This window comes from Scyliorhinus torazame, chromosome 20, assembly GCF_047496885.1.
Source record: "Scyliorhinus torazame isolate Kashiwa2021f chromosome 20, sScyTor2.1, whole genome shotgun sequence".
Taxonomy (NCBI): Eukaryota; Metazoa; Chordata; class Chondrichthyes; order Carcharhiniformes; family Scyliorhinidae; genus Scyliorhinus; species Scyliorhinus torazame.
The window spans coordinates 13,820,940-13,893,028 of record NC_092726.1 but is presented as its reverse complement, the minus strand read 5'-3'; the positions used below and the strand labels follow the sequence as shown (position 1 = coordinate 13,893,028).

The 72,089-nt window shown below is 49.0% G+C and overlaps 1 long non-coding RNA gene across 2 annotated transcripts; it reads left to right on the top strand.

Moving 5' to 3' along the window:
* Positions 1 to 27,496: 27,496 nt before the first annotated feature.
* On the top strand, positions 27,497 to 68,129 carry LOC140396738 (uncharacterized). Of its 2 annotated transcripts, XR_011936610.1 has the most exons (4): positions 27,497 to 27,513; positions 29,740 to 29,818; positions 63,262 to 63,330; positions 67,162 to 68,129. It is a non-coding gene; the product is annotated as an uncharacterized lncRNA (long non-coding RNA). The 2 variants fall into 2 exon arrangements; XR_011936609.1 differs by lacking the exons at positions 27,497 to 27,513; positions 29,740 to 29,818 and adding an exon at positions 62,245 to 63,091.
* Positions 68,130 to 72,089: the final 3,960 nt, after the last annotated feature.

Sequence of the window (72,089 nt, the reverse complement as noted above, 5' to 3'; positions counted from 1 at the left end):
GTTTGCAAGTCTGGGAGCGCTAGAAGAAAAATATAAGTTGCCGCCAGGGAACGCCTTCTGATATGTGCAAGTGAGGGCATTTACGAGGCAACAGGTGAGGGAATTTCCGCAGCTCCCGACGCAGGGGATCCAAAGATAGAGTGATTTCGGGGACATGGGTTGGAGAGGGCAAAGTGTCCGAAATATACCGGGAGATGAGGGATGAGGGGGAGGCGATGATAGAGGAGCTGAAGGGAAAATGGGAAGAAGAGCTGGGGGAAGAGATTGAGGAGGGGCTATGGGCAGATGCCCTAAGTGGGGTAAATTCCTCGTCCTCGTGTGCCAGGCTTAGCCTGATTCAATTTAAGGTTCTACATAGAGCACATATGACGGGAGCTAGACTGAGCAGGTTTTTCGGGGTCGAGGACAGGTGTGGGAGGTGCTCAGGAAGCTCTGCGAACCACACACACATGTTCTGGTCGTGTCTGGCACTGCAGGAGTTCTGGGGGTGTGTGGCAAGGGTAATTTCAAAGGTGGTGAAGGTCCGGGTCAAGCCAGGCTGGGGGTTAGCTATATTTGGGGTTGCAGAAGAACCGGGAGTGCAGGAGGTGAAAGAGGCTGATATTTTGGCCTTTGCGTCCCTAGTAGCCCGGCGTAGGATTCTACTCATGTGGAAGGAAGCGAAACCCCCGGGCGTGGAGGCCTGGGTAAACGACATGGCAGGATTCATAAGATTGGAACGAATAAAAATTGCGTTGAGAGGATCGGCTCAGGGGTTCTCCAGGCGGTGGCAACCGTTCCTTGACTGTCTCGGGGAACGATAATGAAAAGATAGAAATGACAGCAGCAGCAATCCGGGGGGGGGGGGGGGGGGGGGGGGGGGTGAGGGAGCACTATTCTGTGTTTTTGCTATTTGTCTTTCTTTTTTAGTTTTTGTTGTAAGTTCACTATATTATTTAAATAATGTTATTTACCAGTTAATGTATAATCCCTTGTTGAGTTGTAAAACGGAAAAATTTTTGGTTGAAAAATTTTAATAAAATATATTTTAAAAAAAGAAAGTCAAAATGCTATCCATAAGATACAGCATGTTTTTATGAAGAGCAAATCATGTTTGACTAATTTGCTAGAGTTCTTCGAAGATGTACCAAGCAAAGTGGATAACGAGGACCCTGTTGATGGAATATATCTGGATTTCCTGCAGGCATTTGATAAGTTGCCACACAGATGGTTAATTCACAAGGTTATATTACATGGGATTAGGGGTAATTTATTAGCTTGGATAGAAGACTGGCTGACGGACAGAAGACAGAGTCAGGATAAATGTGTCTTTTTCTGGATGGCAAAATGTAACTACTGCGGTGCCACATGGTTCAGTCCTTGGGCCCCAGTTATTTACAATCTAAATAAACGACTTGGATACAGGGATAGAAGGTTCTGTAGCTAAATTTACAGACACAAAATTAGGTTGGATAGTAGGTTGCAATGAGGAAACAAGAACCTTTGAAATGGATATAGATAGGTTAGAGTGGGCCAAAATGTGGCAGATGGAGTTTAACATGGGTAAGTGTGAAGTCGTGCATTTTGGTCTGAAAAATGAGAAGGCAACCTATTATCTAAATGGGGTGCTCCGATGCAGAGGGATCTGGGGGACCTCGTTCATGAGTCACAGAAAACTAGCATGCAGGTACAGCATACAACAAAGAAAGCAAATGGAATGTTGGCATTTATAGCTAAAGGAATAGAGTATAAAGGTAAGAGGAAGTGTTTTTGCAACTATGCAACTATATTGGTGAGACCACACCTGGAGTATTGTGCAGTTCTGGTCCCCTTAATTGAGGAAAGATGTAGTGGCATTGGAGGCAGTTCAGAGGAGGCTCATTGGATTGACTCCAGAGATGAGGGGTTTGTATAAAGAGAGATTGAACAGTTTAGGCATGTACTCTCTCGATTTAGAAGAATGAGAGGAAATCAACTTGACGTATGCAAGATTGTAAAAGATATGGATAAAGTAGACGTGGAGTGGATGGTTCCTCTTGAGGGGCATTACAGAACTAGATATCATAGTCTTGGGATAAGAGGTAGCAAATTTAAAATGGAGTTGAGGGGAAACTACTTCTCCCCAAGGGTTGCAGATATGGAATTCGCTACCGTGGCACCTTGTTTCTACTTCTGAGTTGGAGGGCCCTCTATTGTAACATAAGCCTTGCCTCTAGCCACGAATTGGCCAATCCTCAGAAAGTCACACATGAATGACTATTTTTAAAAAAATATATATATTTTATTCAAGTTTTTTGGCCAAACATAACAATACGTAGTGTTTCTTTTACACAACAATAAAGCAATATAAATAACCGTGGCCAGTTTCAAACAAATAAATAAGTAATATATAAACAAAAACAAAAAACAAAACTAAATGGCAACAGCATTGTCCAAAATAAATACTCTCCAAAAATACAATCCAACAATCCAATATACAATTATATATACCAAATACCTATACATATACAATAACATCCCTGAGAGTCCGTCCGATTCCTCCCCCCCCGCCCTCCCCCCTGGGTTGCTGCTGTTGTCTACTTCTTTTCCATTCCCTCTATCTTTCTGTGAGGTAGTCGACGAACGGTTGCCACCGCCTGAACCATGTGGCACCGCAGTAGTTACATTTTGCCATCCAGAAAAAGACACATTTATCCTGACTCTGTCTTCTGTCCGTCAGCCAGTCTTCTATCCAAGCTAATAAATTACCCCTAATCCCATGTAATATAACCTTGTGAATTAACCATCTGTGTGGCAACTTATCAAATGCCTGCAGGACATTAACAATATCCTGCGCCGGGCTACAAGGAACGCAAAGGCCAACACGTCAGCCTCTCTCACCTCCTGCACTCCCGGCTCTTCTGCAACCCCAAATATAGCCAAACCCCAGCTTGGTTCGACCCGGACCCCCACCACCTTCGAAAGCACCTTTGCCACCCCCACCCAGAACCCCTGTAGTGCCGGGCATGACCAGAACATGTGGGTGTGATTCGCTGGGCCTCTCGAGCATCTCGCACACCTATCCTCTACCCCAAAACATTTACTAAGCTGTGCTCCAGTCATATGCGCCCTGTGTAGCACCTTAAATTGTATCAGGCTTAGCCTGGCACACGAGGACGATGAGTTTACCCTACGTAGGGCATCAGCCCACAGCCCCTCCTCAATCTCCTCCCCCAGCTCTTCTTCCCATTTCCCTTTCAGCTCATCTACCATGATCTCCCCCTCGTCCCTCATTTCCCTATATATGTCCGCCACCTTACCGTCCCCCACCCATGTCTCTGAGATCACTCTATCCTGCACTTCCTGCGTCGGGAGCTGCGGGAATTCCCTCACCTGTTGCCTCGCAAAAGCCCTCAATTGCATATACCGAAATGCATTCCCTTGGGGCAACCCATATTTCTCCGTCAGCGCTCCCAGACTCGCAAACGTCCCATCTACAAATAGATCTCTTAGTGTACTACCCCAGCTCTTTGCCATGCTCCAAATCCCCCATCCATTCTCCCCGGAACGAACCTATGATTGTTTCTTATCGGGGACCGCACAAAGCTCCCGTCCCTCCCCTATGCCGTCTCCACTGCCCCCAAATTTTCAATGTAGCCACCACCACCGGGCTTGTGGTGTATTTCTTTGGTGAAAACGGCAACGGCGCCGTCACCATTGCTTTCAGGCTAGTCCCCCTGCAGGACGTCCTCTCCAATCTCTTCCACGCCGCTCCCTTCCCTTCCCCATCCACTTACACACCATTGAAACATTGGCGGCCCAGTAGTACTCACTTAGGCTCAGTAGTGCCAGCCCCCCCCTGTCCCGACTACGCTGCAAGAATCCCCTCCTCACTCTCGGGGTCTTCCCAGCCCACACAAAACTCATAATGCTCTTCTCAATTCTTTTGAAAAAAGCCTTCGTGATCACCACCGGGAGGCACTGGAACACAAAAAGGAATCTCGGGAGGACCACCATTTTAACCGCCTGCACCCTACCTGCCGATGACAAGGACACCATGTCCCATCTCTTGAAATCCTCCTCCATCTGTTCCACCAACCGTGTTAAATTAAGCCTATGTAATGTACCCAATTCTTGGCTATCTGGATCCCCAGGTACCGGAAGTCCCTTGTTTCCTTCCTCAACGGTAAATCCTCTATCTCTCTGCTCTGCTCCCCCGGATGCACCACAAATAACTCACTTTTCCCCATGTTCAGTTTATACCCTGAAAAATCCCCAAACTCCCCAAGTATCCGCATTATCTCTGGCATCCCCTCCGCCGGGTCCGCCACATATAGCAACAAATCATCCGCATACAGAGATACCCGGTGTTCTTCTCCCCCCCTAAGTACTCCCCTCCACTTCCTGGAACCCCTCAGTGCTATGGCCAGGGGTTCAATCGCCAATGCAAACAATAACGGGGACAGAGGACATCCCTGCCTCGTCCCTCTATGGAGCCGAAAATAGTCAGACCCCCGTCCATTCGTGACCACGCTCGCCATCGGGGCCCTATACAGCAACTGTACCCACCTGATATACCCGTTCCCAAAGCCAAATCTCCTCAACACCTCCCACAAATAATCCCACTCCACTCTATCAAATGCTTTCTCGGCATCCATCGCCACCACTATCTCCGCTTCCCCCTCTGGTGGGGGCATCATCATTACCCCTAGCAGCCTCCGTATATTTGTATTTAGCTGTCTCCCCTTCACAAACCCAGTTTGGTCCTCATGGTCCACCCCCGGGACACAATCCTCTATCCTCATTGCCATTACCTTGGCCAGAATCTTAGCATCCACATTCAGGAGGGAAATGGGCCTGTATGACCCATATTGCAGCGGGTCTTTTTCCTTCTTAAGGAGCAGCGATATCGTTGCCTCTGACATAGTCGGGGGCAGCTGCCCCCTTTCCCTCGCCTCATTAAAGGTTCTCATCAGTAGCGGGGCCAGCAAGTCCAAATATTTCTTATAGAATTCAACTGGGAATCCGTCTGGTCCCGGGGCCTTCCCCGCCTGCATGCTCCCAATCCCTTTCACTACTTCCTCCGTCTCAATCTGTGCTCCCAGCCCCACTCTCTCCTGCTCCTCCACCTAAGGAAATTCCAGCTGATCCAGAAAGCACATCATTCTCTCCTTCCCATCTGGGGGCTGCGCTTCATATAATCTTTCATAAAATGCCTTGAACACTCCATTCACTCTCTCCGCTCCCCGCTCCATCACTCCCTCCTCATCTCTCACCCCCCTATCCCTCGCTGCTCCCCTTTTCCTCAGTTGGTGGGCCAACAACCTACTCGCCTTCTCCCCATATTCGTACTGTACACCCTGTGCCTTCCTCCATTGTGCCTCTGCATTACCCGTAGTCAGCAAGTCAAATTCTACATGTAGCCTTTGCCTTTCCCTGTATAGTCCCTCCTCCGGTGCCTCCGCGTATTGTCTGTCCACCCTCAGAAGTTCTTTCAACAACCGCTCCCTTTCCCTACCCTCCTGCTTTCCTTTATGTGCCCTAATAGATATCAGCTCCCCTCTAACCACTGCCTTCAGTGCCTCCCACCTATACCTCCCCATTATCATTAAGTTCCAAGTACCTTTCAATACACCCCCTCACCCTTAAACACACACCCTCATCTGCCAATAATCCCATGTCCATTCTCCAGGGTGGAAGCTGTTGTTTTTCTTCCCCTATCTCCAGGTCCACCCAGTGTGGAGCATGATCCGAGATGGCTATAGCCGTGTATCCGCCCCCGTCACCTTTGGGATCAGTGCCCTTCCCAAAACAAAAAAATCTATTCGTGAAAATACTTTGTGTACATAGGAGAAAAACGAAAACTCCTTACTCCTAGGTCTACTAAATCTCCAGAGATCTACTCCTCCCATCTGCTCCATAGAATCCTTAAGCACCCTAGCTGCAGCCGGCCTCCTTCCGGTCCTGGACCTCGATCTGTCCAGCCCTGGGTCCAGCACCGTATTAAAGTCTCCACCCATTACCAACTTCCCCACTTCTATGTCCGGGATTCATCCTAATATACGCCTCATAAAATTGGCATCATCCCAGTTCGGGGCATTCACGTTCACTAATACCACCGCCTCCCCTTGCAGTTTGCCACTCGCCATCACGTATCTGCCCCCATTATCCGCCACTATAGTCTTTGCCTCAAACATTACCCGCTTCCCCACTAGTATGGCCACCCCCCTGTTTTTTGCATCTAGCCCCGAATGAAACACCTGGCCCACCCATCCTTTGCGAAGTCTAACCTGGTCTATCAGCTTCAGATGCGTCTCCTGAAGCATAACCACATCTGCCTTAAGTTTCTTTAGGTGTGCGAGTACCCGTGCCCTCTTAATCGGCCCGTTCAGCCCTCTCACATTCCATGTGATCAGCCGGGTTGGGAGGCTCTTTACTCCCACCCCCCCCCCGACGACTAGCCATTTCCTTTTTCAATCCAGCTCCTCACCCGGTTCCCACGTAGCTGTATCCCCCCCCAGGCGGCGCCCCCCGCCCCGCCCCCCCCTCCCATACCAGCTCCCCCTTCTCCCCAGCAGCAGCAACCCAGTTAACCCCCCCCCCCCCCGCTAGATCCCAAGCTAGCGTAATTATACCCCCCATGTTGCTCCCAGAAGTCAGCAAGCTCTGGCCGACCTCGGCTTCCCCCCGTGACCTCGGCTCACACTGTGCGAGGCCCCTTCCTTCCTGCTTCCCTGTTCCCGCCATGATTACCATAGTGCGGGAACAAAGCCCGCGCTTCCCTTTTGGCCCCGCCCCCAATGACCGGCGCCCTCAGCTCCTCATCCTCCCTCACCCCCTCCCCCACGACATGGGGAAGAGAGAGAAGTTACAGGGTCGCAGGTTTAACAACTTGGGAAGTCCTCTCTTCCCCCTTTTCCCCCCTTCATCCCACAAATTCACCCCCCCACTTTTGTCCCAAACGTTCTTTTTCTGGCCCGCTCACTCCAGCTTCTCCTCGATAATAAATGTCCACGCCTCGTCTGCCGTTTCGAAGTAGTGGTGTTTCCCTGGATGTGTGACCCACAGTCTTGCCGGTTGCAGCATTCTGAATTTGACCTTCCTTTTATGCAACACCGCCTTGGCCCGATTAAAGCTTGCCCTCCTTCTCGCCACCTCCGCACTCCATTCTTGATATACGCGGATCACCGCATTCTCCCACCTACTGCTCCGAGTTTTCTTTGCCCATCTGAGGACCATCTCTCTGTCCATAATTCGGAGAAATCTCACCACTATTGCTCGAGGAATTTCTCCAGCCCTCGGTCTTCGCGCCATAACCCGATAGGCTCCCTCCACCTCCAGCGGACCCGTCGGTGCCTCCGATCCCATTAACGAGTGCAGCATCGTGCTCACATATGCCCCGACGTCCGCCCCTTCTGCACCTTCGGGAAGACCAAGAATCCTTAGGTTCTTCCTCCTCGCATTATTCTCCAGCACCTCCAGCCTTTCCACACATCTTTTGTGTTATGCCTCGTGGATCTCCGTTTTCACCACCAGGCCCTGTATGTCGTCCTCATTCTCAGCAGCCTTTGCCTTCACGACCCGAAGCTCCTGTTCCTGGGTCTTTTGCTCCTCCTTTAGCCCCTCAATCGCTTGTAATATCGGGGCCAACAGCTCCTTCTTCATCTCCTTTTTGAGTTCATCTACGCAACGCCGCAGGAACTCTTGTTGGTCAGGGCCCCATATTAAACTGCCTCCTTCCGACGCCATCTTGCTTTGTGCCTGCCTTCCTGGCCGCTGCTCTAGAGGATCCACCGCAATCCGGCTACTTTCCTCTCGTTTTTCCATCCATGTCCAGGGGGGATTCCCTTCTGGATTACCGCACAGTGTTATTTGCCGTTAAAATTGCCGATGGGGCTCCTATTAAGAGCCCAAAAGTCCGTTCCACCGGGAGCTGCCGAAACGTGCGACTCAGCTGGTCATCGCCGCACCCGGAAGTCTGAATGACTATTTTTCACACACGGCTTCCATATGAGCCTGCAACCCACAGGAATTCATGCCGATTCTTCGATTAGCTGAAATTAAGAAAAATGCTGAAAGATCAATTTGTGCAGAACCAACCATTTCTTTCAATCTCCAAGATTTCCTCGTGAGCCACCAAGGAAGAGCAGGAAAAGAACACAGCACAAAAGTGCAACCTGGCTCAAAATTGATTCCAAACTTCACCTTCAAATGGGTAGTTTTCGAAATGAGAGACAGGAATCCGACGCACATTTGCAAAATGAAGGATTGAAGTTGGTTTCCTCCCAGTACTCCGGTTTCAACAACAGTCCAAAGATGTGCAGGTTTGCTTTTTTTGCCATGCTAAATTGCCCCTTAGTGCCCAAGGATATGTAGGTTAGATGGGGTTATGAGGATAGGGCGGGAGAGTGGGCCTGGGTAGGGTTCTCTTTCTGTGGGTTGGCTCAGACTCAATGGGCAGAATGGCCTCCTTATGTGTTGTAGTAATTCTATGGTTCTATGCCTCTTAGTACAGTTCAAAAAGGTCCCTCAGTACTTCAACAATTGCTTATATTGGGAATGCACGACTATTGGTATGTCAGTGAATCCAGCAGCCATTTTATGCATTGTGCAGACTCTCAATCAACAATGAGATGACCAACTATTCTGTTTTATGGTGGATTTGGACAAGGCAAGAGGAATACTGGCTTGGACACTGATTGAACACTCTGCTCTTTTCATGGTACTGTTGAATTGTTCATATTTACTTGAGCCAGCAAGGAGGACCTAATTTAAAGTGTCATCTGAAGGCCCATGCCTTTAATGATACTGCACCCTCAGTGAGTACTAAAGACTTCCATAACACGTGATGACATCTCAAAATGCGACCCACGCACTGAATTGCTTGGAATGCATTGACTGTTAAATTGGGAAAAGAAAATGTGATGAATTACTGGTCTAGAATATTTACTGTTCCCAGAATGGGGTTGGCCCAATTTATTCCAAAATGAATATGCTGCACAAATTTATTATTTTTTTCTAATCTGGGAGATTTTTTGGCACGCTAGCAGGATAGAGTTGGATTCAGAAGTGGAATGGATGTTAATTTTAAGACTGGACAGAATTTTGATGTTGCCTCCGATTGCTTGACAGAAATAATTCAGACTTGTTATCAGACTTAGTCATTGAAATTTCTGTGGCTGTTCACAGTGATGGCACTGTCGGCAAGTTATGAGTGAACATGCTGAAGTATGTGCCCACTCACTTTGTAATAGATCCCAAGCAACAGCTTTTAGGTATCAACAATTCTTATCCTCTTACCCTTCACAATCTTCAATCCCATTCTTCCTTCCAGTCTGGTCCTTTGTCACTTTTTCATTACTTTTCTCTAACTCTGAATGATCAGTTCTCACTGAAAGCCTCACCACTGCCTCCTTACTTCAATGAATTTCAGCTTGATATGCTGAGTACTTCTTTCTTCACCTTCACTTCATGCCCACATTTTTGGCCAGGAGTCTTTTCCCATCCTTTCTCCTTGCTCAGAAACCCCATACAACTCTTGATCTCATGGAAATTAATGGTGTGATATCAGTCTCAATTTCCCTGCTCCCATCACTCAATTCAATCTATCTACTTCTGAATTTGCATCACACTACTTTCTCAGGCCCAACGCTGATTGTCATCACACCTGACAACCATTTTCTAAAATAAATTTGGAGTAACTAATTAATTTTTTCCAATTAAGGGGCAATTTAGCGTGGCCAATCCACCTAATCTGCACATCTTTTGATTTGTGGGGGTGAAACCAACGCAAACACGGGGAGAATGTGCAAACTCCACACGGACAGTAACCCAGGGTCAGGATCTAACCTGGGACCTCAGCGCCGTGAGACAGCAGTGCTAACCACTGCGCCACTGTGCTGCCCTGACAACCTTTTTTGATGTATTGATGACTGCTATTTACTGCTTTTGCCTAACTGAAAGGTCTCATCAACTTTGAATCAAATTTTCATGCAACCCTACCTTCAGCATGGTCCATCTATGACCTTGACCTTTCTCAACTTGTCCGTCTTCATTTCTGGGTCTAGATTGTCCACCATATGAAAAGCACATCGACTATATTGATTCCAGTCCGCTTCCTGTAAGGGCTCCAAGTTACTCTGCCACTGTCTCTTGTAAATGCATGAAGGATATTCCCGATGGTGGTGGCACCAAGAACCACGGGTCACAGTCTGAAGATACAGGATAGACCATTTAGGACAGAGATGAGGAGAAATGTCTTCACCCAGAGAGTGGTGAGCCTTTGGAATTTGTAGCCACAGGAAGTAATTGAGGCCAAAACATTATATGTTTTCAAGAAGGAGTTAGATATAGCACTTGGGGTGAAGGGGGATAGCGGGATTAGGCTATTGAGTTGAATCGGAATCAGGGTGGCACAGTGGTTACCACTGCTGCCTCACAGCACCAGGGACCCGGGTTCAATTGCAGCCTTGGGTGAGTGTGGAGTTTGCATGTTCTCCCTGTGTCTGCGTGGGTTTCCTCCGGGTGTTCCGGTTTTCTCCCACAGCCCAAAGATGAACAGGTTAGGTGGGTTACGGGGATAGGGAGTAGGCCTAGGTAGGTTACCCTGGTCGATGCAGACTTGGTGGGCCCAACAGCCTCCTTCTGCACTGTCAGGATTCTATGAATGGCAGAGCAGGGCCGAATAGCCTCCTCCTGTTGCTACTTTCTACGTCAGATCTGTATTGTTTGAAATTTGGCAAAATCTCATAGATGTAATTCAAATTATTTTTTTGCTTTTATTCCTCCCCTGTAGACAATACCCTGGTTGGTTTTCATACATGGTGATCACTGACCACTATCTCAGCCAACTACATGATTAGCGTTTTTTTGAAACGTGTAACCTTTAGCTGTGTACGATTTGACTATAGAAGCAGCACTGCCAAACGCTGTCCTATGCAAATCTGATTTCCGCACAAGCACTCACTCAGAAAAACAAATATCGCTACTTTTTGTTCTTCTCCCCACTGAGATTGTGAAGATCCCCACTACTATTAAACACAGCTAACTTGGCAACTTAAATATGGAACAGAACCTGGAGACTTCATTTATGACTTACATTTCATCTGGATGCATGCTGATGGAATCTTGAAATACTCTGATCTTTTTAACCATGCTGCAATTGGACTTCCGGTTGCGGATATGCGGAGCTAAGTCGCACGTTCGGCAGCTCCCGCTTGGAATGGACTTTTGGGCTCCTTTCAGGGCCCCCAACGGCATTTTTTCGACATTTCCCGGTGTGGGAAGAAGACTGCAACATTCCCCCGACAGTGTATGGCTTGGACCAGGAGCGGGGCGACTAAAAAAGTGGTGGTGAAGCCAAAGAAAGTGCGAGGGAAGAAGAGCAAGATGGTGGCGGGTGGGGACCAGGCAGCGTGGATGCAGTGGACGCAGGAGGTTATCCAGCGCTGCTTCAGGGAGCTCAAAACGGACCTGCTGGAGCTGATGGAGGCTTCTATTGATAAGCTGCTGGAGACCCAGACGGCCCAGGGGGTGGCGATCCGCGAGGTCCGACAAACGATCTCAGATAACGAGGGCAAGATCTTGGGCCTAGCGGTAAAGGTGGAGGCGCACGAGGCGCTCCACAAAAAATGGCAGGAATGGTTCGAGGAGATGGAGAATCGGTCGAGGCGGAAGAATCTGCGGATTCTGGGCCTCCCGGAGGGGCTGGAGGGGTCGGACGTGGGGGCATATGTGGTCACAATGTTAAACTCGCTGATGGGAGCGGGGTCCTTCCAGGGGCCCCTGGAGCTGGAAGGGGCCCATAGAGTATTGGCGAGGAGGCCCAAGGCTAACGAGCCGCCGCGGGCGGTGTTAGTGCGCTTTCATCGGTTCGCTGATCGGGAGTGCATACTCAGGTGGGCCAAGGAAGCGAGGTGCAGCAGGTGGGAGAATGCGGAGGTTCGAGTATATCAAGACTGAAGTGTGGAGGTGGCGAAGAAGAGGGCCGGGTACAACCGGGCGAAGGCGGTGCTGCACAGGAAGGGGGTGAAGTTTGGCATGCTGCAGCCGGCGCGTCTGTGGGTCACTTACAAGGATTGGCACCATTATTTTGAGTCCCCAGAGGAGGCGTGGGCCTTTGTTCAGGCCGAGAAGCTCGACACAAACTGAGAGGCGGGATGGAGGGTCGGGGCGTGGGGATGGTCGGGGATTGCTGTTGTTGTGTTACATTTTGAGGGGGGGGGGGTTCTTTGTTCTTGTTTAGTTTTGGTTCGGTGTGGGGGGTTAGGGTGGGTTGGGCACTGTTTTGGTTGGGTCTGTCGGGTGGCTCTTGGAGGGGGGCAAGTAAACGGAGTAGGGGGTGAATGGCCGGTAGGGGGGATGGGGCCCAGTGGGGGAGGGTGAGGCACGAGTCGGGGGTGAGGGGACTGGGCCTGTTAAAAGGAGCTGCGACAGAGGTGACGGGGTCGTGCAGGTGGAAAGCGCGGGCTTTTTCCCGTGCTGAAGGCTGGAGGGGCCGGGGCGGGGAAGCGCGGGTTTTTTTCATGCGCTTGGGATGGAAGGGGGAGGTGGAGAGCCTGCTGGTGGGTAATGGAGGGGGAGGGGAAGTCCCACAATGGGAGGAGTCGAAGGAGAGGCGGGAGCGGCCGGGGTCAGCAGGAGTCAGCTGACTTGCGGGAGTGCAATGGGGGGAGCAATGCAGCTAGGAGGGGTCCTAGCTGGGGGGTGGGGGGTGGGGGGGACCGGGATGTAGCTGGTATGGTCAAGGGGAAGCTGGAGCGAGTAGAGGGTGTTGGGATGGGGGTCGGCCGCCGAGGGGAACGGGTGGGGCGCGGCACGTGGCTTGCCGAGGAGGGGTTATGGCTAGTCGGTGGGGGAGGGGGGGGCGGGTAGCCTCCTGATACGGCTGATAACCTGGAACGTAAGGGGGATGAACGGGCCGGTTAAGCGGGCCTGGGTGTTCGCACACGAAGGGGCCAAAGGCGGATGTGGTCATGCTCCAGGAGACACACCTGAAGGTGGCAGACCAGGTAAGATTGAGGAAGGGGTGGGTAGGCCAGGTGTTTCATTCGGGTCTGGATGCCAAAAATCGGGGGGGGGGTGTGGGGGGGCGATTCTTGGTGGGTGTCGTTCGAGGCGTCGAGCATTGTGACAGACTTTGGCGGCAGGTACGTAATGGTAAGTGGTAAGCTGCAAGGGGAAAGGGTGGTGCTGGTCAACGTGTACGCCCTGAACTAGGACGATGCAGGTTTTATGCGGCGCATGTTGGGTCGGATCCCGGACTTGGAAATGGGGGGCCTGATAATGGGGGGGGGGGGAGGACTTTAACACGGTGTTGGATCCGGCACTGGATCGCTCCAGGTCTAGGACGGGTAGGAGGCCGGCAGCGGCTAAAGTGCTGAGGGGGTTTATGGACCAGATGGGAGGGGTGGACCCTTGGAGATTTGCAAGGCCGGCGGGTAGGGAATTTTCATTCTTCTCGCACGTTCATAAGGCCTATTCCCGGATCGACTTTTTCGTTATGAGCAGGGCGCTGATTGCGAAAGTAGAGGATACAGAGTACTCGGCGATAGCCATTTCGGATCACGCCCCGCATTGGGTAGACCTAGAGCTGGGGGAGGAGAGGGACCAGCGCCCGTTGTGGCGCTTGGAGGTGGGGCTGTTGGCGAATGAGGAGCGGGTCCGAAGAAGCACAGAGGGATACCTGGAGGCCAACGATAATGGGGAGGTCCGAGTGGGGATGGTTTGGGAGGCGCTGAAGGCGGTGGTTAGGGGAGAGCTGATCTCCATTCGGGCCCACAAGGAGAGGAGAGAGCAGAGGGAGAGGGAGAGGCTGGTGGGGGGGATGGTGAGGGTAGACAGGAGGTATGCGGAGGTGCCAGAGGAGGGATTGTTGAGGGAAAGGCGGAGCCTCCAGGCCGAATTCGACCTGTTGATCACCAGGAAATCGCAGTGGAGAAAGGCCCAGGGGGCGATTTATGAATATGGGGAAAAGGCAAGTCGGATGCTGGCGCATCAGCTTCGGAAGCGGGATGCAGCTAGGGAGATTGGGGGAATTAAGGATAGGGGGGGGGGGGGAGTGTGGTGCAGAGTGGGGTTGGCATCAATGGGGTCTTCAGGGACTTTTATGAGGAACTGTATCGGTCCGAGCCCCGACTGGAAGAGGGAGGAATGGGCCGCTTTCTGGACCAACTGAAGTTCCCGAAGGTGGAGGAGGGACTGGTGGTGGGATTAGGGGCCCCGATTGGGTTGGAGGAGCTGGCCAAAGGGATAGGGAGCATGCAGGCGGGGAAGGGACCGGGGCCGGATGGTTTCCCGGTCGAATTTAACAAAAAAGATGTGGACCTGTTGGGCCCATTGCTGGTTAGGACCTTCAATGAGGCAAGGGAGGGGGGTGGTTGCCCCTGACAATGTCCCGGGCACTGATCTTGATCCTGAAGCGGGACAAGGATACCCTACAGTGTGGGTCTTACAGGCCGATTTGATTGTTAAATGTAGATGCCAAGGTGCTGGCGAAGGTCTTAGCCACGAGAATTGAGGATTGTGTGCCGCAGGTCATCCACGAAGACCAGGCGGGGTTTGTGAAGGGGAGGCAGATGAACGCGAATGTGCGGAGGCTCCTGAACGTTATTATGATGCCGGCGAGGGAGGGGGAGGCGGAAATAGTGGCGGCGATGGACGCTGAGAAGGCCTTCGATAGGGTAGAGTGGGAGTACTTGTGGGAGGTGCTGAAGGGTTTTGCGGAGGGGTTGTACGAGGTCCCGATGGCGAGTGTGGCCACGAACAAGAGGAGGTCTGAGTACTTTCGGTTGCATCGAGGGACGAGGCAGGGGTGTCCCTTGTGCCCCCTGCTCTTCGCGCTGGCAATTGAATCCCTGGCTATAGCACTGAGGGAGTTGAGGAACTGGAGGGGGCTGGTGCGGGGTGGGTAGGAGCATAGGGTGTCGCTCTATGCGGACGACTTGCTGCTGTATGTGGCGGACTCGGTGGGGGGAATGCTGGAGGTAATGAGGATCCTCAGGGCGTTCGGGGATTTCTCAGGGTACAAGCTCAACATGGGGAAGAGCGAGTTGTTTGTGGTTCACCCAGGGGACCAGGAGAGGGGGATTGGCGAGCTCCCACTCAAAAGGGTGGAGAGGAGCTTCAGGTATTTGGGGGTCCAGGTGGCCAAGAGCTGGAGGGCCTTGCATAGACTAAATTTCACTAGGCTGGTGGAGCAAATGGAGGAGGAGTTTAAGAGGTGGGACGCGTTGACGCTGTCCCTGGCGGGTAGGGTGCAGTCAGTCAAGATGACGTTGCTCCCAAGGTTTTTGTTCCTGTTCCAGTGCCTGCCCATTCTTATCCCGAAGGCCTTCTTTAGGCGGGTCAACAGGGCATAACGGGGTTTGTGTGGGCGTTAGGGACTCCGGGGGTGAGAAGGGTGTTCCTGGAGCGGAGCAGGGATGAGGGGGGGGGGGGGGGGGCTGGCGCTGCCCAACATCTGTGGGTACGACTGGGCCGCCAATGCGGCGATGGTGCGCAAGTGGGTGATAGAGGGGGAGGGGGCGGCATGGAAGAGGCTGGAGATGGCGTCTTGTGAGGGTACGAGTCTGGAGGCGCTGGCAACGGCGCCGCTGCTGCTCCCTCCAATGAGGTATACCACGGGCCCGGTGATGGCCGCTGCCCTCAAATTTTGGGGGCAATGGAGGCGGCACAGGGGGGAAGTGGGGGCCTCAGTGTGGAACCCGATACGGGGAACCACCGGTTTGTCCCAGGGAGAATAGATGGAGGGTTTTCGGGGTGGCACAGGGCAGGGATAAGAAGGTTGGGGGACCTGTTTGTGGATGGGAAGTTCGCGAGCCTGGGTGAGCTGGAGGAGAAGTACGGGTTCCCCCCGGGAAACGCCTTTAGGTACTTACAGGTAAGGGCGTTTGCCAGGCGGCAAGTGGAGGAATTCCTGCTGCTGCTGTCACGCACGGTACAGGACAGGGTGCTCTCGGGGGCGTGGGTTGGAGAGGGGAAGATCTCGGCAACATACCATGTGATGCAGGAGGAGGAGGAGGCCTCGATGGAGGTGCTGAAGGTAAGTGGGAGGAGGAGTTGAGGGAGGAGATCGAGGAGGGGACGTGGGCAGATGCCCTTGGGAGGGTGAACTCTTCCTCTCCGTGCGCGAGGCTCAGCCTCATACAGTTTAAGGTGCTGCACAGGGCACACATGGGTAGGGTGCTCTTTCCAAGAACCGGTGCAGACTCGATGGGCTGAATGGCCTCCTTCTGCTCTGTAAATTCTATGACATGACCGGGACAAGGATGAGCCGGATTTTTGGGGGTGAGGACAGGTGTGTTAGGTGCTCAGGGAGCCCAGAAAACCACACCCATATGTTCTGGGCATGCCCAGCGCTGGAGGAATTTTGGAAGGGCGTAGCGAGGACGATGTCGAGGGTGGTAGGATCCAGGGTCAAACTGGGCTGGGGGCTCACAATATTTGGGGTTGCAGAGGAGCCGTGAGTGCAGGAGGTGGAAGAGGCCGGTATTCTTGCCTTTGCGTCCCTTGTAGCCCGGCGAAGGATTCCTCTTCAGTGGAAGGATGCGAGGCCCCCAAGCGTGGAATCCTGGATCAACGATATGGCGGGGTTTATTAAATTGGAGAGGGTGAAATTTGCCTTGAGGGGATCGGTGCAAGGGTTCTTCAGGCGGTGGCAACCGTTCTTGGACTTCCTGGCAGAACAGTAGACAATGGTCAGCAGCAGCAGCAACCTGGGGGGGGGGGTTCTATTTTATTTTTGTTTGTCTATACTGAGGGATCTGAGGGGGTGTATATATTTGCTATGTGTTTCGGCGGGTGTTAATATATTATTTATGTATAGGGGGAGGGGGCACTGGGTTGTTTTGTTTTTAATTCTATTGGTTCCTTTTACATTTTGTTGTTGATATTTTGTGAAAACTTTAATAAAAATTATTTTTTTTAAAAACCATGCTGCAATTGCTAGCTTGTATATTCTCCATGGACACTCATCCAACCCCCGCACTTCAGTGACTGATCTGGGAATACCATCAATGTTTCCAACCATGAAATTATTGTGAATTCATTTTTAAAGTTCCTTCATCCTGCAATCATCTCTTCCATCTCCTTTCTCATTCTTAAGGGGCCCTGTTGATACTTAATACTTGCTCTGAAACAAGCCTCTATCTCGGGATTTTCCTTTCTTATTCCTCCTCAATCCCAATTGACATTTACTTCTTCAACTTTCTAATTTCATCGTGGATTATTTACATTCTTTCCCTTTTTTCAAAAAAGCAAGAAAAGCATTTTTGTTCCACTTTGCTTTTAATCTTTTTAGGTTTGATTTGGTTCGGACTTATTTCTTATGTTGATGTGTATTATATTAACACATCTCAGTATATCCTGTCCAATTTTACACTTTCTAGTTCATAATGTTTGCATTTCAGTCTTCCTAGCTTTCACAGGAACACAAATGACAAATATTTACGAAGCACCTCGAACGTCGCAAAACATTCAAAGTAATTTCATATCAGTATTATCAAAAATCTGACCAAACCACAAAAGAAAATAGTAGGTTAGAAAGCTAAAAACTGGATTGTGGTGCATTTTAAAGCATTGCTGAAAGGAGAGAGAGGTAGTCAAGGAGTTCAGGCAGGAGATTCCAGAGTGTAGGGCTCAGGCAGTTGAATTTACCATGTAATTCTTGTTTTTGTGTAATAGAAAGCATTCTATTGCCAAATGAAGGTAGAATATCTAGACAAAGCATTTAATGGAAAGTGACCATTCCTACTTGTCAGATGTCGGAATCGAAGCAAAGCATACAAGTTTGTTGGAAAGCTACCTAGTCATGTGGTAATGAGACTGGGTGCTGTGAAACTCGGTCATACAGACCAGGAGGTTTATGATTTGGTTCATGGTTTGCAATGAATCGATGCTGTCAGCTGCATCAGTACTGGAGCATTATGAGGGCCGGATTAGATCACTTGGCTCGACAGCTGGTTCATGATGCAGTGCAAGGCCAGCAACGGGAGTTCAATTCCTTGACCGGCTGAAGTTATTTATGAAGGTCCACCCTCTCAATCTTGCCCCTCGCCTGAGGTTTGGTGAGCCTCAGGTTAAATCACCACCAGTCAACTCTCCCCCTCAAAGAGGAAAGTAGTCTATGGTCATCTGGAACCATGGGAACGTTACCTTTACTGCTCCATTGCTCCAATTTTGTAGAAAAGGATTGGCAAAGATTTCTGAAACTCATTGGGCGAAATTCTCCCCCAACGGCGCGATGTCCGCCGACTGGCGCCAAAAACGGCGCCAATCAGACGGGCATCGCGCCGGCCCAAAGGTGCGGAATGCTCCGCATCTTTGGGGGCCGAGCCCCAACATTGAGGGGCTAGGCCGACGCCGGAGGGATTTCTGCCCCGCCAGCTGACGGAAATGGCGTTTGTTGCCCCGCCAGCTGGCGCGGAAATGCGGCGCATGCGCGGGAGCGTCAGCGGCCGCCGACAGTTTCCCGCGCATGCGCAGTGGGGAGAGTCACTTCCTCCTCCGCCATGGTGGAGACCGTGGCGGAGGCGGAAGGGAAAGAGTGCCCCCACGGCACAGGCCCGCCCGCGGATCGGTGGGCCCCGATCGCGGGCCAGGCCACCGTGGGGGTACCCCCCCGGGGTCAGATCGCCCCGCGCCCCCCCCCCAGGACCCCGGAGCCCGCCCACGCCGCCTGGTCCCGCCGGTAAATACCAGCTTTGATTTACGCCGGCGGGACAGGCAATTTCTGGGCGGGACTTCGGCCCATCCGGCCGGAGAATTGAGTGGGGGGTCCCGCCAACCGGCGCGGCCCGATTCCCGCCCCCGCCCAATCTCCGGTACCGGAGACTTCGGCGGGGGCCGGGGTGGGATTCACGGCGGCCAACGGCCATTCTCCGACCCGGCGGGGGGTCGGAAAATGACGCCCATTATTCTCCAATAAACACTGCTGAAAGTTCATGTGCGGGTTGGGTTCAGTTGAGACATCCTACTTCATATGTTAACTGAGGAAGAATGGTCACTGAGGTGAGAGGCAGTCAGAAGCTGTGACTTGGTAGCCCAGTCGAAGTCATATCCTCAGGATATATAGAAACATTTACTATTTAAAAAATGTCTATTTATTAGGATGTTAAATTCATTTCAAAAAGAATTTGCATCAAACAAACTAAAGCATATTAAGATACAATGTACAGCAAGTGCAGCACAATACAATAGTCATTACATAATTGGAAACAAGACCGGATGAACCAGGGACAAAATCCCCAACATGTTCCTTTCACGGATCAATGACCTGTCTGCACCCAAACAGGATACAGGCAACATTATAGACCTACATCTCATCCACAGCTACAAAATAAAATCACAAAAGAAGAAAACAATATCCCAAGAACCCCATAGCTAAGGTGAAATCAACAAACTCTAACAGTGCAATTTAAAGTCTTCTCAAGATCCAGACCGGAACAGGCAGCCATCCAACATCTTTTGACATAGTAAAATGACAAAAACGAAGACAAAGTGAAGACCAGGCACAAACATTCAGCCAAGGGTCTCCCACAGAAGAAGTAAAAAGAGAGCAAGAATTCAAACTTCCATAGTCCCACCTCCCAGATCAAAGGAAAAAAACAATACCGCCCTCAAGAGGACAACAGGATAATGTGGGACCAAGAACCAAAAGGACCGGGAAGCGCCCTGGGAGGGAGGGCACATCCCCCGGGAACTGCAGGACTACTCAAAAGAATAGACAATAAAGTAATGACACCAAGCTTATCATCTAACACCATAACAGCCAGTCCCCACAGGTACCAATATTATAGAGTAGTGGAAGCAACAGATCCAAAACCTCTCCAAGGCAGAAGATAAAGAACAGAAGAAGACGAGAATACCAAGGGGGCTCCTTTCAAGTCCTGAGATGAAAAGAGTAAGGATAATTACTGGATACAACTTTTGGACCCTTCCCTAATCTTCACCTTCTCCTGATGTGGACTTAACCACATTGGGCTCCCATACGACACCCCTAAGGGAGTGTCCAAGGAGCAACAGGATACTGACCGCATTGCCGAGCCTTGCCTGACCCAGCACCACCACAAAGATCATATAACTGGTTCCAAGGACTCCCGTGACACCCCAGTCCTCGCACCCCTAGAAGCTAAGCCAGATTGGTGCCATACAGGACACAGCACTTCCCAGCTTCTCCACCCCACCACTCCCCTCCCAAAACCATCCGATATGTTTACCAACAACCGGACCAATGAGGTTGAACCAACAAGAGGAGAGAACAAAGAAACCCTCTTGGGAGATACATCTCCTGCCACCAAACAAAGGATGTTTATACCAGCCTCACTCATAAGAACTCTCACAGCAGTTAGAACAGTCAAAGAGGCAGACCCACATCAGGAAAAATGACCAACTTTCCCCTAAAGGGGAGTCCAAACCCCAGTCCTCAACAGGATAATGCACAGTCCACTTGGGTCTGAAGAAGAAAATGGCGCAACAAAAACCCCCCACTGATTATGGGGGACCTTCTTCGAACGCAGCAAGGCAGAACTAACCTTACCACCCACACCCTCCAACCCTCCCCCATTCCACCTTTGCTTATCCTCCCCCAAGGATACTTTTGTAAGGGCCACGAAGAATCCAGCACGAGTTTTAAGGATACAAAATAATAACGTTTATTTACTATAACAATATATACATAACAGTAGCAGTAACTTCCCTTGCTACCTTCTCCTTCCTGCTGGTGCCTGAACTGGCCAGCTTATTTATACTAGGAGTTTCTCCGCCCCCCTCATTGGGGAAGTTCATACTCCCATAGGATTGTGGGATAGTCATTAGTCCCCAGCCAATCGTAAGTAGGCAGGTTATAACATCCCTCCCCCCCAAAGTCCAAGGAATCCACCGAAGACCCTGGCGAAGGAAGGCGTCAAACTCGTTTGGCCGCAGGCCGGACGCCATTTGCACGCGGCGCTGGGTCAGGCGGCGTATAACGAGACGGAGACCGGCGCTTCCGTGATGAACGGCGCGGTTGTCCATCCACGGCCTGTGGACCCGAGGATTCCCCCTCTGATTCATCCTGTGTCTCCATCTCGGAGTCAGAGTCTGCTGCCTCCGTCATGTCAGCGTCTCTATCTCCATTCGGTCCCATAACGACCTGCGCAGGCTTCGAGTGAGGCACCAGTGGAAGATTTTGAGGACTACCTTCCCTTGTCTCTGGTCTTTGCGACTGTTGAACTGAGCTCCGGGGGCGGGGAATCTTTTGAGGGGATGATCTTCTGGACCGGACGTGGTCTACATGTTTTCGCTGGAGACGACCCTGGGCTTGCACTTGGTAAGATATAGGGCCCGTTTGGCGAAAGATTACACCAGGAACCCATTGGGCACCGCCAGCAAAATTCTGCACGAATACTGGGTCACCGGGCGCAAACTGCCGAATCGGACGATGCCGAGACAATCCCTGTCCCTGCCGTTCTTGTGTGCGGCGTACTTTTGCGCCAATGTCCGGGAAGACCATACTAAGGCGGGTGCGAAGTCTTCGGCCCATTAGGAGTTCTGCGGGAGCTACCCCAGTCACTGCATGGGGGGTGGTCCTGTACGTAAACAAAAAGCGAGCCAGTCTCGTGTCCATTGATCCGGAAGATTGCTTCTTTAGGCCTCTTTTGAATGTTTGCACTGCACGCTCTGCCAACCCATTTGAAGCCGGGTGGTAAGGGGCAGTGCGGATATGGCGGATGCCGTTCATCTTTGTAAACCTAGCAAACTCCTCACTCGTGAATGGAGTGCCATTATCCGTGACCCGCACCTCGGGGAGGCCATGCGTACTAAATGATAAACGCATCTTTTCAATTGTTGCGCAGGACGTTGTCCCCTGCATCTTATGCACCTCCAGCCATTTGGACTGGGCGTCAATTAGTAGAAGGAACATGGATCCCTGAAAAGGGCCTGCGAAATCTGCATGTAAGCGTGCCCAAGGCCGCCCTGGCCATTCCCAGTGATGTAGGGGCGCGGCCGGCAGAAGCTTCTGATGCTCCTGGCAAATGGAGCAGTTTTGGGCCACCTTCTCAATGTCGGTGTCGAGGCCTGGCCACCAGACATAACTCCGGGCCAACATTTTCATCTTGGTCACGCCCGGATGCCCATTGTGCAAGTCTGATAATATCAGCTCCTGGCCTTTTTCCGGGACAATCACACGCGTCCCCCACAAGAGGATGCCGTCTTCCACGCTGAACTCTGACAGCTTGGAGGAAAATGCCTGCAACTCGCCTGGGAGCTGTCTATGCTGCCCACCATACAGGACTATGTGCCGAACCTTTGACAAGACTGGCTCCGTCTGGGTCCACTCACGGATCTGTGATGCCGTGACAAGCAAGGTGTCCATAAAATTTAGGGTTGCAACCACCTCACCGGTCGTGGGGGTCGACATGGGGCCGGTCGATAAAGACAATCGGCTCAGTGCGTCGGCATTTGCTATCTGCGTACCTGGTTTGTGCTCCAGAGAATACTCATATGCAGCAAGCAACAAAGCCCAGCGCTGGATCCGTGCAGAAGCAATGGGCGGTATTGGCTTATCCTCTCTGAAGAGTCCCAGCAGGGGCTTATGATCAGTCACGATAGTGAAATGGTGGCCGTACACATACTGGTGGAAGCGTTTCACCGCGAAAACCACTGCCAGGCCCTCCTTCTCGATCTGCGCGTACTTTTTCTCCGCTGCAGTCAACGTGCGGGAGGCGAAAGCTATCGGTCGCTTGGCCCCGTTCTCCATCTTGTGGGACAGGACAGCCCCAATACCATACGGGGATGCATCGCATGTGACGAGCAAAGGCTTTCCCGGATCATAGTGGGTTAGTAACCCAGACGACGACAATTGTTGCTTTACCCGCCGGAAAGCGGTTTCTTGCGGCTGACCCCAAACCCAGGTGTGATTTTTCTTTAGCAGTAGGTGCAAGGGGGCCAGCGTGGTTGCCATATTGGGGAGGAACTTCCCGTAATAGTTTACGAGACCGAGAAAAGAACGAAGATGCGAAGTGTCAGTCGGGGTGGGGGCATGTTGAATTGCACGCACCTTCTCTGCGACGGGGTGCAGACCCTCGCGGTCCACCCGATAACCTAGGTAGACTACTTCTTTTGCCTGAAATACGCACTTTGTGTGACGTAAACGGACTCCAGCCTCCGAAAGGCGTCTAAGGACAGCCTCCAGATTTTCCAAATGCTCTTGCTCCGACGTCCCTGTAATCAACAAGTCATCTAGGTAGACAGCCACACGTGGTAAACCTCTCAAAATGCCCTCCATAACACGTTGAAAAATTGCGCAGGCAGAGGATACTCCAAAGTGCAACCGTGTATATTCATACAGGCCCCGGTGTGTGTTAATTGTTACATATGGTCGGGAGGCAGGGTCCAGCTCCAACTGCAGGTAGGCGTGACTCATATCTAATTTTGTGAATGAGAGTCCACCTGCAAGTTTCGCGTAGAGATCCTCTATGCGAGGCATTGAGTATCGGTCGAGTCGGGAAACTGTATTCACTGTAAGTTTATAGTCGCCACACAAGCGAACTGTGGCATCTGGCTTCATTACTGGTACAATTGGTGCTGCCCAGTCAGCAAAACGGACGGGCCTGATAATACCCAAACTCTCCAAACGAGTGAGCTCCCCTTCTACCTTCTCGAGCAAAGCGTAAGGCACTGGGCGCGCCCGGAAATAGCGCGGCGTGGCTCCTGGTTCAACTTGGATACGGGCTACGGCCCCTTTTATTTTCCCCAAACCAGGCTGGAATACCTCTGGGTATCGTCCTAGCACCTCAGTCAACTCTCCAGAAACTGTTTGGAGGATGTGCTGCCATTGCAACCGCAAATGGCGCAACCAGTCCCGACCCAACAGGCTGGGCCCATGGCCACGCACTACGATAAGTGGGAAGCGCCCCTCCTGGCGTCCATAGACAACAGGGGTCATTGTAGTTCCTGCAATGTCCAGTGGTTTCCCCCGTGTAGGTGGCCAACCTGGACTGTGAGTCAGTTAATGTAAGGGTCTGTATACCCTGCTTGATGCGGTCGAATGTCCTCTGGGCGATCACGGAGACCGCTGCGCCAGTATCCAACTCCATCTCCAGCGGGTGGCCATTGACCCGTACTGTCACCTTAATGGGGGCCACACGGGGAGCTGCCACACAATGCAGCTGCAGGCAGTCGTCCTCCGTCTCCACGTCCTCAGGAGTGGTCGCCGCAGGTTCAGCCACATGGAAGGTACGGCCTCTGGGCTGGTCCCAGTTACGGCCCCTGGGCTGGTCCCAGTTTCGGTCGGAACGACGGCGCCTCTGGCGTACCCAGGACCGCCGTCCGCGACGGGGTCGGCGCCTACAAGTCTGACACGGACATGGCTCCTCATCCATTGGCTCTGGAGAAGGCTCCCTTCGGGGAGGAATGTCCGATGGCCACTGGCGTCGGTCCGGTCGTTGCCTCGCCCACGGTACCGCAGGAGTGCGGGGGGACGTTTTCGGACGGAAGGGATTGCGCCCCAAGGCATGCACTTCCATTCCCTGTAGCTCCTGTACTCCTCGCTCTGCGCTCTCTCGGGACAAGACTATTTGTATTGCCTGTTGAAAAGTCAATGTTGGCTCCGCTAACAACTTTCTCTGGGTTGCTGCATTGTTAATACCGCAAACCAAACGGTCGCGTAACATTTCTGACAAGGTCTCACCATAGTCACAGTATTCCGCAATCCCGCGTAGCCTGGATAAAAAATCGGCAAGGGATTCTCCAGGGGTCCTCTCAGCGGTATTAAACCGGTAACGCTGGACTATCATGGACGGGGTTGGGTTAAAGTGTTGCCCCACTATATTCACAAGTTCGTCAAACGTTTTGGTGTCCGGCGCAGCTGGGTACGTAAGGCTCCTAATCACCCCAAACGTATGCGGGCCGCAGGCGGTGAGCAATATGACCACCTGACTCTCGTTTTCAGTGACATTGTTTGCCCGGAAATAGTAACGCATCCGTTGTGTGTTCTGGTTCCAGCTTTCCAGCGCAGCATCAAAAACATCCAAACGTCCGTACAGGGGCATGGTATAATAGAAAACAACTTCCAACCTGTATCCAACAAAAATCCAGGGAGGTGGCTTCAGCAGTGTAGACAGCTATTCACTTTTACCTTCGTCGCCAGTTTTGTAAGGGCCACGAAGAATCCAGCACGAGTTTTAAGGATACAAAATAATAACGTTTATTTACTATAACAATATATACATAACAGTAGCAGTAACTTCCCTTGCTACCTTCTCCTTCCTGCTGGTTCCTGAACTGGCCAGCTTATTTATACTAGGAGTTTCTCCGCCCCCCTCATTGGGGAAGTTCATACTCCCATAGGATTGTGGGATAGTCATTAGTCCCCAGCCAATCGTAAGTAGGCAGGTTATAACAAATACATTAGGACGAATCTCAAACTCAATATTCAGCATAACATGATAAAACCTTGTTCAATCAGGGTAACCTATGGTACAGGAGATCACACCCGAAATATTTACTTCCCTGCAAACTGATAAATTGACAAGATTGAGAAACAACAACATAATTATCAGGGAGCAAAGTCCCTGAAAACCTCACCCTCAAGACTTTACTTGCGGAATTATAGCAGGAAAGCAGTGCCTTTTGCACCACCCTATTTTCGAAGTGATTGCTAGCCCAAGGATTGCCGGTGAAGTGAAAATAATGTTATTTTGGCACCTGGCTTGCTAACATCTGCTTTGGATTCTTAAACCCACTAGCACTAACATCTGGCTGGCATGCTGATGGTGCATCTGATGTAAATCAGGATCTTTATAGGAAACATACTCAAACTCCATGGCTATGAAAGTTCATAGATCTAATAGACAACAATTTCCCTTGAACATGCGGCCAGAGCAGTGGAAATGAATACCATTGACCAGAATCAGCCCCATTGGTTGTCCTTGAACTGCTATGTAAAGCTCACTTTGGAACACTTTCTATGGTGCACACTGTAAGGGCCCTCCTGTTTGTTGCTGTCTGTTCCCTTATTTCCCCTTTATTTTATTTTTGCAATTACAATTTTGATCCATGAAAGATTAATGGGTCTGTGCCTTCAAGGCAAAGTGACTTTACAGCAAGGCAGCTTTTAATTCAAACAGGCAGATTCCAGAAGACTGTTGTTTTAGGCTTGTGTTTGCCGATTGGCTGACATTATAGAATTTACAGTGCAGAAGGAGGCCATTCGGCCCATCGTGTCTGCACTGGCTCTTGGAAAGAGCACCCTACCCAAGGTCAACACCTCCACACTATCCCCCTAACCCAGTAACTCCACCCAACACTAAGGGCAATTTTGGACACTAAGAGCAATTTATCATGGCCAATCCACCTAACCTGCACATCTTTGGACTGTGGGAGGAAACCGGAGCACCCAGAGGAAACCCACGCACACACGGGGAGGATGTGCAGACTCCGCACAGACTGTGATCCAAGCCGGAATCGAACTTGGGAGCCTGGAGCTGTGAAGCAATTGTGCTATCCACAATGCTACCGTGCTGCCCCATCAGTGCTAACTTGATTTGATTGACTTGGCTGTGGCCAACGAATGAGCTGAAAAGCCTCTACTCTGCCCGGCAAATGGCAGTCATTGGATATTTTTCCTCTGAGGTGCTTTTGAGTGCCAATGCTGATTTTTTTGGTTTCACTTTTGGTTCTGACAGAGGAGGTGAAAAGATCTAACTAAATCCTCTCCAGAAAAAATGCTGCAAAGCCTCCCCAAAGAAAGTCTAGTGAACTCTCTCTCTTTAGGAAGTTTTGGGGCCATTCTCTTGGAACTGCGAAGGCTTTAAGTCAAACCACAGGCTGGAAGCCGGGTTTGATGTGAGACAAAGGGTCTCAATGAAGAAACAGGCCTGAAGATGAACCTTCGAGTTGAAGGCCAGTTTAATAAAAGCTAAAGAGTCTCTCAAGGCGAAGCCTACTGCTTACGAGTACTGAACGAATGACTCTACATGAAGACCATCACAAACTGTAAACTATAGGCTTTGACCAACCAGCGTTGAAGTCTGCTTCAAACAACTCATCATCTCTGAAGCAAGGACCCTTATTTTGTGCCTTTTCCACTCCTCTGGTGTTCTGTGTATGGGTAGAGGGTGAAGACAGTTAAAGGGAGTTAGTAGGTTAGCTTCTTATCCAGCTGAAATTACTGCATATTTCATCTCTATTTCTGTTATAAACAGTAATTGTGTTTTAACTTGCAAATCTGGTTGATTGTGACTATTGGACAGCTAAGGGTCAAAGATCTTTTGTATCTTCAGAAGAATTATTGGTTAATTCACTTGTGTTGTGAGTCCACAGAAGCTGTGCGCTATTCCAATAATCTGAGAATAGTTGAGCATGAGTTGCAACTGAAGAACATCCTGTAATTTCAAGAAAGAAATAGATTTTTCATACTTCCTTTGCAATAGTAGTATCCTGGGAGTTTTGTTTCATAGTTGTTGCCGAAAGAGTTTAAATGTTTTGTTGTGTTTGTGCATTTTTTACTTGCAGGAACAGCACAACTCTTGGCAGCCAGCGACCAGTTATCCAGCTCCTAACCTCCACTAAAAAGTAAGGTGCCGCTTATTTAAGTGCATCATAATTGCAAATCTATTAATTCACTTGTCGGTGTTCTATTCTGACTTGAATCCGTTGCGTACAGTGAATTTGGGGTATAACACGTTGAAAAATAGTGTTGGAGTAACCGCATTCAGAGCACATCCTGAAGCTGAAAACTGGAATGTAGATACAGCTTTTGTCCCTGACACTAATATAAAAGAAAGCAGGGAGTTCTAGCAATATTCCCCTGTACAGCACCACAAAGAAACCAAACTGGTCATCTCAGCCCTGTTTTAGATCCTAATTTGTGCAAAGAGGCTGCGTAACAACAGTAATTGCACCACAACGTTCCAAAATATATGTTTTGAGATGCTTGAGGGGCATGATAAGGCCCTGGTGTTTGTTTCGTTGGTGTAATGTAACCAGTTTCTCCAGAATTCCAACAAGCACAATAAAACAAGACAGTCAATGGTGAACACAGTACGCACTCCATCAACTTGGCAACTGAAGAAAGACGCACAAATATGCTGTGACATTAACCTGACATGTTTAAGAATGTTGGTGCGTTAATCCTGATTTTGGTCCTCTGTCTCCCAATTACACAGTAGAGATCAAAAGGCTGACAGAGGCAGATGAGGTGTAAAAAGGAGAGCATGTGCATAAAAGTATAATTGGGCGGAACGTTCTCTTTTTTGCACTTGGTGTTGGCTGAGGTGAGAAAACCGGCGTGCAACTTGCTGGCTACATAGTGCAGCACATTGTGCAAAAGAAATGTGCATGCATGGTTCACACGGCCATGCTGGCAGGGCAGGGCCGGAAAAAGCCAGCAACAGTCGGCCCCAATCTCTGATTTAAAAAAACCAAAGAACTCCTTCCCCACCCCGCCACATACACAGGCAACCACCCCTCCCCTGATGAATACATTTTGATTGCAACAATATTTTGAGGGCTGTCCACTTATTTTGTCAAGTAATTTTGATAAATTTTGGTTCAGCCGACAAGATATAAGCCTTGGACAGCACACATTCTGGCTTATGCGATGTGTTGGCTCTTGTAATAAATTGTAATATTTTGTGAGTTATTGTTTTACAAGGGCTGGATTAGGGGTTTTGTTCTACTATTGTCACTGTCCTCTGAGTTGTGATAATACTGCACTGTGCCACTTTCAGAGGCTCCCAGCCATTCCAATTTGGTGGCATGATTTACAGCTTCATAATGGTGTTAATTTGTTCACCCAAGTCGTCAATGATTAGGAAGTCACAATGATGAGGGTCTATCACCATTTCATCTTGCATGATGCAGGGATTTGTTGTGAGACTCTGAGAAGTAACTTATACACCTCAAAGTCAAAATATAATGCAAAATAAACAACTTGAGTGAATTTAGTGAGGGATAATGTATCAAGCAAAATGACATAGCTAGCTATCAAACAGCACAATACTTAAGTCAGGATGGCGGTCTCCATTTTTTAACCTCACTATGTAAAGTTTATATCTAAAATAAAGATACCAATTTCCATACTGTTTCACCCCAGATGGTCCCTGTACTCCAAGATCCCAGCCATAAGAGATGATTTGGGATTCGTTCAAATTTGCAGGAAGAAATTATTTTGCCTCAGAAAGGATCTGTAAACCTTCACTCTTAAATTCCAACGGCCATCCTCATTCATATATCACAATTGGATAGCACAATTGCTTCACAGCTCCAGGGTCCCAGGTTCGATTCCGGCTTGGGTCACTGTCTGTGCGGAGTCTGCACATCCTCCCCGTGTGTGCGTGGGTTTCCTCCGGGTGCTCCGGTTTCCTCCCACAGTCCAAAGATGTGCAGGTTAGGTGGATTGGCCGTGATAAATTGCCCTTAGTGTCCAAAATTGCCCTTAGTGTTGGGTGGGGTTACTGGGTTATGGGGATAGGGTGGAGGTGTTGACTTTGGGTAGGGTGCTCTTTCCAAGAGCCGGTGCAGACTCGATGGGCCGAATGGCCTCCTTCTGCACTGTAAATTCTATAAAAAAAAAAAAGTTGATGGGATCCATCCATCTTCCTTTTTCTTTACTGGCCTTGCATTTATTTGCTACTTGGGAAGCAAGAGCGCACCTGAAAGAGTTCTTGTCCATTTACATTTGAGCCAAATATATCTGCATGGTATTTGAGATCATTGCAAGCTCTTAAGTTGCTTGTCAAATACACGACACACTGAAGAGGGTTTCACTACATTTTTCCATTGTTAATGTGATTTCAGGAAGTTTTCCACTTCATGGACGGCTTGGAGTTGGACAGCATCCAAACTTGTGTGCGGATGGACCCTACACAGAAAGCAGGTGCAGTCTATTAGATAGGAAACAAAACAAATTAAGAAAGCATCTTGAAGTTATTAATGTACATCTGAAACAATTTGAGGTAATAAAATATGTTGGCTTGACCAAAGACAGACAGAATTAATTTCCACTTTCTTCAGCAGATGACACAGAGCTGGGTTAGTGGCAGCTGACATGAGAAAAATTGCTCTGCATTTCCCATCCCCCATGACGGATTCTTGCCTTGTTGCGCATTCCATTGATGAGTCACCATTTTTTAAAATTGAAAAATAGGTGATGGAACAAATTTATATTGTGAACTCACCTCCATTGACAACTGGTTTAAATGCCTCCTTGATGGACTTGTGACTAAAAGACACCAACAATGTAGTATCAATGCCATAAAAGGGAAACAACATTGTGAAATGGGTTAGCCACTGCCTTTGTTTAAATATAATGTCAACTGGTGGGTTGAATATTTCCCCAGACTGTTGGTGAGAAGGGCCTCAATTCAGTTTTGCAAAGGGGTGGACTTATACCATAAATCCTTTTCCTTGGTACTAATTGACAATATGGCTTTCTCCGAGATTTCACCAGGTAACCATTGTGGGAATCAGGAAAAATAATAACACTTGTGAAGTAGAAGATGTTACTGGGGTAAAGAAAGAAGAACGTTACATTGACAATGCTATCCTTGATGCTGACACCGAGTGCCAGAAATGTTTCCACCATTCCTATCCCTTAATTTGATGAAGTGGAAACGCCACACAGACCAGGAAGGCACGGCAATATGAGCCAGGGTTTCCATCCCTGCTTGACATTCACTTATAGCCGCTGGAGTGTATTTGTTTGTCAATAAAAAAAGGACAGGATTTGGCTGTGGTATCCTCTTTGGTTGAATGTCCCATTGGAATTTACCCATTAGCCATGTCTTGGGTAGCCCACAGTTAGTTGGGCAACTGGCATCTCAGGACATGGCAAATGGAAAAGGAAGTTAACTCCTTGAAGCCTCTTTGTCATTCAAAATGATTATGGCTGATATGTAACCTCACTTCATCAAAAGTAATTAGTGTATTCAGGAGGGAAGGAGGCAGGTCAATATAAATCAGGGAATATTGGTCAGTAACACCAAGTTTGGTATGCAGAAATATATTGAAACATTCATACATAGAAGATAGGAGCTGGAGGAGGCCATTTGGCCCTTCGAGCCTGCTCCGCCATTCATTCTGATCATGGCTGATCATCAAATTCAATACCCTAATCCTGCCTTCTCCCCCCCACCCCCATCTCCCTTGATCCCTTTAGCCCTAAGAGCTTCATCTAAATCCTTCTTGAAATCACATGTATTGGCCTCAACTGCTTTCTGTGGTAGTGAATTCCACAGATTCACCACTCTCTGGGTGACAACATTTCTCCTCACCTCAGTCCTAAAAGGTTTACTCCTTATTATCAAACAGTGACCCCGAATTCTGGACTTCCCATTCTTTGGGAACATTCTTTCTGAAACTACCCTGCCTAATCTTGTTAGAATGTTAGAAGTTTCAATAGGATCCTCTCACTCTTCTAAACTCCAAGAATATAATCCTAATTGACATAATTTCTCCATATATCACAGTTCTACGATCCCAGGGATCAGCCTGGTAAACCTTTGCTGCATTCCTTCTGTAGCAAGAACATTCTTCCTGAGATAAGGACACCAAAATTGCACACAATATTTCAGTTGTGGCTTTACCAACTACTGTACAATTACAGTAAAACGTTCTATTCCTATATTCAAATCCTCTCGCAATGAAGGCGAACATACCATTCGCCTTCTTTACCGCCTGCTGGGCCTGTGCATTTACTTTCAGCAACTGATGCACAAGGACACATGCATAAATAGAAAATCTCAAACAGAAATGCAAAACTGCCACAAGTAAGTAGTTCAGCATTCCGGAGGAACCTGAACTCAATTCAGAACACTGGTGTTCAACATCAGAGGAGAAAATAAAACCAATTTCGAAGTCAGTTTATCCATTGTGTGTGCACACACTCTCGAAGAGAACGGCGTTCAAACTATTTTCTGAAAGATTTCACTGGCTGTCACTGCTGCTCTTTCAACTGTTCTGAGGAGTCCCTCAGTTCGTTGTTCACACTGGAACATTTAACTCTGGTCAGATATTTGGCAGTCATCAAGAACAGAATGCCTTCATCCCATATGTCTGGTTAGATTTTCAACAACTGCATTAATAATTGTTCCTAAAAGGAGGAGTTACCTTTGATACTTTTCAGTGCGCTGAGAGAGAATCTTGCAGTCTCACACACCCCTGTGTGACTTATTAGGAAGTCTTTTTCATTGACGTTAAAAGTACTTTGCATGCAACTTTTAATTTGAACAGGAACCCCACACAAAACAGGTCCAAAACGAATATTCTAATATCCAGTGCACACTATTTCACTGTTTACAGTCAGCTATATTCTGATTTCACCCCATTTTTACAAAGGGTAGTTTCAGAAGGCCACACCAAAACAAGGAGTATATGTTCAAAACTAAAAACCCTGTAAGCCTGGCTGTGAAGCTTCTACAGTTTTGGAAATCACGTCAGCAGCTTCTATGGACAGGCAGAGAACTTCACTGCGGGAAAGTCAGGAAATGGCAATGACTATTTACATTTGTTTCTTTTGCTCATTCCTATAGATCAGTGTTTTTCAAACTTTTTTTCCCCCGGGATCCACTTTTGCTAACCGGTTGAACTTGGGGACCCACGCTGGCCGACCTTTGCGACAAATGGCACGTTTGCTTACCTTTTTTCAAAAATCTTTTTATTCTTCTCATTTTCAACATTTTGATCAAATAAACAACAAAAGAAAAAACAAACAAAAACAAGTACAATAACAATCCCCCAAACAAAAACAGCACCGCACTCAATATACAGACCAAAACATCCACCCGTACATTCCAAGTAAAAACAAAAGTTGACAGTCAATCAGTAAACAGTGGAATCAAAGACAATAATAACCCCAAACCCCCGAATGTTCGATGGCAACCAATTCTCGAAAGTGCATAATAACAGTCCCCATGAATTGTAGAACACTTCCTTCATCCCCCTCAGCTCATACTTCACCTTCTCCAGAGTCAGAAATTCAAGAAGATCCCCCCGCCAAGCTGAGGCACAGGGCGGCGAAGCTGACCTCCACCTCAAAAGGACCCGCCTCCAAGTAATCAGTGAGGCGAAGGCTAAAACATCTGCCCCCGCACCTGCCTGCAGCCCGGCCGGTCCGACACCCTGAAAATGGCTTCTAGGGACCCTGGTTCCAAGTTCATGTGCACTACCCCCGAGATGACACTGAAAACCTCCCTCCAATACTTCTCCAGCTTCGGATAGGACCAAACCATATGTGGTTTGCGGGGCTCCTCCCACAATGCTCACATACATCCTCCATTCCCTCAAAGAGTCGGCTCATCCCTTGCCCTCGTGAGGTATGCCCTACACACGACCTTCAGCTGTATCAGCCCCAACCAAGGAATGATTGCAACAGCAGAGCTGCATTCATTGGCTGGCCCGCTTACAGTAGATATGCTGTTGGACGTGCTGGCTGAGGAATTTAATTTACAATTTACACTTTGAGAGGCAGTGGAAGTTGGTCTTGGAGAGATTATGTAAGTTGGCTGAGGTATCATTGGGCCCACTCCGGGTGGAAAGCCGTTGGGACAATGAAAAAACATGGTGAGATTCTGCTCACAAGGCAACATAATGCTTGCGTCATTAGAGACTGAAATAGCAGCGATGAAAATAAAAGTTGAACGCAAAAGTCGATGAACTGGAAAACTGGCCATGGTGGCAGAACTTCCAAGTTGTGGGGTTGCCGAAGAGGGTGGAGGTCATGAACCCCACCGAATATCTAGCACGAATGGTTTGGAAGATGGCGGGCGATAGTTGTCCCTCCTTCCCCTGGGTACTCGACAGGACCCAGCAGACACTCCAGGAGAAGCCTCGACCAAATGAGCCACCTTGTGCGATGATCATTTGGTTCCATACTTTTCAGGGTATGGATAAGGTCCTGCAGTGGGCCAAGGAGTACCGTGACACAAAATGGGAAGGAAATCTGATCCGGATCTATCAAGACAGAGGGGCAGAGCTAGCGAGGAAGCGGGGGGGCCTTTAACAAGGTGAAGGCCGCTGTCCACAGGAAGGGCATTCTATTCGGAGTGGTATACACGGCCAGGTTGCAGGCCATACACAAGGCTAAGGAAGTTTATGTTAAGATACTCGAGGAGGGGGAGGACTTTATTAACAAACATGGACTGGGGTCCAATTAGACAAAAGATGTTCTATGAAGGATTTCTTTACGATTTCTTGTGAGGATTGTGGGCTGAAGGGGGTGGTGGCGATATTCTGTATATAGTTGTTAATCTGTTGTTGAAGTTTGTTTTCTCTGTTTGTGGGATGATGGCAAATTCTTTGATGTTGTATGGTTTACAGGTTCCTTTTTCTTTTGAGAAATAGTTGATACTCATGTTGGGCAATGCTGTTGTCCTTTTTATTGTCCTGATGGGAGCTACCTCGCTAGCAGTGTATCATGCTGGCGAATGGGAGTGAGATAGGGGAAGGAGTTGCAGTCGTAAATCCAGTTCTATCTGGTTTGGCATGCTTAGTGTTGGGGAGTGGTTGGGGAGGGGAGGGGGGAAGAGTGCTGAAGCTGTGAGTCTGGTTCCGATTTGGGGGAGGGGGGGGGAAAGGTCAGCTGGCTGATGGTTGATCCAGGACATTCTTTGTGTTTTTTGGGGAGATGGGGTTGGCTGCCATCTTGGGATGACCTTTGACCGATACCTCTTAAAGATTCATTTGTTTGTCCCTGACGGTGGAAATGGCTGATTCCCAAAGGAGGCAGGCTGGGAATCCCCAAATTCAGCTTGTCACCTGAAATGTAATGGGACTGGGTGGCCCAGTGAAGAGATTAAGAGTTTTTTTCATCTAAAGAACGTAAATGCTGATGTGGTGCTTTTGCAAAGGACCTATTTGCGGCTGCGGGATCAGATCCGGAGTGGGTGGGGAGGGCACATGTTCCACTCTGGCTTCGATGGTAGAGCCCAAGGCGCAGCAATTTTGATCAATAAGCAAATGCCGCTATCAGCCACCAGAATTGTGGTTGACCCCAATGGTAGGTATGTGGATCCTTGCCAGGTACTTTGGTAGTTATGGTAAATGTATATGCCCCGAACTGGGACGATGTGGCATTTATTAAGGGTTTGCTGTCCTCTATTTCTGATTTGGATACACACCAGTAGGTCTTGGCGGGGGAACTTTAATTGTGAGCTGGAGCCCAAAATGGATCAATCGAGGCCTAAATCTCTGGCTCCCTCAGGGATGGCGGATGTGCTTCAGACCTGTGGAGATTCCTGCACCCACATGATTGGGAATTCTCATTTCTTCTCACACTCACAAAAGAGTGGAGAGGCAAGACTTCATTAAACAGCGTGAAGAGAGAGGTGAAACTTAACTAAAGAGTGTGGAAAAGGGGGGAGGGATGGAGTGGGGGGGAGAAGGTGTGAGGAAGAGGATAGGGGAGGCGAAGGACAAGCAGGAGGGACAAAGCCACAAAGGAGCGGCCCAAATGCAAGCTAAGGCCCAACCCAAATTGTAAATAATACGTGTTTTGGCCATATTGGGGAATGTGAAATATGTATGCCAACAAAAGGGGGGGGAGGCACAGCCACAGTTGCTGGAAAATTCACGCTTATGAATATATGTGTTGGTTTTTGGCGCGGTTTTGTGATTTAGCTTTGTGGCGAGGCTGAATAGACTCGGACTGTTTTCATTAGAAAGACGGAGATGGAGGGGTGACCTGATAGAGGGCTACAAGATTATGAGAGGTATGGATAGAGTGGATGGGCAGGCACTCTTTCCCAAGGGAGAGGGGGCAGTCACCAGGGGGCATAGGTTTAAGGTCCGTGGGGCAAAGTTCAGAGAGTTTAGCGGCGAGAGACGAGATTTCACTGAAGAGCGCGGAGTGAGAGGCAAGACTTCAATCAAGAGCACAGAGAAAGCCGAAACACGGAGAGAGGGTGACACGGTGGCACAGTGGTTAGCACTGCTGCTTCATAATGCCAGTGACCTGGGTTCAATTCTGGCCTAGGATGACTGTGTGGAGTTTGCACTTTCTCCCTGCGTCTGCGTGGGTTTCCTCCGGGTGCTCCAGTTTCCCCCCACAATCCAAAGATGTGCAGGTTCTCGAATCATAGAATTTACAGTGCAGAAGGAGGTCATCTGGCCCATTAAGACTGCACCGGCCTTTGGAAACCCGACTTAAGCCCACCCTATCCCCATAACCCAGTAACCCCGCCTAACCTTTTGGAGATTGAGGGGCAATTTAGCATGGTCAATCCACATAACCTGAACATATTCAATTCCTCACAACTAAAACATACCCCAGAGTGGAAGAAAGATGGTAAGAGGGATAAAAAACATCAATGGCTAAGCAAGGAGGTTAAGGACAATATCAAGACAAAAACTAAGGTATATCATGTTGCAAAGGCCAGTGGCAGGCTGGAAGATTGGGAAACTTTCAAACGTAAACAAAGGGTTACTAAAAAAGTAATAAAAAGAGCGAAAGTAAATTACAAAAGGAAGCTAGCTCAAAATATCAAAAAGGATAGGAAAAGCTTCTGTAAGCACATAAAAGTCAGCATGGTTTTATGAAAGATAAATCATGTTTGACTAATGTTCTAGAGTTCTTCAAAGATGCAACAAGCCAAGTGAATAATGGGGATCCTGTAGCTGTGTGATATCTGGACTTCCAGATATGAAGGCATTTCATAAGGTGCCGCACAGAAGGCTAATATCGAGGTTAGATCACATGGGGTTAGGGATAATTTCTTAGCTAGGATAGAAGACTGGCTGACAGACAGAAATCAGAGAGTCGGGATAAATGGTTTTTTTTCTGGATGGCATAATGTAAACGGGTGGGGTGCCAGAGGGTTCGGTCCTTGGGCTCCAACTATTTACAATCTCTATTAACGACTTGGATCCAAGGATCGAAGGTTCTGTAGTCAAATTTGCAGTTGACACTAAAATAGGTGGGACCGTAAAGTACAATGAGGAAATAAGAATCTTACAAATAGATGTAGATATGTTAGGTGAGTGAGCCAAAATGTGGCAGATGGAGTTTAATGTGGATAAGTGTGAGGTCATCCATTTTGGTTGGAAAAATGGAAATTATTGAAAATGGCAAATTATTGAAATCGGGAGAGACCTCGGGGTGTTCCAGTGCAGAGGGATTGTCCTCATGCGTGAGTCATAGAAACCTAGCGTGCAGATACAGCAGGTAATTACAAAAGCAAATGGAATGTTGGCATTTACAGCTAAAGAAATAGAGTATAAAGGTAAGGAAGTGATGCTGCAACTGTCCAAGTGCACCTGGAATATGGTGCACAGTTTTGGTCCCCTTATTTGAGGAAAGATGTAGTGACATTGGAGGCAGTTCAGAGGAGGTTCACTAGATTGATTCCAGAGATGAGGGGCTTGTCTTATGAAGAGAGATCGAGCAGTTTAGGACTATACTCTCTAGAGTTTCGAAGAATGAGGGGAGGTCAAATTGAGGTATGTAAGATGACAAAAGCAATGGATAACGTACGTGGAGCAGATCTTTCCTCTAGTGGGACATTTTAGAATAAGAGGTCATAGTCTTGGGAGAAGGGGTAGCAAATTTAAAACAGATGAGGAGGAACTACTCTCTCAAAGGGTCATGATTCTGTGCAGAGTGCAGTGGATTCTGGGAAAGTGAATAAATTTAAGGAGGAGTTAGACAGATTTTGAATTGGTAATGGGTTGAAGGGGCAGGACAGTGGAGATGAGGCCATGATGAGATCAGCCCTGATCGTATTGAACGGTGGAAAAGCTCGAGAGGCTAAATTGTGTCCTCCTGTTCCTAGTTCCTATGTTCTAAGAAATAACTATTCTGTCTTATTCTACATTCCAGTTCTTGGTCTGTTGGTAACAGCACCGCAAGCATAAATATGGTGTTCTTCATTAATGAGGGAATTTCTTGATTAATTAAGGGATCAGGGATTATGGGAAAAGGTAGGAAAATGAGGATGAGGAACATAGAAGATATGAGGAATAAACGAATGACTAGGGTAAGAGTAGGGCCAGTCAAGGACAGTAGTGGGCAGTTGTGCTTGGAGTCCGAGGAGATAGGAGAGGTGCTGAATGAATATTTTTTGTCAGTATTCACACAGGAAAAAGACAATGTTGTTGAGGAGAATACTGAGATTCAGGCTACTGGACTAGAAGGGCTTGAGGTTCATAAGGAGGAGGTGTTAGCAATTCTGGAAAGTGTGAAAATAGATAAGTCCCCTGGGCCGGTTGGGATTTATCCTAGGATTCTCTGGGAAGCTAGTGAGGAGATTGCTGAGCCTTTGGCTTTGATCTTTAAGTCATCTTTGTCTATAGGAATAGTGCCAGAAGACTGGAGGATAGCAAATGTTGTCCCCTTGTTCAAGAAGGGGAGTAGAGACAACCCCGGTAACTATAGACCACTGAGCCTTACTTCTGTTGTGGGCAAAATCTTGGAAAGGTTAATAAGAGATAGGATGTATAATCATCTGGAAAGGAATAATTTGATTAGAGATAGTCAACAAGGTTTTGTGAAGGGTAGGTCGTGCTTCACAAACCTTATTGAGTTCTTTGAGAAGGTGACCAAACAGGTGGATGAGGGCAAAGCAGTTGATGTGGTATATGGATTTCAGTAAAACGTTTGATAAGGTTTCCCACAGTAGGCTACTGCAGAAAATATGGAGGCATGGGATTCAGGGAGATTTAGCAGTTTGGATCAGAAATTGGCTAGCTGGAAGAAGACAGAGGGTGGTGGTTGATGGGAAATGTTCAGACTGGAGTCCAGTTACGAGTGGTGTACCACAAGGATCTGTTTTGGGGCCACTGCTGTTTGTCATTTTTATAAATGACCTGGAGGAGGGCGTAGAAGGACATGAAAGTCGGTGGAGTTGTGGACAGTGCGGAAGGATGGTCCAAGTTACAGAGGAACATAGATAAGCTACAGTGCTGGGCTGAGAGGTGGCAAATGGAATTTAATGCAGAAAAGTGTGAGGTGATTCATTTTGGAAGGAATAACAGGAAGACAGAGTACTGGGCTAATGGTAAGATTCTTGGCAGTGTGGATGAGCAGAGAGATCTCGGTGTCCATGTACATAGATCCCTGAAAGTTGCCACCCAGGTTGAGAGGGTTGTTAAGAAGGCGTACGGTGTGTTAGTTTTTATTGGTAGAGGGATTGAGTTTCGGAGCCATGAGGTCATGTTGCAGCTGTACAAACTCTGGTGCGGCCGCATTTGGAGTATTGCGTGCAGTTCTGGTCGCCGCATTATAGGAAGGATGTGGAATCATTGGAAAGGGTGCAGAGGAAATTTACCAGAATGTTGCCTGGTATAGAGGGAAGATCTTATGAGGAAAGGCTGAGGGACCTGAGGCTGTTTTCGTTAGAGAGAAGAAGGTTAAGAGGTGACTTAATTGAGGCATACAAGATGATCAGAGGATTGGATAGGGTGGACAGTGAGAGCCTTTTTCCTTGGATGATGATGTCTAGCACGAGGGGACATAGCTTTAAATTCATGGGAGATAGATATAGGACAGATGTCAGAGGTAGGTTCTTTGCTCAGAGAGTAGTAAGGGTGTGGAATGCCCTGCCTGCAACAGTAGTGGACTCGCCAACCCTAAGGGCATTCAAATGGTCATTGGATAGACATATGGATGATCAGGGAAATAGTGTAGATGGGCTTTAGAGTGGTTTCACGGGTCGGCGCAACATCGAGGGCCGAAGGGCCTGTACTGCGCTGTCATGTTCTATGTTCTATGATCCAATGACAGAGCAGACTAGATTGGGCCGAATGGCCTGATTCTGCTCCTATATCTTGTGGTCTACTTAAGCATAGACAATTTTTTACTGGGTAAGTCCCTGCTCCCGATATCAGAGGTGGAGTATTCGGCGATAGTAATCTCTGACCATGCTCCACATATTGTGGACCTTGAGCTGAGGACAGATCCCATTCAGCGGGCACCATGGAGATTGATGTGGTGCTATTGGCGGAGTTGGGGATTCTGTGAACGCATAGCCATGGCAATGGAAGAGTACATTGGGTTTAACAGGAATGGATCGGTCTCTCCCTCCAAGTAATGGGAGGCACTTAAGCCGGTGATAAGAGGAAAGATAATCTCGTATAAAGCGCACTTAGACCGGGCAGTGAGGGCGGTACGGCAGCGTTTGCGGGGGGGTGATCCTGGAAGCAGATCGTCACTACTCGGATGATCCTACACTGGAGCTGCTTCCAATTGGAATGCAAATGCAGTTTGACTTGGTGTCCACCGGAAAGGCTGTGAGACAGCTGCAACGCGCGAGGGGTGTAGTGTATGAGCATGGGGGGAAGGTAGACCGTCTGTTGATGCACCAGCTGAGGCAGCAGGCGGCTTCATTGGAGATTGTACAGAACAGAGATACAAGGGGCAGCTTAGTGACTGCGTCGAGGGAAGTCAGTGTGGCATTTGAGGCTTTTAAAACAATTTAGAGTACCCAATTATTTTTGTTACAATTAAGGGGCAATTAAGCATGGACAATCCACCCAACCTGCACATCTTTGGGTTGTGGCGGTGAAACCCATGCAAACTCAGACATTTGAGACTTTTGATAGGGATCTCTCCAGGTCAGAGCCTCCAGAGGGGGTGTTGGACATGATGGGGTTTCTAGGCAGGTTGCCCTTCCCAAAAGTAGAGGGGGAGAGTAGGGAGGAGTTGAAGTCCCTGCTCGGCTCAGAGGAAGTGATTAGTTGATGCAGACGGGCAAGGTTCTCAGCACTGATGGGTAGCCTGTTGAGTTTTGCAAAAATGTTTCAGACCAGCTGGTGCCATTAATGGTAGATATGTTCAACGATGTTTTAGCTCGAGGTTCGCTACCGGATGCACTTTCACAGGCCTTGTGGTAGTCACCACTGATGAATATATTAGGTGCTTTGTGGTAATGCCCTGAACTACAGGTATGGGGATAGTTTCCTGCCTGCTGGCTCCGCCCAGTAGGCAGAGTATAAATATGTGCTCCTCACACAGCAGCCATTTCGCCAGCTGCTGTAGGAGGCCACACAGCTTAGTGTAATAAAGCCAACTCTCGTCTTTGTGTAATTGATTGTGCATCAATTTGTTACACTAAAGTTTTCAGAAGATGGACCTACGCATCAAGCCGGATCGCCTGCAGCTGGATCCGCAATCAGGCAACGCCAAAAAGGACCTTGAACATTGGCTAGTCTGTTTGGAAGCTTACATCAGGTCTGCACCAGACCCAGTAACCTCAGAAGATTCAGATCCTCTACACGCGGCTGTGCTCCAACGTCTTTCCACTTATCCAGGACACGCCGACCTACGAAGACGCCATGGTGCTACTGAAGGAAAACTACGCTCAGCGGACTAACACGCTCTACGCCAGACACATCCTCTCCACTCGTAGTCAACTTCCTGGTGAGTCAGTGGAAGATTTCTGGTGGGCTCTAATTCCCCAAGTCAGAGTCTGTGACTGTCAGGCCGTCACGGCCACGGAACACTCGAACTTGCTCATGAGAGCCATCTGGGATGGCCACTTCCCGATTACAAAATGGACACTGCAAAGATTGCAGGGAAAATGGACAATACTGAGAAAACAAGCAGGTTCAGGGTTTGCCTGCATATTGGAGCCGCAGCTCCCAGTCAAGACCAAAACTACAAACCCATTAGCATACTAATGGCCCATCTCCAGGAACAAAAGAGTAACATTTGAATAACCGACACTAAGGCAGACACCCCGGCGCCAGAGGAGACCAGAACAAAGCGGCTAACGGCCACCTAGGATACGCCCAGCCATCAGGGCACCCACCCCTTTATTGGAGGAAATCGATAGGAACGATCTAGAAATGGCCCAATTAATTGGGGCCAAGTTCAAGGCCTGCCCAAAAGCGCGCAAAGCCTCTTTGGGTATAAGAAGGATCCCCCAAGAGAGAATCGCTCTCTTGGCTCCGGCTCTCACCGAGGAGAGACCTTCCCAACAGCTGCACCAGAACAAGTAAGTCCAAGGTCAAGCACGCTACCAGACTGACCACCTTAGCTGTTCCCCTTCACCACTTCTACCCCAGCAGCCTCAGAACCGAACAACGACCATTGTTCCTCTGACTGAGTGGGCGCCCGAAGCTAAGTATAGGCGTTAGCAGTAGTAATAGTTTAGTCTGTAGTATTTGTGCATGAGTATATTTAACTGTGTGCGTAAATAAATAAGCATTTGACTTTGAACTAACTAACTGGTGTTAGTCTTTGATCAGTATTCGGTTTGAACCCTGTGGCGGTATCGAAAGATACCTGCGACTCTAGAGCAAACATAATTCGAATTAAGGAAGGCGACCATATTGACCGCCATATTCAGAGCCGAATTAGCAACAGGACAGGGTCGGATTACATCCGCCAGCACCTCTTAGAAGGGGCCACGCTCAACCTCGCGGCAACCAAAAAGCTAACGCTCTCGCTGACGGTCGCTTAGCGCAACATCCAGGCCTGCACCCCCGGCCGCGCGTCCCACCCCTCCTATGCATCGTGGACTCCGCAGACGGCCGCCCCATCGGGGACCCCACTCAGCCAACCCCACGCCTGTGCCGTGCGGCAGCCAACCAACCCCGGGGGCCCCAAATGTTACTTCTGTGGGCAGCCAAAACACCCCCGACAACGCTGCCCGGCCCGGAGCGTCCTTTGCAAGGGCTGCGGCAAGAAGGGACATTTCGCTGTGGTGTGCCAAGCCCGCGCAGCCGCCGCTATTGTTCCGACCCCCCCCCCCACATATGGCCAGTGGGCGCCGCCATCTTCCCCTCCCTGGACCACGTGCGGCCCGTGGGCGCCGCCATCTTGTTCGACCCCTACCACGTGCGACCCGTGGGCACCACCATCTTGTTCGACCCCCACCACATGCGGCCCGTGGGCGCCGCCATCTTGTCCTCCCCAGGATCATCAGGCATCGCCATCTTGTTTCCCCCAAGACACATGCGGCCCTTGGGCGCCGCCATCGTACCATGCCCCCCGGGCACCCCATCGTCTGCCACCATCGATGACCAGCCGCGTCTCGCCTCAGTCACGATTGACCAGTCCCGCCCACGCAACCTAGCAACGGCCTCCACCAAATGTGAAAATCGATGGGCATGAGATCTCCTGCCTGCTGGACTACAGGAGCACCGAGAGCTTCATCCATCCCGATACGGTAAGGCGCTGCTCCCTCGCGGTACACACTGCCAACCAGAGAATCTCCCTGGACTCCGGGTCCCACTCCGTGGCGATCCGGGGGTACTGCATCGCCACTCTCACTGTCCAGAGCGTTGAGTTCAGCGGCTTCCGCCTCTACATCCTCCCCAACCTCTGCGCTGCCTTGCTACTCGGCCTGGACTTCCAGTGCAACCTCCAGAGCCTAACATTGAAACTCGGCACACCCCTACCACCCATTACTGTGTGTGCCTTCGCGACCCTAAAGGCTGACTCACCTTCCCTATTTGCAAACGGAACCCCAGATTGCAAACCCGTCGCCACCAGAAGCAGACGGTACAGCGCCCAGGACAGGACCTTCATCAGGTCCGAAGTCCAGCGACTGCTTCGGGAAGGCATCATCGAGGCCAGCAACAGCCCCTGGAGAGCCCAAGTGGTAGTTGTGAAAACTGGGGAGAAACACAGAAAAACATCAATAGGTACACGCAGCTCGACGCGTACCCCCTCCCACGCATACCTGATATGGTCAATCAGATTGCACAGTACCGGGTCTTCTCAACTGTCGACCTAAAATCCGCCTACCACCAGATCCCCATCCGTAAGGCGGACCACCCATACACTGCCTTCGATGCAGATGACCGCCTTTACCACTTTCTTAGGGTTCCCTTTGCCGTCACCAACGGGGGTCTCGGTTTTCCAACGTGAAATGGACCGAATGGTTGACCGGTACGGGCTGCGGGCCACTTTCCCGTATCTAGACAATGTCACCATCTGTGGCCACGATCAGCAGGACCATGACGCCAACCTTGCCAAATTTCTCCACACCGCCACTCTCCTCACCCTAACTCATAACAAGGTGTGTGTTCAGCACGAACCGCTTAGCCATCCTCAGCTATGTGATCCAGAATGGAGTTCTGGGGCCTGATCCCGACCGCATGCGCCCCCTCATGGAATTCCCCCTCCCCACTGCCCCAATGCCCTCAAACGTTGCCTGGGGTTCTTTTCTTACTACGCCCAGTGGGTCCCAAATTATGCGGACAAGGCCTGTCCACTCATTCAATCCACTCTTTTTTCCCCTAACGGCCAAGGCTCACCAGGCCTTCAACCGTATTAAAGCTGACATCGCCAAGGCCGCGATGCACGCAGTCGATGAGACGTTACCATTTCAAGTCGAGAGCGACGCATCAGACGTCGCTCTTGCCACCATCCTCAACCAGGCAGGCCCGTGGCATTTTTTTCACGAACCCTTCATGCCTCCGAAATTCGGCATTCCTCCGTCGAAAAAGAGGCCCAAGCCACCGTTGAAGCTGTGCGGCATTGGAGGCATTACCTGGCTGGCAGGAGATTCACTCTCCTCACTGACCAATGGTCGGTAGCCTTCATGTTTTAACAACACACAGCGAGGCAAGATCAGAACAATAAAATCTTGAGGTGGAGGATCGAGCTCTCCACCTACAACTACGAGATTTTGTATCTCAACAAGCCCCCCGATGCCCTATCCCAAGGTACATGTGCCAGCGCACAGGTGGACCGACTCCGGACTCTGCACGACAACCTTTGTCACCCGGGAGTCACACGTTTGTACCACTTCATCAAGGCCCGCAATCTGCCCTACTCCGTCGAGGAAGTCAGGGCAATCACCAGAGATTGCCAGGTCTGCGTGGAGTGAAAACCACACTTCTACCAGCCAGACCGTGCGTGCCTGGTGAAGGCCTCCCGCCCCTTTGAACACCTCAGCATGGACTTCAAAGGGGCCCTCCCCTCCACCGTATGTAACACGTACTTCCTCAGTGTGGTCGATGAATATTCCAGATTCCCTTTCGCCATCCCATGCCCCGACATGACGTCTGCCACCGTCATCAAAGCCCTTAACACCATCTTCACTCTGTTCAGCTTCCCCGCCTACGTCCACAGCGACAGTGGATCCTCATTCATTTTTTAAAAAATATATATATTTTATTCAACTTTTTCGGCCAATGAGGACTTCCGGTTGCGGTGAGGATGAGCAAGCCGCACGTTTCGGCGGCTCCAGCTCCGACGGACCTTCGGGCTCTTTTAAGAGCCCCAACGGGGATTTTTTCGGCCGAGTAACCCGGTGTGGGGTGTGTGGGAAGGGAGTCCCCCCCGAACGACGGAAGAAAAAACCGCCGGCGGCGGCTGCAGCCTGAAGAATCTTCGACTATAAGGTCAGAGGGAGAGGAAAACAAAATGGCGGCGGAGAAATCGCAGGTGACATGGGGGCCTGAGCAGGACGAGGTCGTGAGACGGTGCGTGGACCTGCTGAAGAAGGAGGTACTGACCCCGATGCTACAGGCAATTGAGGAGCTTAAGGAGACTTTAAAGACCCAGGAGACTGAGCTCCGCGTGATGGAGCAGAAGGTGTCAGGTATTGAGGACGAGGTCCTGGGCCTGGCGGTTCAGAGCTCAGACGCACGAGGCACTTCATAAAAAGTGTGCTGAAAGGATCGAGGCCCTTGAAAACGGAGCGCGAAGGAAGAACCTTAGGATACTAGGTCTCCCTGAGGGTGTGGAAGGAGTGGACTGTGGAGCGTACGCAAGTAAGATGCTGAGCTCACTGATGGGTGTTGAGGCCCCTGCGGGCCCCATGGAGGTGGAGTGGGCAGGTCGGATCCTGGCGAGAAGACCAAAAGCGGGAGAACCACTGAGGGCGATAATCGTACGATTCTACCGCCTTAAGGACAGAGAAGAGGTCCTGAGATGGGCTAAAATGGTGCGGAGTAGCAGATGGGAGAATGCGGTGGTACGGATATACCAGGATTGGAGTGCGGAGGTGGCGAGAAGGAGGGCGAGCTTCAACCGAGCCAAAGAGGTTTTGCACAAAAAGAAGGTGAAGTTTGGGATGCTGCAGCCGGCAAGACTATGGGTCACGTATCAGGAGAGACACTATTACTTTGAGACGGCGGAGGAAGCATGGACCTTTATTAAAGAAGAGAAACTGGACCGGAACTGAGGGACTGATGCTGCAGGGAATTGTTATTGTTATTGTTTTTGTTAATGTTATGGTGAAAGTTAATCGAGAAGTAAACAGGGAAGGGGGAGACACTGGGGAAATGTGGGTGCCGGTGAGGGGGGAAAGACGGGACATAGTCGAAGAATGGGGAAGGGGAGGGGGAGGGGAAAGGGAGCTGCGCCATAAGAGGCGGGTCAGGTAAAGGGATGTTCCCGCGCCAGAAAGAATAAGGCGGGAAAACAGGCGCAAGGCGGATGGGAGTTCCCTCACACCGGGGGGGTCGAGGAGTGAGCAGGAGTAGCCGGGGTCAGTTGAAGTCAGCTGACTTACGGAAGTGAGATGGGGGGAGCAATCAAGCTAGATAGGGATCTAGCGGGGGGGGGGACACACACGGACAACTGGGTTGCTGCTGCGGAAATCCAAAAGGGAATGGCTAAAGAGTGGGTGGTCGGGGACGGTGTGCGACTCTGGGGGAGCGAGCGCGGAGGCGGGATATGGGACTGGCCTAGAGAAGGTAATGGCTAGTCGACACGGGAGGGGGGCAGGTAGCCCCCTAGTGAGGCTGATCACATGGAACGTGAGAGGCCTGAGTGGACCGATAAAAAGGGCCCGAGCGCTCGCGCTTATGAAAGGACTCAGGGCAGACGTGGCTATGCTCCAAGAGACGCACCTAAAGGTGGCAGACCAAGTTAGGCTAAGGAAAGGATGGGTGGGACAGGTGTTCCACTCAGGACTGGACGCAAAGAACAGAGGGGTGGCCATTTTGGTGGGGAAACGGGTAGCATTTGAAGCAAAGAACATCGTAGCAGATAGCGGAGGTAGATATGTAATGGTGAGTGGTAGGCTGCAGGGAATGGAGGTCGTGTTGATTAATGTGTATGCCCCAAATTGGGACGATGCGGGATTCATGAGACGGATGCTGGGGCGTATACCGGACCTGGAGGCAGGAAATTTGATTTTAGGAGGGGACTTCAATACAGTGCTGGACCCGGGGCTAGATAGATCCAGCTCAAGGACCGGAAGAAGGCCGGCAGCGGCCAATGTACTTAAGGGGTTTATGGACCAAATGGGGGGAGTGGATCCATGGCGATTTCTTAGACCTAGGGCTAGGGAGTATTCCTTCTTCTCCCATGTCCATAAAGTGTACTCCCGGATAGATTTTTTTGTTTTAGGAAGGTCGTTGATCTCTAGGGTGGAAGAAGCTGAATACTCAGCCATAGCGGTTTCGGATCATGCCCCACATTGGGTGGACCTGGAAGTAGGAGAGGACAGGGAGCAGAGAACACTCTGGCGATTAGATGTGGGACTGATGGCGGATGAGGGAGTGTGTGCAAGAGTGAGGGCGTGTATTGAGAGATACCTGGAGGTCAATGACGACGGCGAGGTCCCTGTGGGAGGGGTCTGGGAAGCACTAAAAGCGGTGGTCAGAGGAGAGCTGATCTCTATTGGGGCCCACAAAAGGAAAACAGAGGCCAAGGAAAGGGATAGATTACTGGGGGAAATTTTAAGGGTGGACAGGGAATTTGCAGAGACCCCGGAGGAGGAGCTGTACAGGGAGAGGAGACGACTTCAGACCGAGTTTGACCTTCTGACCACCAGAAAGGCGGAGGTACTGTGGAGGAAGGCACAGGGGAGGAGGTACGAATATGGGGAAAAGGCTAGTCGCCTGTTGGCGCACCAACTGCGAAAGAAGGCAGCAGCGAGGGAGATAGGAGGAATTAGGGATGAAAGGGGAGACACTGTGCGAAGGCCAGGAAAGATAAATGAGGTGTTTAAGACCTTTTATGAGGAACTGTATAGGTCTCAACCCCCAGAGGGAGAGGAGGGAATGCGGCAGTTCCTAGACCAATTGAGGTTCCCGAAAGTGGAGGAGCAGGAGGTGGCAGGCCTGGGGGCGCCGATTGAGGTGGACGAGGTTATTAAGGGACTGGGAAGCATGCAAGCAGGGAAGGCCCCGGGGCCGGACGGGTTCCCGGTGGAATTCTACAGAAAATATGTGGACTTGTTGGCCCCGATGTTGGCAAGGACGTTCAATGAGGCCAGGGAAGGGGGGACTCTACCCCCGACGATGTTGGAGGCGACGATATCGCTAATTTTGAAGAGAGACAAAGATCCGTTGCAGTGCGGGTCCTATAGACCTATTTCACGATTGAACGTGGACGCCAAGTTGCTGGCAAAGGTACTGGCATCGAGGATAGAGGACTGTGTACCGGGGGTGGTGCACGAAGACCAGACAGGGTTCGTAAAAGGGAGACAACTGAATGTTAACGTGCGACGACTATTAGGGGTGATAATAATGCCCCCAGTGGAGGGGGAGGCAGAGATAGTGGCGGCAATGGACGCAGAGAAGGCATTTGATAGGGTGGAGTGGGAGTATTTATGGGAAGTGTTCAGGAGGTTTGGGTTTGGGAACGGGTTTATTCGCTGGGTTAGACTTCTTTATGGGGCACCAACGGCAAGCGTAGTTACAGGTCGACATAGATCGGCGTATTTCCGATTATATAGGGGAACAAGACAGGGATGCCCGCTGTCTCCATTGTTGTTTGCGTTGGCAATTGAACCTCTGGCCATGGCGTTGAGAGACTCCAGGAAATGGAGAGGGGTGATTAGAGGGGGAGAAGAACATCGAGTCTCGTTATACGCGGATGACCTATTGTTATACGTGTCGGACCCAGCGGGGGGGATGATAGAGGTTATGCGAATTTTGAGGAGGTTCGGGGAATTCTCGGGGTATAGGCTAAACATGGGGAAGAGTGAATTATTTGTGATACATCCAGGGGACCAGAGTAGAGAGATAGAAGGCTTACCGCTAAGGAAAGTGGAAAGAAACTTCCGATACCTGGGGATTCAGATCGCTAGGAGCTGGGGAACCTTGCACAGACTTAATTTGACACGACTGGTAGAACAAATGGAGGAGGACTTCAAGAGGTGGGACATGCAGCCTTTATCGCTGGCAGGCAGGGTGCAAGCAATTAAGATGATGGTCCTCCCGAGGTTCTTATTTGTATTTCAATGTCTCCCTATATTAATCACCAGGACCTTTTTTAATAAAATAGATAGGAGCATCACGAGCTTTGTGTGGGCAGGGAAAGTTCCGAGAGTAAGGAGGGGGTTCCTTCAGCGTAGTAGGGATAGAGGAGGATTGGCACTACCGAACTTGGGAGATTATTATTGGGCCGCCAATGTGGCAATGATACGTAGATGGATGATGGAGGGTGAGGGAGCGGCGTGGAAAAGACTGGAGAGAAAGTCCTGTAAAGGGACGAGTTTAGAGGCGCTGGTGACGGCACCGCTACCGCTCTCACCTAAAAAGTATACCACGAACCCGGTGATGGCGGCAACACTGAACATATGGGGACAGTGTAGGCGACAGAGAGGGGTGCAGGGAGCCCTGGTGGGGTCCCCTATCAGGAACAACCATAGGTTCGCCCCAGGAAGAATGGATGGAGGATTTCAGAGCTGGTACCAGTTGGGAATTAGGAAGGTGGGAAATTTATTTATAGATGGGACTTTTGCGAGCTTGGGAGCATTGGAGGAAAAGTATAAGTTACCCCGGGGAAATTTCTTGAGATATATGCAGGTGAGGGCGATTACTAGACAACAGGTGAGGGAATTTCCGTTGCTTCCGACACAGGGGATACAGGACAGGGTGCTTTCAGGGGTGTGGGTCGGAGAGGGCAAGGTGTCAGAGATTTACAGAGAGATGAGGGAAGAGGGGGAGGAGTCGGTGGGAGAACTAAAGGGAAAGTGGGAAGAAGAATTAGGGGAGGAGATAGAAGAGGGTCTGTGTGGTAGTATGTATTGGGGCTCATGTGGGACTGGAAGCCCTAATGTCATTGGCTGACAGATCCCGGGTCCTGGTTGGCCGTTGACCTCAAGCTCCGCCCTGAAGGCGGAGTATAAGAAGCCGGTGTCTTCCCCCGCAGGCCAGTTTACTATCGAGCTGCTGGGGAACAGACACGCTTAATAAAGCCTCATCGACTTCACTATATTCGTCCCATGGAGTCTTTGTGCGCTACAATTTATTAAGCGTGCCTAAAAAGGACTATGGAGCTCAGGATCATTCCAGAATGCCTGAGGATCAGCCCCCACGCAGTGAATGCGGCAGCAGCCTTCAAACACTGGCAGACTTGCTTCGAGGCCTACATCAGAACGACCACCGGCCGAGTCTCAGACGAACAAAAACTGCCGGTCCTGCACTCGAGGGTGAGCACGGAGATTTTCACCCTCATTGAAGAAACCGACGATTTCCAGACGGCGTTCACAGCACTCAGAAGTCTCTACGTTCGCCCAGTTAACCAAATCTACGCTCGCTACCAGCTCGCGACAAGACGGCAAGCTCCCGGAGAATCGATGGACGAGTTCTACGCCGCGCTGCTGATTTTGGGACGAGCCTGCAGCTGCCCGTCGGTGAATGCAAACGAACACACGGACATGTTAATGTGCGGCGCTTTTGTGGCAGGTATGCAATCCTCCCAAATCCGCCAAAGACTTCTAGAAAAAGAGTCGCTAGGACTCTCAGAGGCACGGGCCCTAGCAGCCTCCCTAGACGTGGCCGCGCGTAATACCCGCGCCTACGGCCCCGACCGCGCGGCAGACCATTGGGCCCCGTACGTACCCGTCGCGGCAAACCCCCTACCCACCCCCCCGGACACCCCACAGGCTTGCGCAGTCCAAACGCCGAGTCGCACCGGGGGCGCCCGCTGTTATTTCTGCGGCCAGGCGAAACACCCCCGACAGCGCTGTCCGGCCCGCGCAGCCATCTGCAAAAGCTGCGGGAAAAAGGGCTATTATGCGGTGGTGTGCCGATCCCACGAGGTCGCCGCCGTCCCGGGGCCACAGGGAGCCCTACAAGCAGTCTATGCGTCCCAACCCCCCCCAGCACGCCATGTGCGACCCGCAGGCGCAGCCGCTCTGGTTCCCGACCACCGCGGTCCCGGGAGAACTGGGAGCCCTGCACGCCGCCTACGCTCCCCAACTCCCCTCCCCGCAGCCCATGTACGACCCGCCGCCGGCCCCAGCGCTTTGGGTCCCGGCCAACACTCTCCACGGAGAGGAGGGGGTTTTTCGCGTCCCTAACGCCACCCTAACCCCCGTCCCGCGCCCCACGCCTGACCCGCCGGCGCCACCTACTTGGACCCCGACCACCGCTGTCCCCGGTGAGGGAGCTCCTCGCGCTCCTTGCGCTCGCGGCCCCACGCCTGACCCGCCAGCGCCGCCGACTTGGGCCCCGACCACCGCTGTCCCCGGTGAGGGAGCTCCGCGCGGTCCTAGCGCTCGCGGTCCTAGCGCTCGCGGTCCTAGCGCTCGCGGTGAGGGAGCTCCGGGCGGTCCTAGCGCTCGCGGTCCTAGCGCTCCCCAGACCCCCCAGCACACCATGTGCGACCCGCAGACGCCGCCATTTTGGGTCCCGACCACCACGAGGGGAGGAGGGGCGCCGTTGTGCGACCCGCAGACGCCGCCATTTTGGGTCCCGACCACCACGAGGGGAGGAGGGGCGCCGCCATCTTGGACCGCCCCCGACCTGTACGACGCATGGGGGCGGCCATTTTGTCCACCCCCGCCGCCATCTTGTGACCCCCCAGCCACGTGCGATGTATGGGGCGGCCATTTTGTCCATCCCCGACGCCATCTTGGACGGCAACAACGGACCCCACCCCACTACTACAACCACGGCTTGATTCGGTTACGCTCGATCAGGCTCGGCTCCGGACACTCCAGACGACGACGACAACGGTCCTAATTAACGGCCACGAGACGCCATGCCTAGTCGACTCCGGGAGCACGGAAAGCTTTATACACCCCGACACGGTAAGACGCTGTTCCTTGACCACCTATCCCAGCGCACAAAAGATTTGCCTAGCTGCAGGATCCCACTCCGTACAGATCCAGGGATTCTGCATAGTTACCCTAATGGTGCAGGGGAGGGAGTTCAAAAACTACAAACTTAACGTCCTTCCCCAACTCTGTGCCCCCACCTTGCTGGGATTAGATTTCCAATGTAATCTACAGAGCCTTACGTTTAAATTCGGCGGCCCCATACCCCCACTCACTATCTGCGGCCTCGCTACCCTCAAGGTGTAACCCCCGTCCTTGTTTGCGAACCTCACCCCGGATTGCAAAACCGTCGCCACTAGGAGCAGACGGTACAGCGCCCAGGACCGGACCTTCATTCGGTCCGAAGTCCAGCGGCTACTAAAGGAGGGCATAATCCAGGCCAGCAATAGTCCCTGGAGAGCGCAGGTGGTAGTAGTGAAGACAGGGGAGAAACAAAGGATGGTCATTGACTATAGCCAGACCATCAACAGGTACCCACAACTAGACGTGTACCCTCTCCCCCGCATATCCGACATGGTCAATCGGATTGCCCAGTATAAAGTCTTCTCCACCGTGGACCTCAAGTCCGCCTACCATCAGCTCCCCATCCGCCCAAGTGACCGCAAGTACACAGCCTTCGAGGCAGACGGGCGATTATACCATTTCCTACGGGTCCCTTTTGGCGTCACAAACGGGGTCTCGGTCTTCCAACGGGAGATGGACCGGATGGTTGATCAACATGGGTTACGGGCCACGTTCCCGTATCTCGACAATGTAACCATCTGCGGCCACGATCAGCAGGACCACGACGCCAACCTCCAAAAATTCCTCCAGACCGCCAAAGCCTTGAACCTCACGTACAACGAGGACAAGTGCGTTTTTAGCACCGACCGGCTAGCCATTCTGGGCTACATAGTACGCAATGGGATAATAGGCCCCGACCCCGAACGTATGCGCGCACTCATGGAATTTCCCCTCCCGCACTGCCCAAAAGCCCTGAAACGCTGCCTGAGGTTCTTTTCGTACTACGCCCAGTGGGTCCCCCGGTACGCAGACAAGGCCCGCCCCCTAATACAGACCACGACCTTCCCTCTGTCGACAGAGGCTTGCCAGGCCTTCAGCCGCATCAAAGCGGACATCGCAAAGGCCACGATGCGCGCCATCGACGAGTCCCTCCCCTTCCAGGTCGAGAGCGACGCCTCCGACGTAGCTCTAGCGGCCACCCTTAACCAAGCGGGCAGACCCGTGGCCTTTTTCTCCCGAACCCTCCACGCCTCAGAAATCCGCCACTCCTCAGTGGAAAAGGAAGCCCAAGCCATAGTGGAAGCTGTGCGACATTGGAGGCATTACCTGGCCGGCAGGAGATTCACTCTCCTCACTGACCAACGGTCGGTAGCTTTCATGTTCGATAATGCACAGCGGGGCAAAATTAAAAATGACAAGATCTTAAGGTGGAGGATCGAGCTCTCCACCTTCAACTATGAGATCTTGTACCGGCCCGGAAAGCTGAACGAGCCGTCCGATGCCCTATCCTGCGGCACATGTGCCAACGCACAAATTGACCGCCTCCAAACCCTCCACGAGGACCTCTGCCACCCGGGGGTCACTCGGTTTTACCACTTCATCAAGTCCCGCAATCTCACATACTCTTTAGAAGAGGTCCGTACAGTCACAAGGGACTGCCACATCTGCGCGGAATGCAAGCCGCATTTTTTCAGGCCAGATGGAGTGCACCTGATTAAGGCTTCCCGCCCCTTTGAACGCCTCAGTCTCGATTTCAAAGGGCCCCTCCCCTCCACCGACCGCAACGCATATTTTCTTAATGTAGTGGACGAATACTCCCGCTTCCCTTTTGCCATTCCCTGCTCCGACATGACCGCGGCCACAGTCATTAAAGCCCTGAACAGCATCTTCACACTGTTCGGTTACCCCGCATACGTCCACAGCGACAGGGGGTCCTCTTTCATGAGTGACGAGCTGCGCCAGTTCCTGCTCAGCAAGGGCATAGCCTCAAGCAGGACGACCAGCTACAACCCCCGGGGGAACGGGCAAGTAGAAAGGGAGAACGGCACGGTCTGGAAGGCCGTCCTACCGGCCCTACGGTCCAGGGATCTCCCAGTTTCACGGTGGCAGGAGGTCCTCCCGGACGCTCTCCATTCCATCCGGTCGTTATTATGTACAAGCACTAATCAAACGCCTCACGAGCATCTCCTTGTCTTCCCTAGGAGGTCCTCCTCTGGAACGTCGCTGCCGACCTGGCTGGCGGCCCCAGGACCCATCCTGCTCCGAAAGCACGTGCGGGCACATAAGGCGGACCCGTTGGTCGAAAGGGTTCACCTCCTCCACGCAAACCCCCAGTACGCCTACGTGGAGTACCCCGACGGCCGACAGGACACAGTCTCCCTGCGGGATCTGGCGCCCGCCGGCACCGCGCACACACCCCCGACACCATCAACCCAACCGCCCCCCTTCCTGCCACCGCCGCACCCCGCGACCGCCCCCTTCCCAGGAGGATCTGTCCCCCTCCCCTTTGCACCGATAGCTGAAACCGTACGGCTCCTGGAGGCGACAACACTGGTACAAGCACCACCGCCGGGGCCGAGGCGATCGACACGGACGACCAGACCACCCGACCGACTCGTTGCGTTGATGTAAAACAAAGATGGACTGTTCAAAGAACATTTTGTTTTTTTTCCTATACCCTCTGTAAATAGTTGCAACAGGACGAAACTGTCCAATACTGTACGACCATGTGAATGTTCTATCCTCCCAGGACCAGCCCTGTAAACCCTTACCACCATACGAAGCATCACCCCGCCGGGTTCATTTTTGACAAGGGGTGAATGTGGTAGTATGTATTGGGGGTCATGTGGGACTGGAAGCCCTAATGTCATTGGCTGACAGATCCCGGGTCCTGGTTGGCCGTTGACCTCAAGCTCCGCCCTGAAGGCGGAGTATAAGAAGCCGGTGTCTTCCCCCGCAGGCCAGTTTACTATCGAGCTGCTGGGGAACAGACACGCTTAATAAAGCCTCATCGACTTCACTATATTCGTCTCATGGAGTCTTTGTGCGCTACAGTCTGTGGGCTGATGCCCTAAGCAGGATAAACTCCTCTTCCTCATGCGCCAGGCTTAGCCTGATTCAATTTAAGGTGCTACATAGAGCACACATAACGGGGGCAAGATTGAGCAGGTTCTTTGGAGTGGAGAACAGCTGTGGGAGGTGTGGCGGGAGCCCGGCAAACCACGCACATATGTTTTGGGCGTGCCCGGCACTGGAAGGATATTGGAAGGGAGTGACGGTAGGGATCTCGTAGGTGGTGAATGCCCGGGTCAAACCAAGCTGGGGGTTAGCTCTATTTGGAGTTGCGGAAGAGCCGGGAGTGCAGGAGGCGAAAGAGGCCGATGTCGTGGCCTTTGCGTCTCTAGTAGCCCGGTGCAGGATCCTACTTATGTGGAAGGAGGCGAAACCCACCGGACTGGAGGCCTGGGTAAACGATATGGCGGGGTTTATTAAACTGGAGCAGATAAAGTTTGCCCTGAGAGGATCGGCTCAAGGGTTCACCAGGCGGTGGCAGCCATTTCTCGACTACCTAAGGGAACGTTAGAGGGAAGACAGATGACCAGCAGCAGCAACCCAGGGGGAAGGGGGGTGGAGGGGGGAGGGGGGGGTGGTGGGTTTAGTTTAATATAGGTCAATAGATAATGGGGTTTTGTTACTTGTGTATTGTTAAAAATTTCTATTTTGTTATCGTTCCGTTTGTTTTGTAAGAGGGAAAAATGTTGTTTAGAAAAAAATTTCAATAAAATATATTTTTTTCAAAAATCTTTTTCGGCCAACAAAATAGTACAAAGGTTTTTCCCCTTTTTTACAACAGCAAAACAATATAAATAACCGTGACCGTATTTTAACAAATAAATAAATAATATATAAACTAAATGGCAACTGCCATAACAAAAATAATAGCTCTCCCAAATAATAAAATCAGCAATTCAATATACATAACCAGGTACCAATATCTTTACAAAAACACCCCTGAGGACCCACCTGAGCCCCCCCCCCCTCCCTCCCCCCTGGGTTGCTGCTGTTACCTTCCCATTTCCTTTATCGTTCTGCGAGGTAGTTAATGAACGGTTGCCACCGCCTGGTGAACCCCTGAGCCGGACCCTTGGATCCTCATTCATGAGCGATGAGCTGCGTCAGTTCCTGCTCAACAAGGGTATCGCCTCGAGCAGGACGATCAGCTCTAACCCCCGGGGAAACGGACAGGTGGAGCGGGAGAATGGGACAGTCTGGAGGGCCGTCCCGCTGGCCCTACGGTCCAGAAATCTCCCGGCCTCTCGCTGGCAGGAGGTTCTCCCCGACGCACTGCACTCCGTTCGGTCGTTCCTATGCACTGCGACTAATGACACACCCCATGAACGCCTCTTTGCCTTCCCCAGGAAGTCCACTTCCGGGGTGTCGCTCCCGACTTGGCTCGCAGCTCCAGGACCTGTACTCAGTAAGCACATACGACTCCACAAGGGGGACCCGTTGGTTAAGAGGGTACAGCTACTCCACGCCAACCCACAGTATGCCTACGTAGCGTACCCCGACGGCTGCCAGGATAATGTCTACCTCAGTGACCTGGCACCAGCTGGTTCCACACACACACACACCCCTCCGGCCTGGCGCCACCCTCCCCTCCCCTGGCGCATCCAGCCACAACCCCCGTCCCAGGACAATCCGCCCTCCCTCTGCCCACACCCGAGGATGAAGAGGATTTCGGCACACTCCCGTAGTCACCGAAGATCAGACCGACACCGGAATCGCCGCCATCACTGCGGCACTCCCAACAGCAGATCAAGGCTCCCGACCGACTGAACCTGTAACTTGATCGGGACTCTTTAAAAAAAAACATCATCCTTCTGTTTCACTCTCCTCCACCCCCGCTGGACACAATTTTTTTTCTGTACTTTAAAACATCTACTTTTATATCGTTCTCCACCACCCCTGCCGGACTCAATTTTAACAGGGGGTGAACGTGGTAGTCACCACTGATGTATATATTAGGTGCTTTGTGGTAAGGCCCTGTACTACAGGTACAGGGGTAGTTCCCTGCCTGCTGGCTCCACCCAGTAGGCGGAGTATAAATATGTGTGCTCCTCGTACAGCAGACATTTCGCCAGCTGCTGTCGGAGGCCACACATCTTAGTGTAATAAAGCCTCGATTGCATCCAACTCTCGTCTTTGTGTAATTGATCGTGCATCAGGCTTCCAGCCCCCTCATCTTAAAAAACGGTAAGGAGCCCACAGAGTGTGGTTCTTACAGGCCCATTTTGCTGCTAAGTGTGGATGCCAAGGTGCTGGCTTTGCGTTTAGAGCCATGTGTTCCAGGTATAGTTGCTGAAGACCAGACAGGATTTGTGAAGGGTTGGCAACTGTTGACTAATATACGGCTGGTTCAGAACGTTGTCCTCTTTCCTTCTTTGGCCTCTGAGCCGGATGGTGATTATATCTATGGATGCAGAGAAAGCATTCGATAGGGTGTAGTGCAAGTACCTCATTAAGATGCTTGGGAGTTTTGGATTTCGGCAGATGTTCATTTCATGAGTGCGGCTTCTGTATAGGCCCCCCCCCCCATGCTAGCTTTCGCACTAATATGACAAGCTCAGGATACTTCCCACTGAACAGTGGTACAAGACAGGGGTGCCCATCGTCACTGCTCCTTTCTGCCCTGACAATAGAACCCCTGGCGATAACACAGTCTTCCGGGGGGTACGGAGGGGGATCAATCGGGGAGGAAGTATCTGTGTGCTGATAACTTTCCATCATATGTCATGACCTGTCTCATGCTACTCACTTCCTTCTCTCTTGCCTGTTCCAAAATTGATTCTCTCTCTCTGTCATGAGAGAAAGATTTGGAAAAGGGTTCTGAATGAATGTCCCTCACAGAAGAAAGATGGCTTATTCTTTTTTATTTTTGATAAATTTAGAGTACCCAATTATTTTTTTCCAATTAAGGGGCAATTTAGCGTGAATCCACCTCCCCTGCACATCTTTGGGTTGTGGGGGCGAAACCCACACAAAGACGGAGAGAATGTGCAACCTCCACACCGACAGGGACCAGAGCCGGGATCGTACCTGGGATCTCGGCGTCGTGAGGCAGCAGTGCACCACTGCACCACTGCGCTGCCATTGAAAGATGATTTCTTTACTGCAAGTGATGCCTTTGACTGTATATGTGAGTGGAACGAGGGCTGTATTTTGATCCGGTCTCCTCTATATGAAACTGCTGAGGAGCTTTTGCTCCATCTCGTGTTATAAGTTAAACCTGGGAAAGAGTGAATAATTTCTGGTTAATCCCCCAGGGAAGGGAGCCAATCTGGGTGTATTATCTTTCCGCCGGACCAACGGTAGCTTCCGGTATCTGGGTATCCAAATGGCACATGATTGGCCTAGGCGTCATAAGTGAAACTTTACAAGTCTGTTGGGTACTGTGGGATCCAATTTAAATGCGCTCGCTTGGGGACTTTGTTCCCTTTTGTGAGAATCACGCTCTTTATCTCGCAGTCTTTTTACTCAGGCAAACTGAAGAGATTTAAAACACCAGCTTTGAGTCATGTTTATGGTTTTCTAATTTCCCTCCTTTTCATGAATCTTGAGGGTTGAGCCTCCATCTGCGCATTCTGAGTTGAAATATTGCTCCAATTTTTCCTTCCTTCTTCCCTTAGCAAGCCATCCTGAATAAAACTTCCATCAAGGGACAATGACTATATGCTGTTCAAGCTAGAAGTTGTTTGGAAATATAAGAGATCATTAAGTACTCGATGTGTTTAACAGCTTTCCAAATAAAGGTCTGCAAGTTTTCAGTCTGACATCTGCAGAAAGTATTCTGTGTGAAGTTTGATCATGAAATCAAATTTAACAAACGTACATTACGACAGAACCTTTTTTCATCCATTCCATGTTGGGAGTTGTAATCTTGTTAGGTGATGTATTTTCCTGTTATTTATGGTTGCAAAATAACTTTTGCTGATCGCAGTTGTTTTGCTGCAGGGAAGTAGTAAGCAGAGGCCAAATATTCCCCACAGAGGAGGAGGGGAGTTAATGGCAGGGAGGCAGGCCCTCCAAATGGAGCTGATGTACCTCCTGAGAGCAGCAACGTTGGAGGCCAGACTGTGGATTTATCATTTTGCTTTATTTATGGTGGTTGATGGTTGTTGGGGAGGGGATGAAACTAGGCATATAGAAGAAAAAGAGAAAGTGTGTGTGAGAGCCTGAATTTTTCTCGAAGGGCTTGGCAGTACTGCAAGATTCAATATTTGTTGAATTTCTACATTGCAAACCAGGGTTCGTTTGGACTTGATACAGGATCTGTCTGACATGAAATTGTAAGCACGTTTCCCACTAGGTTGACAAAGTACTTTGGTGTTAAATGCTGTGCTCCTTCAGGTGAGGGATTTTACTGCTGTGGGTTGGAATACTTTACATTTGACATACCCATTATCAGCATTAAGCACTTCTTGGTGAGGTGCAATATTGTTAAATGCAGAGTAAAGTTTTGTCTACTCTGTTTCAGGACTGACATCGGAAGAGAATTTGTGACTCCACAATGGGAGATGCTTTGATTTTCCTTGCAGAAAATTTACAGACAACTGACAAAGCGTAATTCCTTTAGCCTGGACTGGATTTGATCTCGGTCCCACATGCAAGATCTATTTTTGACCCAACACACCATCCAGCCCTTCAGAAAAGGGAACTTTAAGAGTACTCTCTCCTATGTGCAGAATGAACACAATAACTGATACTTCTTGGTGATTAAGAGGCGAAAGTTTAATCTGGAGGGTCATGAGTAAGGTGATCAGCTGAATCTTTTCTCTTCCTCCAACAATACCTGAAACTCTGTTTGGAACAATGTCGGACTTTCTTGAGAAACGACCATCTTATCTTGCGTGTGTTTGTACCAATATGTTTGGCCCTTGAGTATTGTATTAATGACAGTAGCTGCTATTACTGAAAAGAAAAAGCTTGAAACAGCTTTGAAAGTGCAAATATACTGACTTTGAATATGGTTATTCCCCAATTTTGTTTCTCTGTGTGGCTTTTTTCATAACCTTTTCGATGGCTGCTTTCGCCATTTCCTGTGTAGCAGATTTCATGTCCTGTCTCATGCTGCTCACTTCCTTCTCTCTTGTCTGTTCCAAAATTGATTCCCTCTCTTGTCATGAGAGAACGTTCTGAACGAATGTCCCTTACAGAAGAAAGATGGCTTCTTAACTGCAAGTGGTGCCTTTGCCTGTCTGTGTGAGTGGAACGAGAGCTGTATTTTGATTCAAAATGTTGTTTGATGGGCACTAGTGTTAAGGTTAAGAAACTGCATGTAATCTGTTAATATTAGAACTGTGAAGTAAAAGTGTAAATATTGTTTTCCTTTCTTTTGTTTTAATAAAGTTTTTAATTAAATAACAAAGCCCTATTTCTTGTATTCTCATTCCCAGAACGAATCAATCTTTTAAAAAAACGTTACACATTTGGCTCTGCATCTTAGCCATTGTTGAGGGTTGACCAGGTGTCCGTAACAGTTGATTGTTGAATTTGTCATTGATTGTTGTGTCGAAGTGCAGATTTGAGATTACTGGGAAGTACTCTTCATGAATTGACATTGTCAACTGGCAATAGGAGAGCTTTACTTGCATTATGCCCATTGTTCCTGGCTCTGCAGTGGAAGAATGGTTGCTGAATTTGAATGTGACTGCCCCAAGATCCCTTTGTTCCTCCATGCATTTATTATCCAAGGAATATATCGCCTTTTTCCTCTTTCAACCTCACACTTAGCTACATTGAAATTAATTTGCTAATTACACTCCCACTCTGCAAGTTTATTAATATTGCGGATTTTGTTGCAGCCTGTCATGAGGGATCAAACCGAAGACCTTCCTGGTCTGATTGGTTCAGCTACTCACTGGCAAATTTTTTTTAAAACTGATGAAGGCGGAGGGAGACCTTGAACGATAAAACTCATTTATATTTTATGATTCCTAAACTGGTAATAAAATTACTCATCGGATTGTGTGTTCTCAATGCAGTGCTTCTGTTACTAACTGCAGCAATTTGCAGTTAGGTGCTGCTGTCAATGTGGCTGGAAGCCCATCTGGTTCAGCACTGACTGCATGTCATCAGGGAAATCAAGCCAAGCTCTCAGAAACACAGCACAATATAAACGAATTGGCCTTGTTGGCAAAAAGCAGAATTGTTCCTTTTAATTTTCAAGCTTAAAAATAAAGACTCAGGGACAGCACGGTGGAGCAGTGGTTAGCATTGATGTTTCACGGCGCTGAGGTCCCAGGTTCAATTCCGGCTCTGGGTCACTTGTCCCATGTGGAGTTTGCACATTCTCCCCGTGTTTGCGGGGGTTTTGCCCCCACAACCCAAAGATGTGCAGGTTAGGTGGATTGGCCACACTAAATTGCCCCTGAATTGGAAAAAAATGAATTGGTACTCTAAATTTATTTAAAAAAAATAAAGACTCAGTCACAATTTCTTCCTGTTCAATCTCTCTCCACTTATCTCTTCTATTACTCGTCAGCTTCACTTTGTTTTTTTACGTGCTCTTCCTTCCTCTTTGCTACATTCTCACTCTGTTGATATAGACTTACTGCATTGTTTTACTGTTTCTTTCACAGCCCTCAATACTGTGAACACCTCACTAACGCTAGTCTTTCTTTTACGCTAGAAGGCTGTGAAGGCTCAGACCATGAGTAACGATCAAGTCAGAGATGATAGATTTTTGAGCATCGATGAAATAGATGGGGATACGATGGGAGTTCAGCCATGATCTTGAATTGTGAAGCAGTGTTGAGGGAACAGTGCCGCTTCTTTTTCTTTTTTCATTGTTATGTTCCTACATTCTACGAGCTTTTAAAAGCCAAATTTGGTGTCGCCTAATCAGCGCTGCTTGATTAATCTCATCTTCTCCCCACCCAATCCAGCCTTGTTGGTGTTCTGCCCTGACGGCCTTTTTCCTTCATCTACCTTTCTCAGAGATAAGAAATAAATCAGTCTGGTGAAATTGCGAAGTAAAAATTTTGAACTGTGAACAAACAGAACAAAGCAGATGGTTTCTTGAAGTGAAATTTTCTTGTTGCTATGATCTAGTTGTTTTCACCGGTGCAATTATGTGGAAAAAAAATTACATCGTCAATTGACCTTTTAATTGAATGGATTTAAAACAAAATAAAACCCGAGTGGAAGCACAGCAACACTTCCACATCCACTCATGAATTCCAGCATTATTTGCGTCTTATGCTTTTGGCTTGGATTTCACACTCGATACAACACGACAATTATTTATTACTGTGTTGCAGTGAACTGAAAAAATGGAATGTCGTTTGGGAGAGAAGAGATGAAACTGGTCTCCTTCCAAATCCAAAACTTCAGTTTTTCTTGGGTTTCTTCCAGCAACCTTTAACCCTCATCTTCCTGACCCCCATCCAGATTTGGAAGCTGTCAGCCATTTTGTTTGTGCAGAAGAAGCAGGCAACTACATAATGAATGGCTTGAAATGTTCAATATTTCACAACCTTTGACCAGTCAAGATGAGGTGGAAACTGTTCTCCTCAACATGTGGGCCAAAGAAAACAACAAAAAAAAATTCCTTTTCGAACTGGATACTTGTTCCTATCTGCTTGGCAGGAGTTCAACTCTGTACTGTAGGAGAGCAGTAAGACAACTGAACCTCTTCAGCTTAGAGACAGTTCACAGCCAACATAAATACTAACAGTTTGGGAGAAATTTTTGAGGAGGGTAAATAATCAATGTGCCAATTAACGTTTAGAGTAAGAATACTAAATCACTCATTTGTTTTTGTAGAACAAAACTTTCTTCATGATGTAAATGTTTTGATAAACAAGGATATGCAAATTCTGGAAGCAAAAAAGTTTATTTTGTTTTTCTGAGGAAAATGGCTACATTGTGACTTTTAAAAATAAATGATGGTGGTTAGTGAATACTTTTGTAAATAATTGCACTTGAATCTATTTCACCCTTGCCCTGCAGCTTAGTTGAGCAAATTAACTGGGCTGAAAATGTGCTTCCTTTATCCAAGTCAAGTATCAAAGAAAGTGAGCTCAGGGCAAACGTGCAGTGGGATGTCACATATTGTCACTTGCTTCCACGACTGTTTAGGTCAGTGCAGACTCTAACTGAACTCCTCAGACATTTGGCATTTTAATCCTGAAAACTTCTTTGACTTCTGGTTACGTTTGATAAAATTATGACAGGTGAGATAATTCCAGTGAGTGCTGAGTCTTTTGATGTGAATAGTGTGCTCCACAGTTTGATTTCACAGATTGGAGCATCATTCTGTACTGTATTAACTGTATTGTACTGAATTAAATTCACATTTGCTCTGTGTTAAATAAATTCCTGATTGTCTCTTATTACTTTTCAGTTTCTGCACTCCTTTTTTCGGAATACTCTTCCACAGGCATGACATAGGACCATCACAGCCAAGGCTAAGGTTAGACATTATCAGCAGGAAAAGCATCATGATCTGATCAATGTCCAAATCTACTCGGAGTTCCTAGGTAGCGATCAAGAGGCGGGACGTTGCATGGTACTTGTCTCCTGTAGATTCTTGACTGTCTCTAAATTGCTGGCTAGCTTTCTATCATCGGGATTCAGAGCTCCCTTGTATCCTCTAAATGGTCCACCATCTCTCTAGCATAATGAATGCTCATGTCTTGTGCCCCCAAAATTACTAGCTGTCATATGTCCGATTATATGGTTGGCTGTCTGTATCTTAACTGTGTTCTGGTGTTCTTGTCTCTATTATTACGGCACTTGTGTCATAGAATAAAGGGAGATCACAAACTGAGAAATTGCTGATGCAAATGGAAAATTGTAAATCCGTGAGAGTTTGGAGACCCTACTGGACATGTTTTGGTCAGCACAGTGGGCCATGTTTTTCTTTTTGTTAGTAGTTCATGCTGATTGGAATCCCTAACTATAATAAGTATGATTAAATCTAATAAATCTCAGAATTAAATAGAATAAATCCCTAAATATAAATATATAAAAACTCAATGTCCGATGAAGCACATGCTGACCAAAATGTGCCAGGTTTGATGATTTGTGCAGGCTAACCTGGAAGTTGAGGATCTACTAGCCTTATTGCATTTGGGAAAAGGGGGAAAAAGATAAGACAATATTCCCATTCTTCCAGCCTTATCCAGTGACCCATGCTATGAGATATAAAAACAGAAAATACTGGACAATCTCAGCAGGTCTGACAGCATTTGTGGAGAGAGAAGGGAGCTAACGTTTCGAGGCTGGACGACTCTTTGTCAAAGTTGACTCTTCACCCTCTGCAGTATTCTGGCAAGTGTTAGTTGTATCAGTTCATTTTTCACGCAGCTAGTGATGGACAATAAATACAGCTGACAGACTGAATTTAAAAAAGACTCCCGTGTGGTACTGACCTGCAGAGGCCAGGAGGTCTCAGTGTGGAATGCTGGTCTGAGGTATCTGATTTTTAGTTGGAAAGATAATTAGTTGGAATGGCAACTGGGAAGGAGGAAAATTGACCAGGGCAGAATATTATGTTGATTGGTTGGATATGCGTCCGACCCGCAAACATGTGAAATCACACAAAAAGACATCAAGTGCACATCCTGCCATCATTGCACACCCACGCAATATTTCAGTCAGCGGGCATCCGCAAGACGGCAATTTAGCCCAATAGGCCAATCGAATGCAATTTTACATGGTTCGTCTGCTTTTACATTTGGCCGATTGGACTGGTGGTCATAGATTATCATAGAATTTACAGTGCAGAAGGAGGCCATTCGGCCCATCGAGTCTGCACCGGCTCTTGGAAAGAGCACCCGACCCAAGGTCCACACCTCCACCCTATCCCCATAACCCAGTAACCCCACCCAACATTAAGGGCAATTTTGGACACTAAGGGCAATTTATCATGGCCAATCCACCTAAGCTGCACATCTTTGGACTGTGGGAGGAAACCGGAGCACCCGGAGGAAACCCGCGCACACACGGGGAGGATGTGCAGACTCCGCACAGACAGTGACCCAAGCCGGAATCGAACCTAGGACCCTGGAGCTGTGAAGCAATTGTGCTATCCACCATGCTACCGTGCTGCCCACTTATGTCATTATGTTGTAACTTCAACCTTGATCCAAGGCGGGATGAAATGTTCGGGCTGAAATAAAATTTAAATGTGTGTCTGGGGACTGAGGTTTGTGTTTGAATGTGCTATCCAAACACTCTGCAATTTTTTTGTATAGATTTATTTTTCACTGGTCAGCAGTTCCCCAAGACAGCCCCATGGTGACTGCCCCCAATGGAGTGTAATAGAAGCACCAGCCTACTATCCCTTTTCCTGGCTCCTAAACTCTCTTGATCTCCATGGCAGCCTTTCGCAGAGCAAATTTTCCACTGACTGGGTGTTAATTGGCCAACCATAATGAAATTGTGCTCTGGGGCTGACCACAGTTTGAACACTTTTAATGCCTGTTTCCATGACCGCCGAGTGTGTGCACCCAATGGACAAAAAATTCAGGCCCTGAATTCCTGTTCTGATGAATACCCACTGAATCCTACTGTGAAAATACATGTGCGAATGTGGAGGTGTCTTCCAATTGTTGCATTGTGTTCCTTCTTGCACAGCCAGTCATTAGAATACTTGGTAATTTGGTTTTATCAAGTAAAGTAACCTGCAGTCTTGGATTTCTTCACTTAAACTGAGTTTAATATAGCTGACTTCATTGGTATCTTATTAAGTGAAAGCAGCTGTATGTTGAGGGCCAGACAAGTAGAGGATAGGGATTGCCGGTCATACTATCACTGTTGATGAAGCTTGCACATGAGGAGTAACCACTTGAACGAGGAACAATGGAACTGAATTCCAGCAGGAGTCAATTGTGCAGTGAAGAAAACTATAGTGGGGGGAAAAAAAAAATTGACTTGACTCCAGTGCTTCTTGCTATCTGATTCCAACCTCTGTTGTTGCTGGCAAGGCCACAGCAACATTAAGAAGGTTGCGTTGCAGCTTGGTTATAATATTTAGTGATACTTGCCACAATCTCCCTCCCCAGCATTAAGTCTAAACTGTTTGTGAAAAATCCAAGTGCAGTCCTACTGTACCACACACATGCACACACCTGCAAATGCTGAGCTTTGCTGACATCATTCTCTTGGAATTCAGCACTCCCGAGTGTCCTATATATATCCTGCAATGCCCACTCGCTTCCCGTGTGTGTTTAGTTTGTTAAGGCACTCACATTTCCTCTCTTGTAGTGGCTTATATTTCTGTTTTTCCTTAATTCTCTCTATTCTGAGTTATTAAATCACTTTTAATGCAGTAATTGAAAATCTGACTGATGTGAAGCAGAAACCATATATCATTGCATATGTGGGATATAAAACTGCCTCCAAGAAACACTGTTACTTCTTTCTTGCCAAAACTTTCTTTCCCTAGTTACTCTCAACCCTTTAAAAGACCATTTGAACATGCGCAAGTCCATCCAATATTTGAATACTGCTCCCATAGCTCTCTCCCAGGGCTTGAAACGGTACAGCAAAAACTTTGTCGACTGACTGCTGATCCAAGTCTGACCTCCAGATTCCAAACCTCATTTCCGCCTCTGCTCATTTTCCACCTGATCAACACTCGGTCATTGCTCCTATGAACCTCCCTCAGAACTAAGCTGGAAAATCACTTACAGTACTAGAAAATATGCTGAGGAGATTTACAATGCTACTTGTTTTTATTGATTCGTTCACAGTATGTGGGTATCACTAGCAAGGCCAGCATTTATTGCCCATTCCCAATTGCCCATGAGAAGGTGGTCTATTTGGTGCAAGTACACCCAAAGAGCTGTAAGGAAAAGATTTCAGGATTTTCACAAGAGAGTGAAAGAATGGCAATCAGGATGGTTTGTCGTTTGGAGAGAAACTTGTAGGTGGTGATGTTCTCATCAATCTGTGGCCCTTGTCCTTCACGCTGCTATAGATCATGGAAGGTGCTGTTGGGGGAGCCTTGGCAAGTTGCTGCAGTGCCATCTGATGTTGGTGCATACAGTTATCACTGTGCGTCACTGGTGGGGAAAGCGAATGTTTGTGGAAAGGGTACCAATTAAGCAGGCTGTTTTGTCCTAGATCCGAGTTTTGTTTTGTCCCCAGAGATCCGAGTCCTCACCCCTATGCGGTTTTTCACAGGTGAGGATTTTTCACAGAAGTGAGGATCAACTGCCTCCTTTCTCAAGTGAGTTGTTCATGTCAGATAAAATGAACCTTCTCTCTCACTGACCACATGTCCATTCTCTCCTAGGATCTCCATCTGGTTGGCTGGGCCATCCAGAGTCGTTTCACCCCTCCCGCCACCCAAAGGACAGCCTCAGAGCAGAGCTCCGAGGAGACCACCATTGAATCGTCACAGCTGTCCACCTTTCACCAGCGCAGAGACACATACCTCAGATTATCTCAGAGCTAATGCAGATGCGAGGACACGGCCGTGAGATTCAGGAGAGGATGTCAGCGATGTTCCAGTGAGTGCATAGCTGATTGGAGAAGTCCTAAAGGCTACAGGTACAGGAGATGATACCGGAAATGCATGGCACCCAAGGCCAACACTGCTAGGGTAGCAACCGCAGTTGAAAGCCTGCAGCACGAGGTCAGCCTCTTGAGTGGTGGTCTGTGGTCCAAGGCATGGCTGTGACAACCATGGCTGAGGGCCTTGGCATTATGTCCCAGTCGCTGATGCACTGGAGGCAATGGCCCAGTCACTGAGGAGCTTCGCTGAGGGCGTCGACACCATGGTGCAGACATCGGGGAGGCATCAGGACTGGCAGAGCCAGATGCTACAAAGGCCTCTGGAGCTCATGCCAGCTGCCTCTCCATTCCATGGGGACCCCCAGGGCCCCACGGGCAGCATCAGGGAGGAGGAAATGCTGGAGGCCAACCTGGGGCCAGCCAGCAAGGAGATGACAGCAGTCTTCAGAGGACATCCACAAGGGCATCAAAGGCCACAATGCATGAAAAGTAGCAGGCTGCCTCCACCTCTGATGTGCATCCTGGGGACACAGCTAGATGTAGCAGTAGACCACATGAAATCAAGTAGTTTGAGGATCACTGATTGGGCACTGTGAAGGGTATACTATCTGTAATCCAGCGAGGATGAAGACCTCCCTTGTCCTACAGGCATGTTGGACCCTCGCACCGCCTGTCCTTCCTCCAGCTACTGCAAAAAGATGTTTTTTCTGATCCGTTCCTCATCACCAGTTTTCTTTTTGTACTGTTGTATCTTTTGTATCTTTGTACCATAAAAGAAAATGATTTCAGATGCGTGCGAGTTGAATGCAATAATCAACAGAAGTATATTAGATGGATGTTTATCAATGTTGATGGACTAAGGGCAAAAGCCCACAATGTTGCCAAAGATGTCACAGCCTGTCAGGTGATACGGCTCTTAAAGAGACAATGCACACAACTGCAACAATCAACAGATAACACATCAGGCAGTCGAGCTCTTTCTTAGCTGGCACAGACACGATGGCTGAGCGTCATTCTCTTTTCGCAAACATTTGTACGATTTTTCCAACCTTGGTCCTCATTCTGGTGACCCAGTCTCCAATGCGAACATACTGTTTTCCGGAACTCAAAACTAGAATTCATTATTTCCTCCAGTGAACACTTTCTACTATAGCCATTTTAACAACGACGAATCACAACTTCAATATTATTCAAAAGAGAAATATATTGCCCAAGTTTTTCATCTTGTACTCATCAGGACAAATGCAAGAAAGCCAAATTTCAAATGATCACAGCCAAAGGAACATTCAGTTTCATTTAGTCATTCAATCGGCAGAGTACAGACTGTACTCAACCAGCCCATGTTTGCAAAACCCAAAACAAAAGTGTAATGAGACACGTTCACAGAATTCTTTCAAAATATGAAAGGTATTTATCAATACGGAAAACTGTACCGAGGCGAGCAGCCCCCGGCTGCCAAAGAGTAGCCACCTGCTGCCCCAGTCCCTCCATGTCTTGTACATGTCTTCTGGATGTCTTCTACCTAAGAGAGGACTCCATCCCCTGGGGTGATTACCCATTCCCAGTCCCCAAAGACAGGTGACACTTTTCTGCTGTGTTGCCATAAAAGGGACACTCCCCACAAAAACATCTACTGCTAGATGTGATTCTGTCATTGGGAGAACTTGCTGAACAATCCTGAGTGTGTTCACAACTTCACTAACAGACAAATTAGGATCATCTGTTTAGCTCATAATGTGCCTGATTGATGCATGCTAGAAACAACATACATTCATACAGAGGGACCTGTTCCCTGCAAACAAAACGTAAATGTTTCAGGCCATGTGCTATTATTGAATTACCTGGGAGCGTGGGCAGCCTATCTTTCCCCGTTGCTTTCTCCATGGCATCATCTCAGTCAGTCAGTGAATATAAATTAGTGAGTACTCCTGGAGTATAAATGGTTGTGATTGTTCGAAATGTGGTATTTTTACATTTGTTCTGACAAAAAGCTTTGGCAGCATGTCTCTTTTTAGTGATATTCAAGTTCTGTACTACCAAGTGACTGTTAATCACTGCTTCTTTATTTACCACACCCTCTCCTAATATTTTCCATGTTGATTAACTTGTGCTCTTTCACCTTGGCCCGTTGCGCAATTTTTTTGAAAACGTATTTTTTTCAGAACAAAACAGTACAAGTTTTTATTTAGTTTCTGTATACATGGACTGGAGTGCATTTCACACAGGATAACACCCAGGCTGATGTGTAATAAACAATACAATGCACAGTTAGGTGTGTGTTGTGCACAGAATGTGATTCACACAGAATAGCACATGAGAAAAGATAACAAACACGCTGGAGTGCATTGTAAACATCACTGGAATCATGTACACAGCGTAACACACAGGTTGGAATGTGTTACACATAAATACACGTGTTCAACCACTCAATTTAAGCTAAAGAGTTTGATGGATCTGTCAAAAGAGAGGAATTAAATATGAACTTTTAATATGAACATTTTCATGTAATTAGGGTTTTTGCAGTGCTAGCTCTGTTTCCATTGTCATGTCATCAGAGTCACAGACTTGTTACAGCACAAAAACACAGAAGGACCCTATTCAGCCTGTCATGTCTGCGCCAGCTCTGTGCACAAACAATTTACCTCTATCCACTCCCACGCCATCTCCCTGTAGCCCTGCGCATTTGTTCTTTTCAGAGAACAAACCAATTTGTTCTTGAATGCCCTGATTGAATTATAATTGGGTTGATCTGACCCTGTATGGAATACCACCAGTAATTCTTGCCATCTAATCAAATAAGTAATTTTCATGCCTTTGCTGTGATTCAGCTGCACAACCACAAAGATTATTCTGGGTAAAAAATAATTTTATTTCTGAGGAGATTGGCTTTGTTTCCTTTGGAAAAGACAATACTTTGAAGTGAACTAATTGAAGGCTACAGGATTTTGAAGAGAACTGACAATTGATCTGGGTAGGGTGTTTCCAGTGGAAAATGATTCAAATACAAGAATTCAAGTTTTTAAAAAATGGAAGTGAAGCTTAAGGCAAATCATACAGAGCTTGTTTTTTTTCTATATATAAATTTAGAGTGCCCAATTCAGTTTTTCCAATTAAGGGGCAATTTAGGGTGGCCAATCCACCTACCCAGCACATCTTTGGGTTGTGGGCGTGAAACCCACGCAAACACGGGGAGAATGTGCAAATTCCACACGGACAGTGACCCAGAGCCGGGATCGAACCTGGGACCTCGGCGGCGTGAGGCAGCAGGGCTAACCCACTGCGCCACCGTGCTGCCCTCATACAGAGCTTGTTAACGCAAATATAATTGTGCAATAAATTAGCACGAAAGGCTCCAGACATTATAGTTGAAGGAAAGATTTGCATTTATATAGTGCCTTTCTTTGAAAGCAGACCAAGGCAGGCCAGCAGCACGGTTCAATTCCCGTACCAGCCTCCCCGAACAGGCGCCGGAATTTGGCGACTAGGGGCTTTTCACAGTAACTTCATTTGAAGCCTACTTGTGACAATAAGCGATTTTCATTCATTCATTCATGATGACAAAAGTGTCAAAGTGCTTTAGAGCCAAAGTTGTACTTTTGGAATTTAGTGCTTAGTGTACTGTAGGAAACCTTACTGAGATGCACTACAGTTGGATTGAGGAAAAGACTGAATGTATTTCTGAAAAGAGATGGATTTTCAGGATATGGTGAGTAAGCGGGTAGATGAGGTTGTGACCTGTTACACATGGCGCAGTAATAATACATGTTCTGAATTATTGGCTTGAGTCAACATGCAAACTTAATACTTGGACCATTATTCACAAACTTTGGTGTGGTCTGATTGTGGAGATGGCTTTGTGATATAAACAAAGCCATGCAACATCTGCAGTGTGTGGGAGTTCATTATGCTAATCTTGAGCTACTTGGCTCTTTAATGGGATCCTACTCCTACACTCACCCTCATTCTTTCTCTCATCAAATTATGTGGTTTACTCCAGCCCTGTTTTAGGCTTTAGTTGATTACTTGGCAGTGACTGGAGTCATTGTTTGGGAAAAACATTCAGAAAATGCTGAGCTTCGCAAATAAAGTTGTAAAACCATCATCTATGATATATAGGTGGGCGGCTCTCCAGGGATAGATTGGGATTGAAAATTATGGTGATGAATTCAGATATCTTTAGAAGAAAATCTTAAACAGAGTGTGACGAAATTGGTGTTCTTTCACCATGTGTGTTCTGGTGGTTTGACAATTTAACGTTGGGGTGGAGCTCCCAAATATTGAACTATTGATACACTAGGTCCCAGCTGCCCCTTGAAATCATTATCTGAAAGGTTTTGTTCTTATTGCTTGGTGGAATGTAACTGAGAGAGGTCTTGTGCTGCAGTGTTAGTATCCCTATCTGTGTCAGAAGCTCAGGGTTCAAGTCCCACTTGACTTGATGACCATAGAAGGTGTGTGCGTTATATGGCCAAAACAGGTTGATTATCAATCTGCAAACTTTCCTGGTGCACCTGATGGCCGGTGGTAAAGAACAGGAGAGTTTCCTGGTCAGCCATACTGCAGAAGGCAACTGCAAACCACTTAAGTTCTTGACCAAGCATAATCATGAACTAATCCAATGGAAGTCCATGGTTCCCAACACCCTCTCTGGGGCATGTACTTGGTGGATGAAGCGTGTCATCCTAAACCTACTCTTGGAAAATAGAT